Genomic DNA, 70,510 nt, shown 5'->3' on the forward strand with positions numbered 1-70,510 from the left:
TCTTCAGAATCTGCATGTCTCTCCTGACTTGACTGTAATTTTTTTCCCACTGTTTTTCTGATGTTTCTGTCCAGGTTGCTTAAAATCCAAAACATTCTATTTCTGCTAATGAGGTTCTGCTCAGATGTGGGCTCTTGCTGGGATTCAGCAGTGGATCCCTGCTGTAACATCCCAAAGGCTTTACAGTGTCCTGGCAGATGCTGGTCTTCATAAGTATATTTAGATATGGTATCCTTGTCCTCAAGCTCCAAGTTTTTGGAGGGTTTTTGCATATGCAAATATTTGCAAAGTCAGGGCTCTGTTTGTATTGCCTAGTTAATAATTTAAGTTTATATTTAAGTTTCTGATGCTCTGTTCATTGCTTTAAATCCAGCCATAATTTTAAGGAAAGAGGTTTCTTGCTTTGCTTTTTAAGCAGATGTCTGAAGTGTCACTTGTGAGTTCAGCATGTTGCTGCAGTGGGTCCAGTGGTTTGAGTTGGTGTCTTCAGTTTTGAGCAATAATGAAGGAGCAGGAGAACTGTACTGTGCAAAGTTATATTGTCCCATCACCATTCCTGATGTTCTTTTGTCCCAGTGGCTGCTAGGACAGGCTTTCTGCTGTCAGAAAAGTCTGTGCTTGGTGCTGAGTCAGAAACCTGGTCAGATGTCCTGCCTCTGAGCAAGACAAACACACCAGGACATGCCTGTACATGCCAGCTCCTCTGACAAGCCAACATCTCTTGGGGGGCTTGGATACCATCCTGGCATAGGAAGGAGATGTTCATGTCATGCACACCCTTTGCACCACCTGGGTCAGATCTGGAGAAAAAACAGAGTGGGGACAGTGGCACGGGAGTTTTTTCCTGCTGTTCTCTGACAGAAGTATATGGATCAGCAGAGGGTACTGGTTTAAGGGCTGCTGTTCAGCACCAGAAAATTCCCCTTTCAACAATTTTCTGTTTTATTAGAACAAAAAAACTTGAATGCTCAGGCAGGAAGAAGTCATTTTTCCAAAATAGACAGTGATGAATTTGGGAAAATTGGAGGGAGGCCAAGGAATTACAGCAGACTGAAAGCTGGGTGACTTTCCTGGGAGTGACCAGAGAAGATTTCAAAGCCACCAGCCCCCCTTTCCCCACCACTGCCACAGGAGAGCTGAAACCTTGGCGAGCAGAGAAGTCACTGCCACCACTGCTGCTTCCTTTTCTTGCTGCCAGATAAAGAGGACGGACTCTCCTTTTTCACTCCATTCTGCTCACACAATGGGCAAAGGGGATCAGCGCCAAAATTACAAGTGTGAGCCCTTAATGCATCAGGTTGAACAATGGGCTTTAGAGGCGTCTGCCTTGTCGGGAGAAGCAGTACAGCTAGTTCTGACTACCCAGTGCCATGGAAAAAAACCTCATTGTCCTGGCAAAATGCTCCCCAGAATGAAAACACCCTCCTCCTTCTTTCTTCAGCTTCCTAATGGGAAGCAAAATAACAAACCGGGCCCACAATTAAACAAACATGCCACTAACTGAGCCGAGCTCAAGTGTAACAGATGTTGTTGCAGTTGGACCAGGCTGGAGGCCGGGAGCAAGCCACGCTGGCTGGCTGCTGCTCCTGGGATGCTGTTGCTGAAGGGGTTTCTTTGCCACACCACAGCTTTCTCCTTCCACCAGTCTTTCTTCCTTTTTCTCTGTATGCTTTTTTTCTTGCTCTCCTCCTTGTCCTGGTGCATCCCCAACTGCTCTACCTCATCACGTTTTATTCATCACTTCATCAACTTCACTTTTTAGCACTCAAAACCACAGGTTTTATTTCAGAAAAGCTCAAGAGATGGGGCAAAATCATGTCAATTGACTTTTTAGGCCATGTTAGTATAGGAGAATAAAACAATTCTTTTTCTCCATTTTATTTTTCTTGATCTATCTCCTCACTGGCACAAGGATAATCAATGCCACCTCACAGTTCCTGCAGTCCCCCCACCAAGTTTGATGGCTGTGGTGCAGGTGACTGCAAGGCTGTAGCTCAGCACACCTGAGATTCCCACCCCAAAACTGTTTCTCCTCCAAATACTACAGGCATCTCTGTAACACAAGAAACTTGGTGTTTGAGAGGTGACAGAGATGGCTAAAGGAGGGCAAGCAAAAGGGAAATTGTGTCCTTTCCATATCTGGCTGAATCCATCTTCTCTGTAGTTTTAGAGCTCTGGTGCAGTCCATGATGGGAGTCTTATTACCTCCAAGGCTTAAAGTCCCTGACTCCCCACCTGGCACTCACTGATGCCTCTGATATCCCATGCACCCCCTCATTTACAGGGTTCTGTTCCTTCCAACTCCATGTCAAAATAATTTGGCACAAGGCAGGATCAGAGGCTGCTTGGCCTTGCTTGTTCCCCAGCAAAGATGTTGTAGGCTTCTATTACCACTAGAGGAACAAGAGGGACTCAGGGCTGGGTGACAGGGTTGGGGACAGACTTTACAGACCTTTGGATCTCTCCCTAGAGCAAAGCCTTCTCCTCTCATCTGAGAGCCATGGTCACCAGTACCTTCCTGAGGTATTTGAAAGAGGAATACAGGAATACAGATTGGACCATCTGTGCCCACACACATCTTTGGCTTGTCTTTTGTTGTACTTGCTCTTGGGAGTAAAAGGCTGCTATAGCACTGTGACTTCTGTGACTATTAATAGAAGTCTAAGGAAGTAAGAAAAGTTAACTTCTCTTTCTCCTTCAAGCAGGGAAGCTAGAAGATCCCTGAAATCTTTCCTAAGGTGTCTCAGAACAGGGAGTGTGCCAGCACAGAGGCCCTCAGAGCCTCATGTCACCATCACAGTTTGGGACTGGAACATCCCCCACCTGCTCAGAAATTGTATACAGTGGAGGAGGTAAGCAGCTCAGAATGAAACCTTGCTTGGTTTACCCTGTTTGTTGGGCAAGACAGGCTGGATACCCTGGGCACTGGCAATATTAAGCCAACATCATCTCTTGATGCTCTGCTGTGGTGAGAAACCAGCCAAATGCACAACTGTGATGAACCAGGGCTGCTAGTTCAGCACTCTGATGGTCAGAGTGAGAATAGCACAGACACAGACAGCTCCACCCAAAACAGGCTTTTATTGCTCTCAGTGCAGTGCTGAGTAGTATTTCCACTCATATGACAAATTTATAAAAAAGCAACAAGGAGCCTTTGGCAGAAGGCATCCCTGTTGTCAAAATCCCCTTCCAGGTGAAAATGGAAACCAGTTCCAGGTGAATATCCAGGTGTTCCAGACCAGGAGGGTACTGGAAGTAAATCACAGCAAGCCAGCCAACCACCTATCCCTTTACTTATCTTTGGGGATTTTATACTTTTGAACTGCTTACACTGAGACAAAACACCTCAGATGGAAAATTTGATGAAGATATTGGGTTTTACTTCCTTTTTCCAGTTGATAGACATAATTCATGCACATAATGTGACTGCACTTTGATAAATACAGCAGTAATTTTACAAGGTTGATGACGTGAGCTAAAGTGACTAGGAATTACCATCCAGAAGTGGATGTAAAATTATCAGACTTCAAGTAACTCAGGAGATACCCTGTCCTATAAAACAATGGTGCTTTTTTCAAAAAATGCGTCCTTCTTCTCACTGCCCTTTATTCTTCACCCACCCCCTTTCTCTCATTTAAAACACAAATTTACATCTGTTCAGTCCGCCCCCCCTCCCCCCGCTCTGTTGCCCATAGCATCTTTTATTCCACAGCAGCTTGGAAATGCAGATTTTGTGACTAAGACCTAGAGAGACACACCTTGTTACAGCAATGTTTCTGGGATGTGACTGCAGAGCAGCCTCCCTCCTCTCACCAGCTCTGGGGCTCACTAGATGTTGCTCTGAGCCTGTTCAGGATGCTGAGCAGCAAAATTAAAGCAATTTTTGGTTTCATTAGATTTTATGGCCAGCTCAGTGTATTGAGGCAGCTCTTTACAGGGTCAAGTGAAAAGGAGGGGAAAAGAGGGAGACCAAGTAGGAGGGTGTGCTTAGCAGAGAGATTGGCTGGGGACACTGCAGAGCTGCTCCAACCCTGTTTCTTTAATGCTGGTACATTATATATCTTGTATGGATTCTTGCTCAATGCATTGACCAGAACATGCTGTTTAACAGCAGTTCTTCCCTTGATCCCATCCCAGCGAAGACCTATGTGGTATCTGTATTTAAAGCCCATTTAATTTCAGTTTTCTGTATGCAGGACTATTTTTATGGAGCTGGGCAAGTAATGACACAAATAGCTGATAGCACAAATAGTTGTGCTGGCAGATCAGAAGAGGTGGCAACCTCTGGATGAGAGCCATGAAAAGCAGCTGTGGACAGACACCTCCACATGGAGTTTGGCTGCAGCTGGAACAGGATGCACAGCCTAGAGCTTTAGTCACCATTCCATCAGGTCAAAGGAAGGGGAAGGGTGAATCAGTCCAGAACAAATGATAACTATTCTGAATGCTGGCTCATAAAATTCAAGGCAACTTTTAAAATCTCAGCAAAAAAAGAAAAATTATTTGGCTAATCTTCCACCATTCTCTTATTTCTGTTGTCAGTCTTGCACACGGTTTAATTCCCATCCCAGACAGAAGTAGAAGTACCACAAGTAATTGCTGGTGCTGTAGCTCTTCAGGTCAGGAAGAAGCAGAAATAGTGGAGATTTCTCATGAATTATCCTACCAGTTTCTAAAACTGTATCTGAGTATCTCAGCCTCTTCTAGAGCAGACACTGTAAGGCACCAGCAACAGCACCATTTCTGTCCCTCCTGGATGGAGCATTCACTTTTGCAGAGCATTGGCAATGTGATGCCATGCTCATGAAGGCCTGGAGGAGCCTTGCTTTTTCCATTACCACCAGCAGGACTAAAACGTGACCTTTTGCTGCAACCAGACCTGCCCATAATCCTCAGGTCACTGGTGACAGCATGCCTGACATCCAGTATGCCTACAAACATTCCAGGAGATCTCCCTGATGCAAAGCCCCTTTGGCCATGCGCTGCTGTGTGAGGCAGCCTCCATCTCTTTGCATTTCAATCCCATCCATCTACAGCCAATCATCTGGGAATCTTGTCACTTGCATGAAGTGCCCTCTGCTCCATAATTACAAGGGCCAAACTAAGGTCTTTAAATGGTTTGTGTGGTGATCCAGGTGATGAGGATGTGACCTAAGGTATCAAAACTTCCAGGAATAAAGGGGGCATCATCGTTAGCTCAACCCCTTCGGGGGCTGGTATGTGGCAAGCACTGGAATGCACCACTTTTCTTCCTCTGGCTTGATATAATTACTTGCAGTGTTATTTAAAGCTCTGACTAATCACAGGCAATGGCCAGGTTTATAATGCAACAGTGTGTAGCCTGGAGCACATTCTGACATAATTACATTGTATAAATTCCCCCATTAGAAATGACACTGCATTGGCATTGTGTACAAAGCAGCCATGGTCCAGTCAACTGGCTCTGTGAAAATCTGTCTGACAATTGTTTACCCTGTTGATATCTTATTGACACTTCTTACAATTGTGAGACTGTTACATGACAGCGAATGGAAACCAAAGGCTGAAGAGTCTCTCCTTTCCTCTTGATGGCTTTTTTTCTTGCCTGGTTTTCTCTGGGTAAGGCCTTGCTCAGTTCTGATCACTCTGAAGTAGAAAAAGAAGCATGTGGTTATGATACAAATCACAAAAGCCCATAGAAATCCTGACTGGGGTTGCATCATCTGCTTCAAGGAGCAATTACTCCCCTAGGTCCTATCCCTTCACTGCAGTGGGGTTATGGGCCATATTAGGATTTGTTCCGACCTGGCATTGCCTTGCTCCATGGCAGGGTAGCGAGAGCCAGGCTGCTCTCCTGCTGGCTTAACTCGTGCCAATGGAGCAGCAGGGTGTTGTGATGGGCTAATTTGTCAGATCCTGGTATGTTACTCTGCAGAGTGATAGCACGATGTATTTGTTTCCTAGCACTGCAGTGCTAGGGCTGTGGAGCATTTGGATGGCTTGGGAAGAGGGAGACTGCCCCCTTGGTCGGGAGGACGATGATAGAACCCTCAGGACTGTGACCAGTGCCATTTGGGCAAAGGAAAACAAACACATTTCCAATTTTGGAGCACTGATACAATGTAGGTCAAGGAAGGATTTTGACCTTTTCAGCCATTATCTCACATAAGGATCAGAAAAGAAAAAAATAATAATCCGAATAAATTAAATGAATATTGGTTATAAAAACAAAAGCTTGTAGAGAACTTCAAAGGAGTTTTATCACCTCCCTGAGGAAGGTTCAGGAGGGACCCACTGAAAATGTATCTTAAACAACAGGCCTTCTAGCAGCAGAGTAGCAACAAATGGTGATATGGTTCAGAGGCTGGGAGAGGCCAGTATGATTCCAGCCTCCCTCTAACCTGGGACACCTGAGCTAATTTCTAGTATGGGGAATGAGATCTGGAGCCTTTTCAGATCTTCACTTTCAAGCTGCCTCAGGAGTCCAGCAGGTCTCTAACACTAGCAAACTTAAGAGATAAATTGAGGGAGTTTTTTTAGTTATAGCTGGAAAAAAAATCCTACCTGTAGAGGATTATCCCTTGCAGTATGTTGTCTATACCAATTAATTTACAAAATCCCAATGAAACTGAGTTTCATTGCGAAGAAAGTGAGAAAGAATATTCTTTAAGGGAGGTATTGACACAACAATTTGGGAATCTTTTGGGCTCCATGCAATACAAGTAACATTGGTGGCATTTGTCCATTTTCACCAGCTAAGAGATGAACTCATTAACCCCCACCCCGAAACCTGAGGCAATAATGCCTTTTTTGTGTTTGTTTTCAGCATCATCAGGAAAGCTGTGATCTGGATTCAACACCCAGTCTCCTGCTTAAGCAGTAAGTAATGCCTCTAAGAGATTCTTCCTAATGGTATTCAGAGGCTGTTGCATGTATGGAGACAGTGGGGTGGTCCCCTGCTGGTGTTTCCAAATCCCAGTGTCCCCACACTGAGCTGGGTGCCTATGGGAATAGAGTGTTTTCCCCAGTCCTCGCCTCTCTGGGGTGCATGCCCTTGCCTGGCCCAACACCAGCATGGAAGAAGTTAGCACTGCTGTTCCCTGTGGCAAACCAAGCTGTGGCTAAAGGAGTATTTGGATACCCTGGGTTGCCAATTCAGAACTTTCCTAAAACCAGCAGTAAAATTTGCCTCCGATTCCTTTTTAGGAAAAGAGGGCTATAATATAAAGTCCTATTTTCTAGGCATTAAAAGTTTACAACCCACACCATTAAAAGCAACATTCTGTGTCTAACTTAATATTTGGTCTTCAGGAACAGCTAGGAGGAAAAGAGACGGTTCCCTGTTTGTTCTACAAAATAGGAAAGTGCTTGCTTTCTATACTGTAAATATGCATTAGAAAGCTCTTATAGGCTCGTGCTGGGGATTTGATGTTTTTAACTGACTACATTCCTCACATTTTTGTATAACTGCCAAGAAAGCTAAATAAAATGGCTTTTTTAGTATTTCTCTAAGAATAGCCCCGCTTCTTTGTAAATATAGCAAAGGGATTGTTGATAATAATTCTTTGGGAGAATAACTGGTGTTATTGATGTTAAAAGTAGAAAGATTGCTGTTTCTCTGTCACAGAAACAGAGCTAACCAAGTAGCTGGACTTCAGAAAGCTTGAGCATTCTTTGGCCAGTAACTGAAATAAGACTGGTTTCATTCCTGTGCCAGGAGGTGTAGAATCAGAGAAGATCAGCACTGAAAAACCCAAACCCTAAGATTTGCATTTTCTTTCAGGATGCAAAACTGAACCTTTTTCCTCCTTGTTTGCACTTCTCCATTTGCAGATGGTTCTGCCCTCTGCCAGCTTACCCTGAAAAACTGGAGTTAATTTACTCAGCTTGATTCAAATGTGCACAAGTAACACTTGGGCACCCTTAAACCTCTGCAGTGTTAGGGGAAGTCCCACCGACCTGAGATACCAGCATGCAAAGACCGAAATTCTCAAGTTGAGCCAAAGTTTAGACTACAGAACCCTGGCTATTGTTTAATTGACACCCATCATATATATGCCAAGACTTTAGATGTGTTTTGTAATGCCATGCAATTAACTGGTGGTAAAACCAAGATCGCAGCATGAGAATTTGAACCAGCCTGTGCCATGCTTTGACTGCTAAACATTCCTGCCATCCAGGATTATGAGAAGGTGGAAGGCTCTTAATCCAATTGTGTGTCACTTCCAGGGGGGAAAAAAGCTACAATTATTTTTTTAGGGTTGACTGAAAGCATCTGTCTTCCCTGCAGTTGAGACAACCCCTCACAAAGGCTCCCTGTCACTAACTAGACCTGCTCTTCAGTTGAGCATGCAGAGATTTGGTGCTTGTGCAGCCCGGATTCGTCAGGGCTGGTAGCCCTCATCAGGATTATTTTTCAAAACAGAGACTCAGTGGGGCCAGGCTGTAGCACACAGTGCCCAGACACTGCCTTCTGTTTGTTCTGAGTCTGCCTCCTCCCAGCTTCCCCAGTTGCTCCCTACCTTTGCCACAAAAGCTGCTCAATGGTTGCTCCTGATTCACCTTTGCAAGTTCCACATAGCATTTTACAGCCCTCCATGATCATTTACTCTCTCATTTACTTCCCAGACTGAAATGCTCCAGTCTCTTTAGTTATTCCTCATAGAGGTATAGTAGGTTAAAATAGGGCAGTTTTAGGAAAAGCAGTAAGCAGTCAGTGCTGTCATGACTGGTTTTTTTTCCTCTATTGTTAGTTTGGTTACTTGCTCTTTTTGTCAGTGAGATTGCCAGATGGCATTTGAGGGGCATCCTGGCATTTGATGGCATCCTGGCATCTTTTGAGCCCAAGAAAGGTTCTGTGTTTCACCTTCAAGCCTGTGCTTGTGCCACAGCTTTGATGATATCCAAAGCTACAGTATCTCAAATAATAACAATATTCATGCAATTGCTGGGGGAAAGACTTCTCATCATCTTTACAAGTGACTTGTGAATGTGAGCTGGTGAAGGATTGAAGGCAGAGTTTCCACCCCATAAGGACTTTCAAGATTAACAAGTTAAAACAGCTCCTAGTGGTCCCTGTATCTACCAATTAAGGCAAATAAAAACCCAACCAACTAAAAACCAACACCACCAAAACCCACTTTGCTTTTATCAAGATTGAGAGATGACACAAAGGCTGACTACGGCATTTATGAGCTTGTCTGTGGTTTAGGAAGATTCAGATCCTTCTACTATTGTTTCCAGTATGCATCTGGGCTGGTGACTGCTCTGCTTGTGTTCTTAGATTTCATGTTACCAGTATTAGTTCCAAATTTGAGTGGGTTTTCTCAGGTAGGGCTTTGTTTGGGTCCAAATAGCAGCTAATTTAGCAGGCTCACAGAACTTCAATTCCAAATGAGGACAGAATTATGAAAACTGATTGTCATATGAGATTTCTGCCATTCAAAGTCAAATTCACATGCTAAACTTGATTTGTCTATTCCTTTTACTAGTCTTTGGTAAAGTCTGAGCACAGTGATAAGGACTGTGTGGAGTAGAATGAGAGTAGAATAGGTTAAACGTTGCAGATGTGCTCAAACTGGCGTTAAGGAGAGACCCCAACCTGGGATCCAAACCACTTTATGACTTCTGTATAACTGGATAATTGAGCTGTAATGGGATGCAGAGTGTTTGCCCATGAGAGGCACAGCTTCTTTTAAGTTGCCTGGAGTACAGGCCCCAAAAGATCTTGTACTAACTATAGGATAAAATATCTATTGCCTCCCTGAATCCATCCATGTGCCTAAGTAAGAGAGATGTCAGTGAGGGCTGAGTTCCCAGAGTGGGTGCAGGGAGTGCAGTGTGAGAGCGTGCGATGCTGTTCAGAAACATGGCTTAAGGTCAGACTCCACTCTAAAGCTTCCCCAGAATCCCAAATCCTCTTTTTATATGAGTTTCACTCAAACACAAACAATTAAAGAATTTCATCTTCTCATACTATGGTGGGAAAGCTTGGATGCTTCTCTGGTCTCTTAACTTTATTAAACACCCCCAGAGTGTTCCCTAGATCAGGGTCCTGCCTGCCTTCAGACAACCCAAATCTTTGTGTTTGCTGTGGATAAGTTGGTCTCTGATGCCAGTTGGCAGTAGGGAAGAGAAATAACAGAGCTTGTTGCAAAGAAGAAAAAAAATGAGGGGCAGCTACAAGCCTCGTGTCTGCTCATATGATTGGAATGATTTGACAAGGACTCCCATCAATGGCAGCATTTCAGAGACCTCAGCATGGGCCAGTGTGCATCTCCACTATCTGTGTCCTTTCATGTTTCCTTAAGCACCATATGTTCTGACTCCTGCCTGGAGCACAGGAAGGTGCTTTTTGTAGTTTTAATTTTGGAATTTGCCCCATTAATAAGCACGGTCTGGTGGAATGGAGAGAAACATTCCTCCTGGGCCAGATTGCTGTGGTCTCCATCAGCTCTCTCATCACCAGGGGTTTGTCAAAGCGTGCAGTATGCTAACATCCTGCCAGCTCACCTTTCGCAAGCTGTCTCAAAGGCATTAGTCCCACCAGTGCAAATAAGGTGTCTGCCACATGTCTGCTGGTTTCTTCCTGGTGCACTGAGGCAAAGCAGCCTTTCCTTGTCAGTCATTGACCACTGTTGATTCTGGAACAACCGACTGTGCTGATTGTAGAGGATGCCAAAACCTCTTGAAAGCTAGGAGGCAAAGGTGTTCTCTTTTTAAATTAATCAAGCTCTAGAAGGAATTTTCCTGAGAGCTTATTTGATATCTGGAATAGAAATGGCTTTTCTTCTCCAACTCCACCTACTCAACACTCTGAGTCACATCCAGAGAGCTTTTAGACACATTTCTCCTCTCCAGACTACAGCATTGGAGTTCCACTGCATTTATTTCTAGACAACTGACAAATATTCCAGGTGAGTCCAACTTGAATTTGTTTGCTGAGTTAGTGTAGTGGACTTAGTTCAGTCTAGGAAGAATGTAGCAATTGGAGGGCATTTACTGATCTATCAGACACTTCTATCAGGGCTGAGCTAGAGGAAGTTTGGTCCAGTTTGGTTAAACTGTTAAAATCACAGCCAGTTCCTGAACTGCTTATTAAAGCTCAGGTCTGGTACATCTCATTTTATGTAGGTGTTTTCTAGGGACTCCCCCGCTCTGTTTAGCAGACAGTTCCTCCCTTCCATGCCCCAAGAGCCTGCTGAGAGGAATTTCTGGGTAGCTCCAGGTCCCTGGATCACCCAGACTCCTCATGGCTTCCCAAGAGAAACACAGCTGTGCCAAAGGAAAGTGCAGCCCAACATCTGCACATGCCCAAAGCAGCATGGACCTGTCATTGCTAAATGCTGTCACAGGTTCTGTGGCTGAGGAAGGACCTTGCATTGCAAAATGCACACATAAAGAGCAACCACGTGATAAAGAGGCTTTAAAAAAAACCAAATCTTATTGAGAGGAGTGGTAAGCCCAGCTCTATCTGTATCTAAAGACACAAATCCTGGTGGTAATGGTAAACTGTTGGAGTGAGAGCCTAATGCCCCTTGGCTTCTGTAGGAAATGGGACCTCTACTAACATCTGTAAATAAATATCCCCCTGTGTCTTTACACACTTAAATACCTTTGCAAACCTGGCTCCTTGCCTGTTTCCTATACTTGGCTGCTGCTTCTTAATGTTTGCAGGGTAGCAGGAGCAAGAGCTCAGCTGTAATTTGGGGTTGCATTTTGCAAAATGCTGTGCAGACATAGAACAAAAGACTCCTGACTGCTTCCCAGCATCCAGGTCTTGTTGTTTTAAAAACAACCTCCCCTTATTTTGGTTGTATGGTTTGTTATCTTTTATTCATTATTTTCTTGTTTCCTTTATATTTCTGATGCCTCCAAGCTAGAATACCTTTGCTGAGCTCCTGACTGAGCCAGGCCGAGTCTGTCACATGGAAAGGACTTTTTACCTGTGTCCTGCTTATGTGCAAGTGGTGAGTATGGCTGGAGTGAAGCTGCAAGGGTTGAAATGAAGGGTCTTAGGAGTAATACTGCACAACAGTGCAGAAGATTCTTGAAGAAGTAAATTCTTGAAGATTTGTGCTTCAAGATTCCCACTGGGATTAGGGAACATGAGCGCTGCTGAAATAAAAAGCAAAAGTTTAGACCACAGAGAACTGAGCAGATGCAAACATGTGATACAAAACTGAAAAACTGTTCTCCAAGAGAGGCAAATGCACTCCAGCTGTGCCTGGAGTGGGTGGGTCATGCTTTTCCTGTGCCCAGGCTGTTTATTCGACAGCAACTACCAGGATGGGATTTCCTCCAGGTTTACATCAAGGAGCATGTCATGTCTCTTGACCCTTAACTAGGTAAAAGTTATTGTATTAATAATCAACTAACCTGGGGTTCCAGACTGAGTGACAATTTGCATCCATCCCCAACTTACATAAACCTAAACCACCATAATTTAAAGAAAAACTTATTGAGCTGGTGTTTCCTGTGAAATCTCAATAGAAGAAATGTGTCTTCTGGGTGCTTTGATGCACTTCAGGTTCTTTTTGGGGCTCTGTAATTCATGGCAGCTGGTTCTCTGATTATTTTATATTAAGGACCAACTTCCAGTAACATCAGTGGGAGCAGGATTTCAGCTCTAAAGCTATTATTAACTAATGCAGCACAACAATGCCTGGCTTTCGTTCTGTTTTGTTTTCTCCCAGGGTCGGAACGTGTGTGTATCCCATTAACTCTGTCCTCACTGCTCTCAAGATGTTCCGCACAAATGATTTTTTTTTTGTAAGAAAATATATTTTACTAGGCAGTTTTATGAGAACTGACAAAATGCCTCGTAAATAACCCAGCAGGAAATATGGGGTAAATAAATTTTTTACTGCTTTATCATAAACCTGAGAAGTCTTTGGTTCCTTTTCGAATGGAATGAGCAAGGTATTTCATTAAAGGAAAAGACATGCTCTCTAAAGCCCAACAATTATAGACACAATGCCTTTTTAACCTGCAATTCAGTCAAACAGGTTTGGTGGCAGTGGAAAATGTTAAGGGCCCTGTTTTGACACTTTGGGTCATGCTCTCCACAGATCAATTTGTGCTGTAGGTTCCCTACACAGCAGAGCTGGAGAACTGGTGTGTGCCTGACCTGTCCCCAAAATATCCAGGACCTCTAAGGAAACACGTACCTGGGAGAACCTGCTCAGGACAGGCTGAGCCTTTCTGCTGCCTTTGTACATTTCTGAGTATGGGGTTGTGCCTGGGCCCCTAAGTGCAAAGGGAATACAAACAAATATGGTCCTCAGGTCTTCAGCACAAGAAATGCGCTGAAATGCAATGATTTGGTCAAAGACCAAGAGTCTGAAATAGAAATGCTTGGAACAAGCCTCAGTCCTTGAACTTTGTGTGAAAGGGGAATTCAGCTCTCAGAAGGAGGATCTTTGATGTGTGATATTTTGGTAGGGTGGGAAGACAAGAGAGGGTGTCACTTTTAAGTTCTTTTCACTTGTAAAAACTCATTGACATCCATGACTATTTTCTACTTACAGTGAAACAGAAATTGAGCAAAACACTACCTGTTCCTGGGTGCATAAAAGTTAGGGAAACTATCTCCCCAAAGAAGTGATAAAGTGCCATTGTAGGTCTGATGAAGTACCAGATGATGTGATCTATAGTGAAGGCCTTTGCCATTTCTCACACCTCTTGTTCTCTGATCCCCACCCTATTTGTGCCTCCAGCCTGGCTAAAAGCTTGAGAGAGCAATCCTGGAAAGGCTGGGTTTCACAGAAGCATTGGAGATGTTCAGATGCCTTTGTTATCTTCTCTGCATTGAGAGCAGACCGGAGGTGACACCACCGCCCAGGCCTCGCCCTGGGGCACCGCAGGCTGTACTCCACAGCCATGGTCCCACCTCTCCTCTGGGGCATTCCTGCATAAAGCCCACCACTCAGGGTGGTATGGGCCCCACCTTCCCTTGGAGGCACTGCTGCATTCCCTGCCTTCCCTCCCTGCTAGATAGCCCTTCCCCACCTGCTCACCACATTGCCTGGCTCCTCAGGAGGTCTACAGCAGCTTCCTACAGCAACATCATGTGAGCAAAGCAGCTAAAACGCCATGTAAACAAAGAGGTGGGCTCACCCCACCCCACACTCCAAAGCTCTTGTGATGCTGATTTTTTAAATGGTCACCAGGCACACCTAGGGAACAGGACACCCACAGGAGAGATGGTCCCTGTACCGATGGGTGCAGTCCCTCAGCCTGAGCCTCCATAATGTATAATAATAATAATAATAATAATAATAATAATAATAATAATAATAATAATAATAATAATAATAATAATAATACTGGAGACCCAGCTGGCTTCCAGGCCAAGGCAGAGTGTCCCTGGGAGATTTGCCTCTATAAGGGCTCCAATGTCTGGCATGTTGTCTGGAAAGTACTGTGTACAGAGACAATTACCACAGCCCTTTCCCTAAAGGGAATTCCATGCTGGCACTGAGCAGCACGGTGGTATGGCAGAGCACAGCCCTGGCAGAGCAGGCTCTGTCCTCCCCCGGCAGTGGCTGACAGCATGTCAAGGGAAATTGGCTTTTCGGTGGGACACACTGCTTTAGTGAGAGCCCATATGGTCCTGAGTTATCTGTTGTGAATTCCCTTTATTATCCCAATGCCTCGGTCACCACACCCCCGTCTCTGCCCTCTCCTCAGGCCTCCACCGTGATGCAAAGGTTAAATGAAATATCATTTCCTTCTAATTTAGCCTTTGTCTTTGGCAATCAAAATGCCCTTCAGGCCCCTGTGGATTCAACCTTCCAGGTCAGGGTAGGACATGGGAAACCCCTTCCCAGGCATTTCACTGTAGATAATGTAGTTGATTCATGAGATCATTCAAAGCGCTGCCTTCCGCTGTGGCTGCTGCTTTTGGTGCTTGGGCTCTGCCTCCTTTTCCCTCCCCACAACACCACTCTCCTGGCCATATTTTGCAAACCATCTCCTGGGAAACTGGGAGCCAGAGGAGGAAAAGAAAAATAAGAGCAGGTTCTATCTACTGCAGGAAAGTCTCTGTGCACAGGAGAAAAAAAGCTGTGTGAGTCCAGAGAGCAAGAGAACTCTGTCCCTGCTCTAGGAGGGGCTGAGCCAGGGAAGCAGCAATACTCTGCAATTCTGCCACTCCTGTTTGAGCCCTTGAGTGCCAGCATGGACAGAAGTGGGAGGACTCATGTTGTGATACTGCTGAGCAAATATAGCAAGAGATGGGGGAACACAGGCAAATCTGCCTCTAGAAGCATCATCTCTGTGTTATTTGTTAGGTTGAGGGTGCAATAAAAAGGAGCAGTATATATTTTTATTTTTTATAAAATCCAGTATCCTATTCAGCATCTTCCTGTAGACTCCCTCTAACATAACACTCGACAGAGATAATGCTGGTAAAAGAACCAATGGTATAAAAGGAAGACCCATAAAGGACCATATATAATTTATAATGGAGTGTTGTTATTTTAACCTTTCCTTCCTTGTTCAGTTTTATGTATTTGAGTTGAAAGTGCAGAGGTAGCAGGGAGATAGAGAGCATTAACTTCACCCTGTAACATGCAACATAGGTAAAAAGTGACTGACTCCTTTTTGTCACTCGTGTGGTCTCCAAGGTAAGTAGGATGAGTATGGAAGGAAAGTCTAGTGCTGGTGTCTCACACATTTTTCTGGCTATGTTTGTCCATTTCTGACACGGCTGAGTGTGCAAATGTGTGGCTGGGGAACAGATATGATCGTCATGTGTCCTAACTTGGCCCCAGGTATCTCCTCACTGTCTACTCTCAGCAGGAGATACAGTAGGGATGCAGGAAAAGGTAAGCACTGAGTAAAGGAAAAGGTATGGGTTGTTTGTGTGCTTCCACGGTTATCCATGGATTAAGAACCCTGTACCACTGGTGGATGGAGCTTAGGGAATTAGATCACAGGACCCTTTCAGAAACAGAATGCATCTATCTATCTATCTATCTATCTATCTATCTATCTATCTATCTATCTATCTATCTATCTGTCTATCCATCCATCCATCCATCCATCCATCCATCCATCCATCCATCCATCCATCCATCCATCCATCCATCCATCCATCTTAAAGCAGCAGCATCCTAAATATCTATTTAAAACATTTCCAAAAGCCAAGCTGGCAAGACATGAAAATCAGAGGGAGACAGCAGGGTGGGGAAAGCGCCTGAGAGCCGGGAATAGAGGACAAATGGTCCCCACCCCTGCCATGGTCCCAGCCCCCATTCTCACCCTGCTAGCATCCCTCCCTTTGGTAAACAGAGACAGGCAGGTTTTCACCTTGTCTCCTCAGACAAAGGAGCTGGCCCTTTGTTTCACTGTGTGACGCCCTGGTAGATGGAAGGTGCCTGAGGGGTCTTGTTCAAGGAAAGGCTCCAGTATGCAAAACACACTGTGTGCCCACAGGCAGACAGGAGAGGGGTGGGTTTTCTCCTGTGAAAGAACGGGGTGGAACAGTTTTTGTCTCCTGATGGCTCTCTTTTGACTTTGAGAAGACATAAGTAGCCTGTAGTTTTACTAACTGAGCCTTTTGTTTTAATAGGAACTGAGAGGGAAACCTGGGGGTTGGAGACAAAGTTTAGTTGTAAACGGGGAGAAAGCCAAAATCCTGACGTCAGAAGTGTGTGCATATTTCAAATATTTAAAATTCTTGCGCAGAATTTCTTAGGAGGTGAGAATCTGACCCATAAGTCAATTCAATGCAAGCTTTTCGCAGTCCTAATATTTGCCAATCTTTGCTTTCAGCCCCAGGGGATTTACTGGTTTTGATTCTTGTTGCTTTCAGTGGAAATAAAAGAGGCAGATAGAGGAAATAGCCAAGCCAAGGAACAAGAGTTGATGAGAAGCCCATAGTTAGTTGATCACTCAGTGATGTGTTTTACCAGGTCTTCTTCCAAGGCCATTGCACCACACATATGGCCTAAGCTGAATGTATGTGCTTTCTCCAGCCTCCTGCAAAACAAAAAGCCAGGCTGAGGCAATTACATCTCTGAAAACATAGTGATTTCTTGTAGGAAGTGTCATGCACTGCATGGGGAGATTCATTTACATACCCAGCTCTCCTGTGATGGCAGCTCAAATCTGCCCCTGTGGATGGGGTTGAAAGCAGTCCCCATCAATGGATCTGTTATGCTGGTTTGGAGGTCTCAGACTGGCTGGTAGCAGGAAGATGCCCACAGTGCTGTTGGCATTATTTGACCCCTTATTTCATTATTTTCCTTCCCTACTCTGACCTATTATTAACAGACCCACCTTCAACCTAGTGTTTCTGTTTCCCCTGATATATTTGTAAAAGGCCTCTTATTCTCCTTAATCCCTTTGGCTATAATTAACTCATTCTGCATTTTTGCTAGCCTTATCTTTTCCCTGCAAGCCTTAACTGACTGAATATTCTTGTTTGGTTGCCTCCCTGTTTTCCATTTCTACTAAAGGTTTTCCTTTTAAGCCTCTGAGCAGGCTTATTTCTTGCAGTTTTCTTCTTTATTTACTATTCTTTTCCTCTCCCACCTTGCTGTGTAAGGTAGACCCCATCTACTTTACACACATCTCAGGATGTGTAGGTCTCAGGACTGACTCACATGGCATATTACTTGCTCCATTTCTTAATTCACTTCAACTCATTCACCAGTTCCCTTTGGCACTATGTTTTTTTTTTTTTGCAATACTGGATTTCCCTTTCCTTCTTGAGAGATTCCTACCTTCTCAGACAGTTCCTTTCTTTCACCCAATACCTTTTGCTCTACAGAAAACATACAAGTAAAAATTATTTCTTTTTCAGAAAATATTATTTATGCAGGCTTTATTTTTTACCCAGAAAACCGGAAGGGTTGAATGTGGACTCAGAGCTTTCCAGCACTGTGTTGCTGTGGATTAGGATGGTAAAAGCCCAGAAGGGATGGTGCAGACCTGTTCACCATCATCATGATGAGACAGCCTGTCCTGCCTGCTATTTTAGGGTGCAGAAGGAGGGGGCTTGGGCCATCCTCTCATTCCTTAGCCCACTGCTACCACCTCCCTCAGGAGCAAGCACAGCAAGAGGATGATTTCACTGCTAACAAAGAGATATAAACAGAAGTGTGATCTCCAGCCATGCTTTTCCTCTCTCTCCCAAGGACACCTGAAGGAGAGGCTACCAGGCCATGCAGGTACACCGTGTAATGAATGTAATGAGTGGTGATGGGGATGAACAGCCCATTGTTTTGTTCCTGTTATTGTGGAAACAGAGGCTAAGGCAGATGCCCTTGGTGGAGAGGGCTGGCTGCCTGTTCCACTCTATGCTCAGTCCTGGGTGAGGGCAGCAGCAGCTGCCCATGGCCATGCCCACAGCCAGTCTTGCTGGCCTTAGTCCCTGTCATCACTCTTAACAAAGCCCATGGCCACTTTTTTACCCTTTACTTCCCTCCAGTTTCAGGCTTTGCTGCTCTAGCACTGTAGTTCAACAATGTAGAGTGGAGGAGGGAAGGAGGAAGAAGTTTGGGGGAGTTGTTTTACAGAAAAAAAAAAAGAAAAAAAGTGAAAAGGCAGTCCTCTGGGGCTTGGGCATGTTGGTGGTTTTGCCACTTCTGTTGCCTGACCCACCTTTTCAGATAGATGAGGAAATTTCTGAGAATAGCCCTGAGCCAGCCCAGAGCGATCCCACTCTAGAGGTGCCCAGCACGCCAGGAAGGGGAACAGCGAGGCCAGGCTGCTCCCAAACACACACTCACGCATGCACACCTACCAGCCTCCTTCCACAAAAGAGGCTTCTTTCATTTCCTGCGAGAGGAGGAGGCGGGAGAGAGGGAACTTGAAGGCTGCAAATTCCTCAGCCACATATCTCGCCTCCCTCTCCTTTCCTATGCTGCCTGCCAGCTCCACGTTCAGGAGCTGCAGCTTCTGCTTCCCATACAAATAGGCAAGGTTGAACAACTATGCTTTTAAACCTTGTGAGACATTCTGTTGCTTTGGGGGCTGTGTTCTTATCACAGCATTTGTGTGCTTTACCTGTCAGAGCCACCTCAAGGCTGCTCTAACTCCAAAAGGCCAAGTTGCTGGGTAGCTGGTTTGGAGCACAGGCATGCCTTGTGCTGTGGTTTAAGCATTTTTTCCACCCGAGCTGCCCCCTTCTTGCCCCCAGCCAGCCTCAGGAAGCTTCTCTTCATGCATATTGACAATTACCCTGTGCTGGAGCAATGCTTTTCCAAACCTCCAGCTCTATACCTGCCGTTTCAAAGGGATATTGTTGTCAAGCACCCAGCTTGTCACAAAACTGTGAGCTGGAGACACTAAAGCAGCAGGTGGCACCCAGGTGTGTTGGGCTAATCCTCAGCTTTTCTGAGGCAGGGTTACTCTTCATGAGTCATGAGTGACTAGGACAAGCACAGGAGAGGCAGACGGTGTTTCTGTTTCAGTTATTTGGCACTTGCAGGCTTTCCCTTATTTTTTAAGAGGTAGGCTGTATTGCTTCTCCTGTGTCAGGGACAGACATTAATGGGTGAGATCTTATTCTCTCCAGAGCTGTGGCAAAGCAGCTCAAACCAGCCACCCCAGGGCTGCTGTGGCTGTGAGGAGGTGGTGGTTCTTAGCCTGTTCAGAGCATCCTGACACTGCACTGTGGCTCAACTAGAGCCACTGCTGATGCAGGAGGGAGTCCAGCTGCCTCTTCTGTTTCTTTGCCTGACCCTGGAGGCATAAATGAGTGGTGTCAATCAGAAACAATGCCTGAAAGTCAAGTTCATCTAAATAGGGGAAATCCTGTGCACTGAGATTTCAGGACCTGGTGGCTGGAGTGCAAAATGCATGGAGAGAAAGCGCACTTCTGCAGAACATTTCCTAAGGCATCCAAGGACTCTCTGAAACCCACAAAGCCTGCCCTAAAACCACAGCTGCAACAAAAGAGGAAGAGTCCACAGCAGAACTGGGAGCATATTAAACCTTGCAAAATCGGTCTCTTTCTGTGGTGGGGAGCATGTATATAAATACATACATACATATACATGGAGAGAGAGCTGTGCTTTTTCAGCATCGGGACTAAAAGTGAAGGCAGGATGTAGGAATGATGAGCAGGGGTGGTGATTTCAGGCAGGGCTGGATCAAGTGCAGTGGCCTGAGCTGGTGGCTTCACAAGGAAAATGATCAGTCTTCCCAGGACCTAGTGCAGTGGATTTAAAGTATTTTAGGTGGTTTGTAAGCCAGAGAGGCAAATGCAGCAAAGATGTAACTGGGAGAGTGAACCATCAGAAAGAGAGCAGCAAGGCCGAGGGTGCAGATGAAAAGATGTCCAGTTGGTGCAGAGTGCATAGGGCAAAAGGAGTGTAATTTCCAAGTGACACTAAGGAAGAACATAGGAAAAGAAAGTAAACATACTTTTTAAAAATATAGCTAGCTGTCTAACATTCCAGTACCATCTCTGTCCTTGTCTAGACACCACTGACTGCAGTTGCTGCTGAGTTCCAAGTTGTGCAAGGTCCTATGAAGGCAGTTTTCAAAGCTGACCCCAGTGAGACTGCCCAAAGTGGCTTCTTTCCTGGGCATTGAGTCAGGAGCTCAGGGTTAACTCTGTGATGCAGGACCTTTGTTGTGTAGGTGTGTGTCCCTCCTGAACAGCTTTGCTGGAGCTGGAATGACTCTGGCAACAGGGATCTTGACAAAGAAAGGAAATTCACAAAGCCTGTGCCTGGTCACATTGTCTGTAAGAGCTGTTGCTTCATGTGGACACGCCTCTGGGCCCATAGTGCTAGTGCACACTTTGGGAATGTGCCTATGGTATGGTTTGCAGTCAGAGCTGCATATTTTGTCTGCTGCATGTATGCACCTGCAAGTCTCCATTCATGGCATGTGACCATGTCCAAGGCCTGCACTAACACAGATTAATGGATTGCCACATGATGGAGAAAAATCCTGCCTTAACTAAGCAGGCATAGACTGTAGGAGTCTAAGTTAAGCAGGTGTAGAGCCTGTTCTAAATCTCTGGAGTCTGTAGCTCCTGGGCACAGTTGACTCACCTCCTGGAGGAACTTTAGAAAGCACAGAAGAAGGAAATGCACTGGAGATCCTTGCTGCTATCTCAGTTCTGAGCCCAAGCTCAGCAGAAAAACAGCTACTCCATGCTATGTCTTGACTGAATGCAGACAGGCTCCACTGGGCAAGCAATAGCCCTGATTCCCTGACCACCTCATCCAGGCCAGGGGTGTGGTTGGAGCTCCCTGACCTTCTTTAGCCCACACACCCAATCATTCCTCCCACAAAGTCAGATCAGAGCTGCTGTAACCCTCAAGATGGAAGGTCCAAAGGGTGGCTGAGACCAGGGGTTACAGCAGTGTTTCTGTCTCAGGGATTATCCATGTCTTGCCTTCCACTGGAGCAGAATTCACTTTCATATCCCTCAAAGTCAGCTTGCTGTAGAATTAGTGGAGAAAGAGAGTAAAGCAAGAAGATAATGCAGGGGGGGAGCATTTCTTTGCATCTTTCCTGGGTAGAGGCATCGTTCCTGTTCCCATCACTTGCAGGACCAGCTGTGATTTCTGGCAATGCCAGACACAGCCATCACTCTCTGGGTTCCTTTCCCTTTCATTGTCCCTCTGGAGAACAGGACTCTTGTTAAAAACCCTGCAAGTATCATTGAGAGCCAGCCTATTATTCCCTAGCCAGTGAAGCAAGACAGGCATACTCTCCCACAACCTAGGGATGCCCCTCTGATCTATTACCAATGGGGCTATCTTTAATGGGATCAGAGCCTGCCCTTTTTCACATCCCACAGGGACAACACCTGCCCACCAGAGAACAAAGAAGAAACCTGTTGTGATGGGAAAAAAGACAGAGTTCTCTCCAGAGAGGCAGCAAGGCTGTTTGATTAAGAGCATCTTTCTCCCAGCCAGCTGGTTTGCTAGCAAAACAACCAACTAGACTTCATCTTTATGCAAGAGAGAAAATCTCTGTGTAGCAAATGCCACGAGTTCCATTTTATTCACCTATATAAACCACAAGAATTCTGGGGAAATCTTTGCAGAAAAATACTATAGGAGCAAGAGGGAAAATACTTCTGCCTAAACCCAATATTTAAAAAATATTTTAAAGGATAATTTCAGTGCAGTATTTGAAATTCTGCAGCAAAAAGATCTATCTAGAAGCTTTATCTCTAGCTTGTTTTCCTCAAAAGACACAGGAGTTGCCATTGCTGTGCATTTCTCTGTAGCCCCTGTCTTCATAGAGGTGCAGCATCCCAGTCAGGCAGGTCCAATTCCAGCTGTGTTTTCTGCATTAATGTCCTGTCCAATTCCAGCTGTGTTTTCTGCATGAATGTCCTCTGGAGACTGTCCCATGTGTGCACATCTGCCCAGGAGTGCTCTTTATCTGTAGCACTTCCAGTCCTGGGGCAAGAAACCAGGACAGAACCAAACAACCCTCATCTCCTTGACAGTGGTGCTAAACTCCAAACCAAACCACACCTTTTTTTTCTCTGCCTATTTCTCTAACTGGAGACCAGGCTTCATTGCTGGTGCTTATCCCATAAGCTGCCCAGAGGAAAACTGGCATATGAGCACAGGTGCAGGTTCCAAGGGCGTCAGAAGAAGGTTGCCTATGACACAGGGGCCTTTGTGGTACATGGTTCATTAGCCCAGTCCAGAGTTGGAATGGAAGGGCTCGGGGCATGCTGGGGTGTGTTTGTGCATCCTAGCTTCTTTGGCAGTTTGGTGACTCTTGCAGAAGTGTAATTGTGAGTGAAGTTTTATTCCAGTGGATGCTGCACGTAGCAAGAAGTTCACCTTCAGTTAGAGAGGATCTTAATATGACCTTCTGTGAAAAAAGGGGCATTGTTTTGAGTTGTTAAACAGCTGCTGTGTTCCACCCCACTAATGGTTGCAATTCAGGAGTGAATAATATAAGCTTTAGATAAACACCCGGTAAAATAATTGGGATCTTTCCTGGAGGGGGGAAGCAGGCAAGTTACTCAACAAAAAGAAATTATTATTCTCACTGCGTAGGAAATGAAGTGCTCTCTTTTTCATCATCAAGTGGGCTGTCACACGAAATCTCTCCCCGCCCTTCTGGAAGCAGCCCAATACCATATGCAGTGCTCTCTCGCCATCTTCACTCTCATAGGAAGCAAGAGACCGTTTTAGTTTGGATTCACGCATCTTCTCTGTTTTCCCTTCCGACCTTTGTCTCCTTCTCCGTCCCATCCCCTGTCTTCTTAAAAATAACCCTTCCAAGTGCCCTTCTAGTGCTGTGCATGGGAACAAACACCATCTCCTTCCTTGGGGCAGCCGTGACACGATGGCAAGAGAAGCACAGGTTTCCCCCGGCCGCTCCCTCCTGCCAAAGTCCGTGTGTCTGCTGGGTACACGCTGAGTGTGCTGGGCTGGGGCAGGACTGCAAAGCACCGGGCCTTGGGTCTTGGCCTCCATCGGATGAACAATTTCCCGTTGAAGGTTACTCACTTCCTGTTTTCCGTATTTAGACAATCTGGGCCTATTGGGAGCTTTGATTTGTTGTAAACTTCAGCTGTTTTAAACGTTAAGTCGCAGGAGACTGAGGTAAGGGGAAGGAGGGGGAAAGGCCTGGAGACAAATTAGGGTTATTTCATTGCAAGACTGTGTTCTCTTTGCAGTGTTCTAGTGACCATTAGAGCATGTGAAAGGAAGGTCAGGGGCTGACAGCATGGGAGATGGAGAAAGGGCTGCTTCACAACGGGCCAGGGCTGGAGGCGCTGCGTGCAGCTCTGCGTGTGCGCGGGGCTCTCCCTGAGTGTGTGTGGTCAGCACTGGGAATCAGCCAGGGGATGCACTCCAATGACTAATGTCTCCAATGTGTCATTTGTGCCACAAACAGCTGTGTGGAGGTGGTAAGAGCGGTGCAGCAGCTCCACAGCAAAGGTAGGGAGGAGTTTCTAACTCAGAGAGTGCTGTGCCCTTTCCCTGTGCCTATCAGTACACACCACATACTGACATTTGTTACAACTTGCCCTGAAGTTTGCTAGGCTGGAGCGAGTTAACACTTGTACGTAGCTGATAGGACAGGTCATGTCTTCTTTATGCTTGCTTTGCAAGGGTAAACTGAGGCACAGAGCGCTGTAATTCTGTTTATTATCAGAAAGTGAGTGTGTGAGGGAATGGGGTGAGTCCTGGCACCATTCAGGCAGTGCTCTACCTCCAGAGATGTGCTTTTTCATCAAGAACATCTTTCCTGTGCTGCAGGGAGTAATGCTTGGAAAGAGAAAAATAGTGTGCAGTCCAGAGTGCCGGTGGGCTCAAAGATTATGTGAACAATTTTGGCCTGTTCCTTTTTGCTCATTTAGTTCTCTTCTATCTATGATTAACTCTCAACGTGGGGTGGTTTTACTTCAAAATTTTTCAAGGGTCACAAAAAAGAAAATAAAAATAAACTAAAATAATGGATGTGCTGAATTAAAGCAGGAGATGGTAATATAATCTGTATTTTACAGCAAAATCCAGTAGGGATTGCCTTGAGATCATTCTAGCAGTATTACCTGCCTCCAGAATGCCAATGTGGGCAAGTGGGAGTGAACTAAAGAACCAGAGATAAAAAATCACAACCAAATAGACAACAAATTGTCCCAGGTAAAGAAATCTGCCATGTAATCTCTGCCTGACAGAGCAGGCAGGAGCTCAATCAAGAGTCAGAGGAAACTAAAATTTGGGAAGACTTTGGTGAAGCAGGTGTTAGAAGAAACAAGGGTCCATGTTCACGTTCTGGCATTGATAGGCCCAACTCCAAATGATTTACACAGGCTCTTGACCCTCCTGAGCCAGAGTCAACTTTCCCCCAAATCACTCCCTGCAGCCCAGAGTGCAGAACCACAGAGAGAGGCACGTGCAGGATACAGACAAGTGGCTGTTTTCTGCCTTTGTGCTGTTGTATAGGCTGGGTTTACATTATACTTCCCTGATTCAGGTTTTTATAGAGCAAACAGTAGCAGTTCCCTCCCTCAGTGGTATGTGGAAGCTTTCCCTGAAGGAGGAGTTAGTTTGCTATTGTCTTTCTACCTTCTGGGTGTTTTTTCTGCTGTATCTCTCAGCCTGCAACCGCATTTTGTTCAGCTGTGCTTTTGGTGCTCAGAAGTGCAACTTAATTCTTACTGCAAATGCAGGGTGGTTCTGCAGTGTCTCCCATAAGTTTCCTCTGACAAGGGTCCTAGACCTTCCAGCAGCACCTTGGTGCAATGTGAGCCCTGAATTTAGGACGAGCTCTGGATCTGACAGGGATACATCAAACTGAACCACCAGGGTTGGCTGCAAAGCTGGCACCACAGAGAATTGCACCCAAAGCTGTTCAAGCAAATGGTGTCTCTGAATTGGCACCAGCAGGCTGCCCTGATGCTGAGGTTTGATCTGTTAGACCCAGAGAAGCCTGATTTGCACTCATATCACCATGCTTAAAGAACAGTCATTTACTCTCACTTAAAAATACTTACTTGCAAGGACCAGATGGCCCAGGGAATTGGGCTAAACAAAGCATTTTACTTCTAGGTCATGCATTCTAATCCAGTCCAGGTTGGTGATTAACGAACATACTCACCTGATAGCCACTTTTGGCTTCATTTTTGATTGTTTTTCAGGTTAATTTCCAAGGGGAGATGCCTCACCACAAAATCTCCCTCTCTGCCCTGTCACAGTTGGTACTGATTTGACTGTCTCTGTGGAGAAGCCAAGGATCAAATGCTCCACGGCGCCAGACTGTTTTCTTTTGCAGCCTGCAGGTAAGGGGAAGTTGTCCCGTGTCCGGCTCTGTCACGCCTGCTCTGTGGATGGGCAGTTCAGTTTGTAAATCTGCCACCCCAACCCCCTCCACCAACATGAATTTTTTTTTTTTTAATGGGAAAATGCTTAATTGCAGTTGACATACGGGCAATCTCTGCTATGAACTTTACATGCAATCACAGATAACAGCATCAAAATTAATGCCTGCTTCCCACTTGTCCTTCTATAAGCAATAAACGTTTGGCAAGTCAGTAAATAACAAAATTCTCATGTGGCCATCTACAGGTCACCAGGATACTTAAGAAGTTTGCGTTAATTATCCCATGTTTGCCATCAAAGAGGAGATATTAACCCTTTCAAGCTGTTGCAGGAAAGCAGTAGAGTAATTTGAAAGTAAGTAAATAAAATCTTGTCACTAAAAGTGCAACCTTTGCAAAATAATAACAAAAAAAGGGATGTTTGAAGCAAAAACCTTAGTAGACATCATGGAAAATACAGTACCTTTTCAGCTTCCCTTTTATTTATTTTGTATTTTGACATCAAACACTCCCTGTAACCTAATCTTGGCTTTTGATGTGGCCGTGGAGACATGACAATTAAGCACCGCTTAAAACAATAATCCCAACAACAGGAACCAAAGGCAAGTAATGTCAGGGTTCCCCCCTCACAAAATCCTGTCCCCCAGTGTTTGGTAGTAGTGAAAGGACTATAAATCCCAATTTGTTGCCTTGATATCTGCTCTGTGCTTACACTTTACGTTGAACTTTACACACTTGCTCCATTTCCATTCCCTGCTGTTTGTTTTTCTTCTGCTATGCGAAATGTCTGGAGACAAACACAGTACACATATTGCAGAGAGATGGTTTGATCTTTCACAGATTAGTGCCACCTGACAAACATGGGATTACTTATTATCTGTGTTGCAGGAACTGCTGAAGCCCCTGTTCAGAGCAGCACGCTCCTCGGGGCGCTGGGGGATGCACCGCCCCTCCTGACAGCCTGATGGATTATGGCCCCAGTTCTGTCAGCAGATCCAACCAAACCAGCAGAATGACAGCAGGGAGGCAGCCCCCAGGTAAGCCACCATCACAACCTGAATGGGATGTGTACTGTGCAACTAGAGCAAACAGCTTGATTATTATTGATTATCATATTTTAAAGAGATGTTGCTAGTTCTCCTTTCTCAGCTATTCAAAGATGGAGGGAGAAAGGCTGAGTTTAGTTATAATCCTGTTTTAAACCTGCCTGAGAAAGAACGTTTCTTTTTAAATGAAGCTTGCATAGTATGCTATAAACTGCCTCCTTTTTTTTCCTTTTTTCTTTTTTTTTTTTTTAATGGCTGTTTGCACTAAGCCTTGCTGAACAAGTTAGAGAGATGATTAACTCGTCTGAAATGATGCAGGAAGGCCCTGTCCCAGTTGCATGTTCTTCCTTCAGCACATGGAGAGCTGCTGCGACTCCGTGGTATTCACAGGCAGGGCTTGCAACCCGGGCTGGGCAGGAGGCTGCAGGGGAAAGAGAAGCACTGCTCGAAAGGGCTGGAATTTACGTACACGCACACACTGAAAAAGGAACCCAGGTTATTTTTTCCTCTAGTGAGTAAAGAGTTATCCCCAAGCTGGTTTCCACAGGGGGTCAAAGGAGGAAACCTAAAATTCCTTAGCAGTGTTCTTGAAAATTTTGTTGCAGCAGCAGGAGCAATGCCCACCGACCCTACTCATGGCAGGGTGAATTTGTAGGACTTTGCTTCACTTTGTAAGGCCCCAAGGGGTTCCTTGTGTGCGTCAAACTCAAGTGTGTGATGAAAGCAGCTGCCAAGTTTTGGTCCTGGAAGATCTGCTTGTCCATGGGCACACCTCCCTGAACCCAGGGCTGCAGGGCAGCGCTGAGCAGCTCCAGGCTGGCCATCCCCCTTTGCTCCCTTCACGGCACTGATAATTACAAATGGCAAGAAACAGGTTTCCAGGTGGAGAGTTCTCCTTTGGAGAACTTTCCCTGGTCTAATCCAGGTCCTGCCTTGAAATCCGTTAAGCAGCTGGCCACTTTTCTACGTTTACAGTATTTTTAGAGTGTGTTTTAAATGTAAAAGTATTTCTCCAAACACTTTAATAAAAGAATCAACACCGAAAAATTTTCAAAAGAAACCACAGTTCATCAGCTACAATGTGGCTGCTGCCTCGAAATTTAAACTAGCTTAGAAACTTAGGCACACTTAACTGCATGACCTCGTCACCCCAAAACAACACTGGAGAATGAGCTTTTGTACCTGTGCTTCTAATACTAAATCATTCCTTAACCACCTTTTTTCGTCCTAGCCTGTTAGGTTTTCAAAATATCAATAGACTGCTCTGCATAAAGTATAAGCTAATAATTTTACTGGCAACAATGCCGATAATTTTTCCTCTCTCCCTACTAAAAGCAGCTTTTATGACATGAAGCGGGGCACAAGTAGTTTCACAAAAAAGGTATTTATTATTCTTAGCAATATTCACCTTGGAGGAATATGAGGAAAGCATACACTTTTTACAGACAATATATAAACATGTTGTACATAATTAACAATAATTTAGTTCACTAATCCAAAAATAAGCAAAATAAAAATTAAAATAAAAACAGAAAATACTGAAGAATTTTTTTATGCTGATACAAGTACAAAATAATTTAAATCTCAACTGCCGTTGTCTATGCTGCAGTGACTGACAATATATTGCACTTTGTCAACTGTATCAGTAATCCCTGTCTTTCACCCACATCCCTTTCCCTCTGCCCAAATCCTACAGAAATTTGAGTTGGGTACAAATAATGTACAACTGTACCATTGTAAAAGGTAAAAAGTAAAAAGGACCTAATTTTTTACCTCAGTAGATTAAAAATTCTTATGATTTCTCCCAACCAATTTAGTTTCCCATTTATTTCCACTTCTTTACAAAGTGCACCTATATGCCTACGCAGACCAAAAAAAAAGGAGGAAAGCAGGATTTTCATGGCTGCTTGGTTCTTAATTATAAAATACTAGAATTACAGGTTTTAAAAAAATTTACATACATCCATTTTTTGTTTCATTCTGGTTTTTTCTTTAAAGCAGGACTTTTGCAGTAAAGATACAATTTGGCTTGATCCAAAAAAAAAAAAAAAAAAAAAAAAGAAAAACCCAACAACAAAATAGTTAAAATTTAAAAAAATAAAATAAAAAGCTTGTCACAGAGTTAAGCTTACATGGTTTACATTATCAAACCCCTCTGTTCATTGGGGCATTTTCATCAGAAGTATACCTAAATATGTACACTGTATGTTATACTGGAGCTTGTGTTCACGAGAGGCATCAGATCATAACAATCAATAGAATACACTTCACATTGGCAATAGCTTTGTTTTCGGTCATTTACGTACAATAAGGTTTAATAACGGGAGATTTTAATTCATTTTTTTGTTCTTCTTCTTTTTCTTTTTTTTTTTTTTTTCATATAAAATCCGCTACAGAAAACAGACGTTCCCCTTAGAACGATGCTTTCCCTCAGCTGTCTCTGTGTCTGGCATTTGACGGATGTGTGAAGCTCCAACTGATTGTCTCTTTTTCCCCTCTCCAGTGATCTCAGCCTCATTTCTGCCCTTCCCGGGGCCTGGATGCAGCACTGAGACAGCACTGGCTGCATGTGGATGTGGTGGCCACACTGCCCAAAGTTTACCCAAGCAGCTAATCTGCATTTTTAAGCGACAGCTGCCAACACAACAGAACAAAATGCTTCAACCTCTAAAGTCTGCAAGCAGGATGGTTTTTGTGCCCCATTATAGTTTTGGCTGTGCTAGAACTTCTACAGGCATTTACCAGAATCGTGTTGCAGCTATCACCCCTTGCTAGTGCAGGATTGCCTTCCCCAAAGTTTTTTCCCCAACAGTTTGTCTGACCTAAGTTGTCTGGTTTGAGGAACCGTAGGGTAGTTGGGAGAGGGGCTCTTTTTAAAAATAAATCTTTCATGTTAGGGAGAAGAATGAAAGAATTGTGTCAAAATAATCACCATATTGGGCATATTAAAATCCCATATTACAGCTACATTTTTGCTTTGTTCCTCGCCCTCGCAATCTTTTCCCCCTTCCTAGTAACTTTGGTATGGAAGATAGATGGAGCCAATCCAAGAGGGCTGTTGAGTACATTTCCCCTCTCCTTGTTTTGAAGGCAGCTTTTCTTACAGGGTAGCCATTGCAAATGACAGCACAAAAACATGCAATCAGAGGGGTTGAGGCTTTTTGTGGAAAACAAAATAAATATGACTTTGTGTCTGATTTTAAAAATTACAGTTTAATAAAGATGCCCTTTTCTTTCTTTTTTTTTTCCTTTTTCTTCCTTTTCTTTTTTTTTTGGCTTTTTTTTTCTTCTTTTTTTCCCTATCCCAAACGAAGTCCGCAATAGAAATCCAGCATGTCTGGCTTCCAGTGAGCCAATTCCATCCTGGGAGGCTGCTTATATCTCTTTACAATATTCACAGTAATAACAAAGAGAGAAAGGAAAGCCAGTTCCAAGCCTTCTCCTTCAGCTTCTGCCATCTTTTACTTCCTGCTGGACCATTAAGTATCAAACAGGTGAGTTCCTTTTTCTTATACCTGAGGGGGCAAAGTGCATTACAGGCACCACTACACATTTCTGCAGAAGACCCATCATTTGCAAGGTTTTAGTCCAGCATTAGGAGTTAAACCACATGGGAGCAAAGGTCTCCTTTTGCCATCCCTACATTCTCCTCTTGGCAGAACATTGTCTTACTTGGTGTCATCTTAGGCAAAGTCCCATGTTCTTATTATCTGGATGGGTCTCTTGGTCATCAGGTTTTATCCCATGGCTGTAACCATGCTGGATGGGTGTGGGTGTCCAAATGAGATGCTGGAAGATGGGTGGATGGGGGTAGGTGTTGGTAGGATGTGTCCAGAGTGGCTGAAAGGGGGCAAATGCCCCATGGGTGCCATGTGACTGGCAAGGGCAGCAGCGCTGAAGGGAGACGACTTCTCCTGCATGCACTTGGACAGTTCCTCAAAACACTCAGAGCCTTTCTTGCTTTTCTTTGATTTGTTGGACATTTTCCTATTCCTGGTCTGAATTCCTTCCTTTTTCATGGTCAGAGGCCTGTTCACCTGCAAGAAATGAGAAAATCAGGCTCATGCAGACAAAATGACCTTATTGTGCAAAAATGAAAATATTTGGACAGCCCCCATGTGTTTTTCCTGGATGGAGACCTTTTTCTGGCCAAAATAAATGGTGTTTCTCTCTGCAGAACTTGTTTATATTGATTTGTTTAATAAAACCACACACACAAAAAAAACCCTAGACATGAAAAACAAATTGAACTGAATTTGGCAGCTGATTACTCTCTTTCCCGTAGGCTTACCCTCAGTCCTCATTAATTTCCTAATAGAAGATCAAACTGGGAGGCACATGCTGACCCAGATTCAGTCCTGAGACATGAGCAATCTTGTACCAGTAACCTCTGTTACCTACAGTGTAAATAACGTTCCAAAGTATCAAGTGTTCCTGCTTAGGATCAATTCTTTAAAAATAAAATGAAATAATACAACAAAGCCTTAGATACAATTGTTTTTTTACAAAAATGAATTCAAAATGAAAATAGCCCATCAGGATTAATTTTTGCACAGAGCCCATCCCAAATGGCCTCTGTTTCTGGAGGGAAACGGCACACAAAACCCACTTAGTTAAAACCAAGTGTGGCAGCTCTGTTTTGCCTGGTTTGCCCAAGCGTTAGAAGCCAAGCTAATACATTGTAATGTCACTGAACTTAGCATCACTATGCTGACAAAGAACGGCTGTCACTTCCCAGGGGAACCTTAGAGACGGGGAAGGAATAAAACAACAACCAAACCCCTGAAACCAATAAAAGCCCAGTGTGCACCATGCAGTTAAGACATCAATCCACACCAGGCAAGCAGCGACACATGAGATGAGTAAATACTCACATTGTGCAATTTATAGTAGAGTCCGCAGGCATTACAAACTGGGTCCCCGTTTGCATTGCGTCGCCATAAGGTCGTGGTGGTTGTCTGACAGTTGGCACAACAAGTCCCTGCTCTCCTGGCCGCTGACTAACCAAAAGAAAAAGAAAATTAAAACATATCACCAGGTGCAGGGAGATCGTAAGAAAGGTCAAATTGGACTCAATGTTTAGTTTAGGGAGAACTTGTTACTAAGATTTTGCAGAGCATCAGGGCTGGAGGAAAGCCGCTGTCAGTTTTCAGTTTTATGGACGTTATGGTTTTGTTTAAATTTAAATATTCTCCTATGCAAACTTTCAAGCCCCATAGCACTCTGTGTGCAAGGGAAGTAAGGAGAGAAACAATGAATCTCTTGATTCCACAAACAAAAATTTTAGAGGGGTTAAAAATAATCTTGACTTTTTCAAATTTTCCCTTTGCAGGATTCTAGAATGCATCAAGAAAATGCATTTACCTTTTTTTTTAATGACCAATTTAGGCTGTTCCACTCTTGGGACTGGGTTTGGAAATGGAGGTTTCAAAGCAGGGAATCTTTAAGAATGTGATTTTTACCCCTACTCTGGCCCTTGAACGGTGGGCACAAAAGAAAATGAACCACATTACTTAGCTGGGTGCAGTATTTATCAGAGCCATCACTGACAATCCAGTTTGCATTTACAAGTGAAAGGGAGAAAACAAAACCGGCTCCAACTTTCTTTAAATATTTAGCAAACCAAATTTCATGCCTTGCAGCAATGATTCTGCTGACCCCGTCTGCCGCCTCTGTCCCTACTTAGTTCCTTGGCTGACAAGCCCTCAAACAACTGTCTTAAAATTAAACAAAACCACCAAAAATCCACCACCCTTTCCTAAAACTATTGTTCTGCTGAAGCCAAGGTGAGGGGAAAGAAAAAAGCCCAAACATTCACCCACCTCCCAAAACAAGAACAGGAAAAGTAGAACAAGAGGCGCCCGTGATTCCTAGACGGGCCCTTGTCTAGCAGACCCCACAATAAAGTGTCCTTTGTGCATGGACAGTGACATATAAAATATTATGGACACACTAACTGCACCCCGTGTTTTGGAAAATTGTTTTGTATTAGAAACCTTCAGCCCTGCCTCTAGAAGTGGTTAAAACACCAAGTCCATTTTGTGCTACTGAATTAATGCTGAGGACTCAGTATTTTCTTAAATTAAATTGGAGTTTACTTCCTAAAGCGTATCAATCGTGATCGTTCCCTGGCGGCCTTGCTCCCTGGACATTTCTGCAATTAGCCGTGGAGAGCCATGGGGTGAAGCAGCAGCAGAGCTCACAGCAATGCACAGGGCATCTCTGTGAGCACAGAGCCAGTCTCAGGGCAGTGGGATTCCCGGAGCACTCCGTGTGCTTCCCTGCCTGCCAGCCCCAGTGGGGAGCAGGCGCCGCTGGAAGCACAGCTCTGCCCGCTCACCAAAGAGGAGCACAGGGTTCTGTTCTCACTTGCTCCTGATTTATGCCATGGCCCTCTGTAACTTTCCCAAAGCTGATGGACGGCTCAGCAGCTCTAGGCAAGAATCAGGCCCTCGGAGACTCGTATATTTCAGTGCCTTACTCGCCTGTGAGAACAGGCCAAAGGCAGAAAAAGGGGGTACCCCCTACTGCAAATGCACTCATGCAACCCAAACACAATTAATGCCAGACGTCCAAACGCTGACATTATTAATACGATCACTTTGCTATTGCATGGCAGATGAACAAATTCCCAAAGATGACCACCTCCTCTCCCCCACAAACAAGCAAACTACAGTGGAAAAAGGGGCAATAAACAAAGCTGTAAATCAATTCAAACAAAACATTTAAACATCTAAACACTAAAAGAAAACCTCTCTAGTGCCCCCCAAATCCGGCACAGTGAGCTAAGTATAACAGTCTCCCAGCACACTGAAGGTGGAGACCTATGTTTGCATATTTGAGATGGCTTACTGATACTCAGCTATGCTGCTTAACTCTATGGCCTGTCCCATTCAGTCTGGAAAGCACTTGAGCTTGAGAGACGATAATGTTACACTGTTGTCTTAACATTTTTCTATATGTCAGTCACTTTAGAAGGCAAGTCATTAAGAAGCTTGCATAGCTGAAATACTGACTCAGGACAGAAATCTTCTATATCCCATCCCAGTGTTAGAACAGTAATGCCAATTTTCTGCTCTCTAAACCTCATTGATATTTGCCCACGAATAGCTAGGAGACTTAGGCACCATAAATCACAAAGCTCAAAAAAATATATTTATTATTCTTAGCATTTTACGCATTATTTGTGGAGTAGAGTGTATTAGAAATTTCAAAACAGCAAGCATGACTGGCAAGGCTTGCCTATAGAAACTCTCTAAAGCTTTTAGAGTCAGGAAACAGATACACAAAGTTTCATTATCTTTAACGTACAGATATCCGGATAGGAAACTACTACCAGGAGCTTAGAAAGGACTTTTTTTTTTCATCAGTCAAATGAAAATACAAAGTATAGGTGACTCCATGGAAAAATAATAGGATTTTTTTTTAACAGTAGGGGATTGTCTGGGGAGGGAACCAATATTAATATTGCCAGAGAATATAAGAGTGAAAATTACTTCATGGCTTTTATACAAATAATTTTCAAGTAGGGAGCAGTAGCTTTGACTCATCTGATTTGTTTTGCTTTTCTGGAGCTGGAACTTTTTTTTAGTACATGGTGGAGGACATTCATGCTCATAACCCTTTCGCTCCCAGTGTGTGCCCAAACGGTCCCAAGAGGCCAAGTAAACGAGGAATTAAATTAAAAGCTGTCATCTGAGGACAAATGGGGAGAAGGACACAGATATCCCGCCCGCATTGTGAGCACGGGGAGGCTGGGGACAGAGGCAGGCTCGGTGGTCCTGCCGGGATGGGGGCGGAGGGGGAGATGTGCCCCAAGGCACAGCAGTGACCTCGCCGTGACTGACCCCCGTGTACAGTACAGCTCGGCTCCATGCAGGGGCTGAGCAGAGAGCAGGCACGACTGACTTTGCCTGTGTGTGGTCCCGTTGCCTTATTTATCCCCAAACCCAGGAGAAATCAAGACACCTACCAGCCTTCGCTTAGGTTTAATGAGAGGTCGGTTTTGACCGTTCATTTTGTGGTAGAGCCCGCAGGCGTTACACAGGTAATGCCCGGTGCCGTCTCTTCTCCAGAGAGGGGTAGCAGTGGCTCCACAGTTCACACACTCTCTGCCTTCTAAATGGAAACACAAAGAAAACAGGTTTCTTTCTTTAAAAACAAATTCACAAGGTCTTTTTGCATTGTCCTTTATGCGTTTTTCAGAAGTCAAAACAGTGTGTTAATTCTGTTAATTAAGCACAACCAGACAGCAGTGACATCTACAGTACAGGCAGCAAGGAGTTCAGTGTTTCAAGAACTCCCCGGCTCCAGTGAGTATTTTGTGTCATGATCAGGAATAGGCAGCACTCTCTGCAAAGTGAGAAAGAGTGACACTTATTGTGTCAGATGGAAGTTATCGTTTCAGCAAGGAGAACTCCCTCCCTCAGTCTTCACTGGGCACCGCTCCCCTCCCAGATCTATTGCACTCCGGTGGTGAAATCCTGTGTTCCCTTGCCACAAAAACACCCGTACACGTGCACACAAACACACACACCTGTAAACACACAACACGTTAAAGAGAGAGTCAGAGGAAGAAGTTTTCTAGAAATAAATCTAAGCAAAAAGACCTCCAATTCTGCACTTTCTTTTTTGTTGCAAATGCTACAGTATGAGAAAGTAGAGCCGAGCAGGCTGGGAATGGATAGAGAATACCAGGGTCTCAGTTATGATTTTTGTTCTAAAGGCATTAAAATGCTGTTAACGCTGTTCTTTGAGAAAGTTCAGTTTCACTAGGCATTACTGTAAAAACAGGCTTTAATGCTTTTCTGTTACTGTGATTTTTCAACAATCCAGTTTGCATTTGGTAGGGAGCAGTTTACCTTCATTATTAGTTTTAGTACAATGTGGTAAACATGGCACTGTAGAATGGCTGCATTAAATAAAACACAACATGTAACCCCTAGATATCTGTTTCTGCATCAGAAAGCTTCCTGCTAAAAGTTCATTTGCCTTGGATGGTTTGAGGGCACGTCTGCTTAATATAGAAATCTCTCTTAATACCGTTCATGCAAATCCTACAGTATTTAACTGGAAAGAAAATTCCTTTTGCTAATAACTGAAGCAGGCCATGTTGAGTTCAGCGGGGCTTGTGTCTGCTTTAATCTAGGGAGTGGGTAGCTTTTAAACAACACAGTCTAGAGTGAGAAATGAGGGGAGCTCTGCGGCACTGCATTTGTAGCTTTTGTCCCTCCTAGGGCAGGAAGCTGCAGGAGTCGTCCTGTCGTGAGTCTTAGTTTTCCTACAAAAACACTGAGTGGTCACGAACTTTCCCCAGTTCCTTGCACTGGGAGCTCCCTTACAAGGAAAAAAAAAAAAAAAAAAAAGAAGCAACCATAAAACAAAAGAAAAAAGGTCCTTGCTTCCCTCATCTAAAAATCATCGGCAGCTATGGGACAAAAATTTTTTAAAAAGCCACTCAGGATCTCTCTGTCTTTAGAGACCTGGATCTTGAACCTGTTTCCAAACTCAGGAGGTTTGGGCTACCCATTGCCTGTAGTTTCTTTTCTATGAGCTACCTAAAAATGCATACACATAGTAGCAACTGCCTGGAAGTAACAGCAGAGAAATATTTTTCCCCTCCGAGGAATCATTTGAAACAGTACTGATGAGCTTGTAAAATAGCTGGTATTTTTGTTGCAAAACTCATTAAAGATCACATTTCTAAATTATTGTCTACTTAAATAAAAACATGTAGTGTATTCATAAGCAAATATGTTCAATGGAATACATATGCAAATGCCTATAGGGCCATTTATTTTTAAAGGGCTGTCCAAATTCAGCCCCAATATATTACAGTTAATTTGCTTCCATTGGTGAGAATATTAAACCAAGAAAGTCAGTAGAATTACATAAATTCTCATAATTTGTGTCTAGCTGTATAACTACTGTGATTTCAAAGTGGGGTCAAAACTTTGTTCATAGACTGATTTACAGATTTAAGACTGCACTTTTAGAAGAAATGCAAGGAAGGGTTGTGAACATTGGAAAGATCTACAGGCAGTCCTTTGGAAGCAGAGGTATGTCTAATTCAGGGTAAAAATAAAGAGGAGAGGAGTATTTTCTACTTAAAGTTAGGTTGGAGTAAGTTAGCAGTGACTAGACACCTTAATCTTTTGCACTGGTATGTAAACTACATTTGAACTTTTGCTCTTGTAAAATGCGAAGGGAAAAAGGCCCTTTGCGATCTGAAGGGGACAGGCCAGGGAAGTTTCGCTTTCATCTTGCACTGGGGCTTTGGGTGGTGTTAATGGAGAGACGTGGAAATTATGGAGGGAGAAATACCTATCCCTGGAAAGTCCCCATGTGTCATCCATGGGGGTTTCCCTGGCTTGAGGGAGCAGGGTCGAGCCTGAGCCCCTCGGGAGCCTGAGGCCTGCTTTTCTCCGATGAAAAGGGTTCGGGTTTCTTTCTCCATATAAATCCCTCTTTGTACAACGCGGTCTGCTGGCTCAGACTGCCCTGGTCCCGTGCCCCGCGGCCCCTTCGAGCACCCAGTGGCCAGTGCCTGGTTGCATTGGCACCCAAAGGAGCCCAGTCCAAGCTCCATCTCCTACTTTTAAAAACCCAGAAAAGCAGAACCAAGCGGTCACGGGTCCCTCTGTCCTGAAGAGGGCCAACACAAGCACCCAGCCTCGCAGCAGCCCGCGCCCTCACCCAACAGCCGGCGCAGCCACCCAGCACCCGCGCGAAGCCCCGGGAGCGCGGCCCCTCCAGCCGGGACCCTGCGGGAAGGCCACGGGCTGTGACACTTACCCGAACAGGACCTGGCCTTGCTCCGCGGCTTGGGGGTGAAGCTGGACGCGGGGCCCCCCAGAAAGCTGCCCGGGTGGAAGAGGCTGCTGCTGTAGTCGTGGGCTGCCGGCACGTAGGAGGGATAGGTGGGGATGGGGTGGTGGGTAGAGGGCTGGGCCCCCATGCTGGTGAGGCTGCTTCTGAGCGGGCTGGCGCTCTCCATCTTCATGCCCTCCGACAGCGACACTTGGTACTTGATGCTGTCTTTGTCCTCCTGCCGAGCCCCGGCGGAGGAAGAAGGGGAGGCGGCGCTGGTGGAGTTGGGGTCTGGGGACACTTCCTTGGGAGGGGTCGGGGGGAAGCCGAAGAGGTGAGAGCCGGAGTGCGAGGCCGGTGTGAGCGAAGACACGGAGGCGGTGCTGGAGGTGCTGCTGCCCGGGTACACCGAGATGGCCCCAGGCGCTCCGGCCGCCGAGGGGTGAAGGGGTGTCTTGGTGAAGGGGCTGACGGTCCAAGGGTTGTGGTGATGGGCAGACAGTGCCGCCTTGCTGCTGTCCAGCCAAGGGATCCCGGGGCTGTGGATAAGATGAGGCCGGCACATTTGACTCCCGGTCAGGCGGGCTGTAGAAACACAAGAGCGTTTGGGGTCAGTATGGGGCGGCTCAGCCCGGAGAGGCTCGGGGAAGACCCCAGCTCCCCGAGATTGGGCAGCTCCTCGGTCTGCGAGCGACAGAGAACAGGCGGCCACTGAGAGAGGCTTCACAACCCGGGGACCAGCAGCTAGGCTGGTCCAGCAGCCCCTTCGCCCTGTCCCATGTGAGGGAGATACCAGCCAGCCCGGCCAGAAGGAGCAAGGGGAGCAGAAGGGGGACTCAGACAATCCCTTTCCTCCCACCCCATTCCTGGGAAAATGCAAGCAAACCCCTTTCTGCTTTATTTTTCTGAGCTGCCGTAAAGCTCTCTCTTCGGTTCCTAAAAACACCCCCAGATAAAATCCATCGCCGGTTTGAATCGGTTTGTATTTTGCATCCGGGAAGTAGCCGTGTCTGAGAAGGTTTTTGGCCCGTGCGCACACTGTTTCCCCTTCCTCTCTCACCTCCCCCCTTTCTTTCCCTCCCCTCCGCTAGTCCTTGGTTATCCCTAGGGTTAAAATCCACCCGTGCCTGCCTGTCTATCCTGTTTTCGATCTCCTTTTGCCCGGCTCCGACACACCGAAGCGGCCCCGAGTGCAACTTCTCACCCCCGCGCAGGACACCCGCGGCTCGTACGGAGCTGCCGAGGCAGCGGGGAAGGGGCCGGGGTGCTGATTTACCGTGTGCCTGGCTGTAGGAGACTCTGGCCCGGGCATGGGCGGAATTGGCGTAGTAAGGGTTGCCCTGGGAGTCCAGGTGATTGAAGAAGACGTCGACTTCATCCGGAGGTAGGAGCTGCGCTGGTTCCATGTAGTTGTGAGCCAGCCCGGGGTGGTGGCTATCGGGGTGCTGCCCGTTGAGCACGGCGTGGTGGGCCATCCAACGAGGCTGATCCGTGGCCACCTCCATGGCCTTGGGCCTCCCCTCTCACCCACCCCCAGGCCAGGAGCGAGCGGCGCTCGGTGGGGGCGGGGAGTGCTGCTCGGGGGGTCGCTTTTGACGATGCCTGGTGGGTTTTGAGAGATCGGAGTGGCTTTTCTTAGAAAGAAAACCGCCGGGTGACTGGAGCGCGCCCTCTGAGGCTTGAGAGAGGACCCCTGAAGTCAGCGTGTCCCTCTGTCAACAGGCGGGGAGAGGAGGCAGGTCCGGGGAAGCGCCAGGGCAGCACCTGTAGGGAGAGACGGGAGGGTTTAGCAGCTCCGCAGTCCTGGGTGCGCTGCTCGACGGGCCGGCTCCCGGCCGGCTTCTTTTCCCGGAGGTACATGGATGGGGAGGGGGAAGCAGAGCCCCTCCTCCCTTCCAAAAATATCCTGTCCCCAAAACTCCTTGCCTTGCTCTCTCTCCTTGCTCATTTCCCCACAAAATAAACAGAGATCCATTTCAAACTCTTAACTAAAAGCAAAAAGGAAAAAAGGAGGCAAAAAGAAAGGAAAAAAAGAAAAAAAAAAAGAAAAAAAGCTTCGTTCTGCCCCCCTCGCTAGAAACGTCAATAGGAGTTTTTCCAGCTGGCTTCAAAAGCGGGGTGAAAAAGGAAGAACGGCAGAACTAATATAGCGTAGTTCTACCAAGAACTCCAACTGACACAAAAGAAAAAGGAGGGGGAGAAATAGGGAGGGGGTAGAGAAGAAGAGTGGAGAGAAGGGTGTTTAGAGAAAGCAGCGAGTGCGCCCTGGCAGTGGCGCGGCGACCCCCCCGCGCCCCACACTTACCCGGCGCGGGAGGCTGGGTGGCGATGAATGCCGGCGTGGAGGATGCGAGTGCAGCAAAGAGGGGGAGAACGGAGGGGGAATTTAAAAAGCGAAGAGGGAGAGGAGGGGGGAAAGGCAGAGCGAGCGCGGGAGGAGCAGAGGAGGTTGGATGGAGGGTGTTACTCAGATGGCAAAGCCGCTGCTCTGGCCGACTCGGTCCCATCCCCGCGCATCCTATATGAGCGCTGGCGCCAGCTGGCCGCGGCGCCGCAGACGGGCCGGGGCGCGCAGGGCCGGCGGCCGGGCCAGCCAATCCCGCCGCCCCACACCGCCCCCAACCGCACCCCCGGCCCCAAACGGAGCCTGCCTGGGGGGGGGGGAGCGGCAGACCCCCTCCTCCGCCCCTCTTCCCCTACTCGCAGCATCTCGCCCGGCAGCGCCGTGGGGGCTTTCCCCGCCCGGGCTCTGCACGCCCCTGCGGGGCGGGGATGGCAGAATAGAGGGGGTCCCGCCGGGGAGTGCGGGGATGCGGAGTGGGGAGGGGGGGGGGCGAACGGAGATGGAGTGCGGGAAGGGCTCGACGATGGGGCCGACTCCGCCGGGTGCTGCCCCGCCACCAAGCCGTGACTTTCAGCGCCGCCGCCGGGATGCCCGGGGCTGGAAACCGGCACCGGGGAGATAAAGATGCTAAAATCACTTAAATCAGGCAAAGCAGCGCGCAGCCGGGAGCGGGAGAAACCTCAGCCTGGCCACATTAGATTGAAATAACTGTCTGGATCGGGGAAAAAAATAATTAAAAACAAATAATTGCGAGGCTGCGAGCCGACCCCGGAGACCGACGGGACGAGCAGGGCCCGGACAGCGGCGCCGCACCGAGCCGGCTGCAGGGCAGGGTCCGTCCCTGCCCGCCCTCCGGCCCGTAGTGCTCGGACCAGACCAGGGCCGGGGTTGGCTGGCGACCCTGGGCCCAGGGAGCCGAGCAGAGCCGGGCCGGGGCACAAGGACGCTGGGACGGGGTACAGCCTTCCCGGTGGGACCGCTGCGACATCGCTAACACTTCTTTTTCCCCCAATCTCACACTTTTTTCTTAAAATAATTAATAACAAAAACCAAACAGCACAGTTTTAATATTTGCAAATACTCGTGTGCTTTGGAGCGGGGAGCGGAGGTGCATCCCGAATCAACAGGCGTTTTCTGCGGAGTTTGTGGTGCAGTTCAGCGGCAGCAGCCGGGGCGCCGGTCTGGCTTCGCCACCCGCGAAGGTGCGGATAAACCGGCCCGCCTTTGGGGCGGAAAATAATAATAATGGGAAAGGCACAAACAACTCCCCGGAGCGCGGCCGGACTTTGCTGCAGGTCCCATTTCCCAGGCGCTCCTGCCCCGTTCCTCAACCGCTGCTTTCGGGGAAAAAGGGAAACGGTGATCGCAATCCTTCAACTTTCCTACGCGGGGCGAGGACACTGCTCCTACCCGGGGATTGGGGCAAGGGCGTCAGGGAGCAGCCCCTCCACTCTCCGGGCAGCGGCCGCGGCTCCAGCCCGACGGCGCGGCCGGGGCAGGGGGCGCGGGAGCGGCCGGGGCCGTGCGGGCTCGCACCGGGCCCCACGGGGGGCTGCGGGCGGGGGGAGCGGGGCGGCCCCGAGGATGCTGCTGCTGCTGCTGCCCCCGGGGGCCGCCCCCGCGGCGGGCAGCGCTGGGGGTTGGGAGCTGGAGCCGGCCTCCCCCGGCCCGACCGCCCCAGTCACTACGACGCCGGGGCTCTGACGTCACCCGTCACTGCCAAATTCGCCAGGAAATGAACTTTTGAAAAATAATAATAACAATAATAATAATAATAATGACAGTAATAATAATAATAAAACTCCTTTTCCTCGCTGCGGAGCACGTCTGGTCGGAGCGACATGGGGCTCCGTCTCTTACTCCACTCCTCTCCCCACCACCACCTCTCGCTGTCCCCCTGTAACCTTCCCCTAGGGGACCCTCAATGCAGCCCCCCGGGGGGAACCCCCAGCTCAGCCCGGCGGGGCGGGGGAGCTGGGGCCATACTGGGGGAAGGTAAAGGTTGGGACAGGGGGAGGCGATTACGCTTCCCCCCCCTCCCCCTCCGCATGCTCTCCTCTGACGCCTCCTCCACCCAAAGCCCGGGTGTCCCGCTCCTCCCGGCCCCCTGACCTCGGGGCTGCGCGGTGGCGCCGGGACCGCGGCGCCCCTCGCCCCCTCCTGCCGCTGCGGGGGGGTCGCCAGCGGTGGGGCCGGGCAGCTGCTCCTCCGGCGGCTGCCGGGCGCGGAAGGGGCGGTGGAGCCGACTTCTCCCGGGACGGGCTGGTTGGTCCGGGCAGGCCGGGGACAGGCACTGGGCCGGACTTGGTGGGACAGGGGCCGGGGTTCGGGAGGGCAAATGCCCCCCGCTCTGCGGAGCGTGCCCGGGAGCCTTAGTCCGGTGGTGCCCGGAAGGAAAGGGAAACAAAACAAAAATTAAAAAAAAAATATATATATTAAAAAGGGAAAGTTAAAAGGCAGAGAGAAAACCAAGATAGCTTTCCACAAATCCGGCTTCTCCCTCCGAAGCGATTTCTTTCTACATGCACTAAAATCACCCAAGTATCACCCGTAAATGGGTTTTTTAATGTTTTGAAAGAAAGGTGATTATAAAATAGACTCGGGCCGTTGCAGGTAAATCCCCTGGACGCCTCATTCTACCCACCGCCGGAGGCGGCCGGGGCCGGGGTACGCCGTGCCCGGAGATTCCCGGCCGGTGGAGCAGGGCGGCGGTCAGCCGGGATCACCCGGGCCTCGCCGGCTCCCGCTCCCGACCGCCAGCGAAATCCAGCTGCTCGCTACAAGCTTATTAATTAATTTGGATGTTTTAATTACTGCCCTCCTGCCATCAGCACGGGGACGCGATTTTGGGGGGATTTTTTTGGGGGGAGAATGGGGTGGGCTGTTTGTTTTAGGCAGGTGATAAAATCGCAGTTAACGAGCTGATAATTCGTTCGTGTTTGTTTTAAAAGACAAATTGTAAAGATTAATCAGTCGGCTTGATTTATGGCGAGGCAGACCCCGGCGCTGCCCGGCCAAGGCTCCCTGAAGCCCCCGTCTCGGGTTACCCGAGGCCCGGCAGGCGAAGGAAAACAAAAGCGGCGAGCGGGTGGCGGCGGCGGCTCGGGCCGCGCCGCCTCGGGACCGGCTTCCCCGGCGCCCGCCCCACCTCCGGCCCGGGGGTCCGGCTACCAACTCTCCGCCGCCGGGTGCCCTCCTCCTGCGGCCGGCGCCTCTCCTCGCACCCACCTCTCGCTTTCTGCAACCCCTCCCATTAAAACCCTTTGTAAAATAAATGACCCCTCCAGCAGGGATGAAAGATTTCTGCTGAGAGACCGGCTGAGCTGGGAGACTTCCTAGACGGCCAGCTCGCAGTATGTTGGTTTATTTTGTTCTATTTAATATTATATATATATTTTATTTTTTTAAAATCCCTGACGTGTCCCATTCCCGCTGCCTGGTTCTAGTGAACCGGGTGCCGGCTCTGGTCTCCGCCGCTCAACGCCTCGGCGGCACGGCTGAGGTTTTTAATTGAATTAATTCACCCACCGGGAGCAGCAGCGAACTGCGCTGGCTGCTGGAGTCGAGCAGCTTAGCTCCGCTCCGCAGCCCGCCGCTCACACGGCTGGTTAAGCAGCTCTTCCCTCAATTTTCTGCCAAAGCTTCCCGGGAGAGGGTCCGGCCGGGTCCCACACCTTCACCCCACGCCTGCCAATCCCTTTTTACCTTCTTTCCCCCCTTCTTCCCCCAGGCACTACCACCTCCGTTTTGTTAACTTTCTTTTTATTATTGCTGTTGCAATTTATTTTTCTCTTCTAATAAGGGAGCTTTCCCAGATCTGGAAGCACAACTGGTTATTTTGATTTGATTGACAAGTGATGTCATATCGTTAAGGGAGGGGGGGAAACGACAACATGTTTTAGCAACAGTTAGTAGTGCCATGTGATGGAGTTGACACCTATTCTTGGGCAGAGGAGAAGGCAGAAAACAAATAAGCCGGCGCCGCACACGGACCATTTATTTACATGTCCGGAGAGAGGATTCTTCCTCTTTTTTCCCTCTTCATTCTGGGTGTTTGGATCTGGGAAAAATTGTACCTGAGAAGAACCCGCAGACCCCAGGGCACGTTCCTCCAGACACCCCTTCCTGGGGTGCCCCCGGCCGCCCTCCGAGGGCCACACTGTCTCCGGGTGAAGGGAGACCTGGGGGTCGAGACCTCCCGTGCAGCACTGCCCCGCTGCCTCCCCGAGGTGCAACCCACAGGCGCAAGCAGGGAGGGCAGGAAAACTCCGTGAAAAGAAAGAAGAGGGAGAGAAGCGCTCAGTGCTTAGCACCGCACGGGGCCGCGGCACTCCCGGTGCCGGCGGGCGATGTGCGAGACCCGGGCGAGCTGGGGAAAGCGGCAGCTTGCCGGCGGGGAGGGGGCTGGGAGGGTCTGCGGTGGGTGACCCGCCCCGGCCCCCCGCCCCACTGAGGGTTGGGGACCGGACAGCTCTGCCAGCGGCTCCCGCAGGTAGCAGCCCCAGCCAGCGGTCCCTGCGAGCAGCCCCCCACCCGTCTCCGGTTTATTTCCTTGGCTTTTTTGGGGGAGAGAAAGTTCTTGCTTTCTGCCTGAAGGGAAAAAAAAAACAACCTCGGTATTTTCTGCCCTCTGGTCTTGTCTCCGCTTTGCTTTTTCTTCTCCCCCGGCTCACCCGTCCTGCGTTACTAGTACTTATTAATGGCTCCTGATAGAGTTATAAAGTGACACGGTTACCTCGTAACCACAGGACCCTTACTTAAACTGCATTAAGGAAAAGCAAAAATTAAAAAAAAAATAAATAAACAAACAAAAAGAAAAAAAAGAAAAGCACGAGAGATACGGCTAGGGGAATAAATCACGGAAAAAATAATATTTTACTTGTTCTTGTAAATACGCTATCCCCCATCCCGCAGAGGATTTCTGCGGGGTATGTACCCCACCGTGGGAACCCTCGGTCCCAGTCTCGCTCCCGACACGCTCCCGCACACGCCTTCACCTGCGCTTTATCTGCAATTTGCCTGGTGCCCGCAGCCCCCCAGCTCGCTAGGCTGCAAAATAAATGGGAGGAAAAGCCTCAAGCAGACCCCAGCCTGCCCACAAAACCACCTTTTGTGTAAGTTCCCGAAGAGAAATGCGTGCATGGGGAAGGGAGAGGTTGCACACGCGCAGCTTAATCCAGAAAAAGGCATAATTTTCTTTTTCAGGCGCTGCCAGGAAAGATTTCGTTTGCAGGATCTCTCTTTAATTTTATGTATTTTTTTTCTTTCAAGGTTATTTCGGGAGCAGCTGTAGTAGGAGGGAGGAACGAGGCCGACTCCTCAGGTTTGATTTGTTTCTCCTCAGGCAAAACTTTGCTGGGGAGAGACCGACCCGGCACGGTGAACGGGACTCGACTCACGCCCGGCAGCGATGGTGCCCCTGCGAGCCGCGGGGCTGAGCCAGGCCGGAGCTTTGACTTCCAAGGAAAAAATATTTGCGTTTAATAAAGATGCTCCTTGCGCCGGGGAAGAACAATCCCCGCGACCGAAACTCGTACCCCCTTAGTGAAATCGCTTTTCTTATTGAAATCGCATCAAATCCAGGCAGGCTTCGCTCCTGGACGCTTCTCTTTATTTTTTTTTCTTGCCTTCCAGCCTGAGCACCCCAAAGCAAAAGGAGGATAAAGAGGGGAACTTTGCACATACAAAAACAGAAGAAAAAAAAGGCGAAGGGGTGAAAGAGTCGGCGGAGAGGAGCGGCCGTGTCCCCGATGTGCCTGGGTAATTTTAAATCATGCAAAGCCCCGTAAAGCTGCCGCACGGGACTGGGACGGGAGGACTCCCCGGCAGGCAGGTGCAGAGAGAGCGGGGCCGGGCCCTGCCGGCTTTCGGGGCAGAACAAACCCTCGCATCTTTTTTTTTTTTTTTTTTTAATGCCCAAATCTGCTAACAAAGAGAGAGAGGAGATAGGATGTAGCTGCGGGGAGGGGACGCAGGGCTCTCTGCACACCCCGTCTCCGGGAAATCTCTGCCTGGCCGCCCTGGGTGAAATGCAACTTTCCAAGATGGAGATTTAAATAATCACCCCAGTGACAATGGGAAAGAAAAAAAAAAAAATCAAAACAACCAACCTCAGATCCAACCATGGCCTGGCGGCCCCGCTCCCCGCGGGGTGCGGAGCGGGGAGAGCCCCGCCGCCGGGCAGAGCCGGGGGAGCCCCGCGGTGCCCCCGGGCCGCTGCACCGGGCTCAGCCCGGCCGGCTGGGAGACGGCAGCCCGGGAGGTCTGGCCGTACTGGGGACATTTTTTCGTTCTTTACAAACCCTGCCAGATTTGTCCCCGGGGAAAACCTCCCCTAGAGAAGCGCTCCTGCAACGGGACCCGCACCTCAGTGCCGGCAGGGCCGAGCAGAGCCGCGCTGCCGCGGTCCCTTACCTTGCCTCTCGCCTGTCCTCGTTTTTCTTTCACTTCTCCGCACGGTGCATAGGAAGCGTCAGTTCTGCTGCTCGCGGGGCCGCTCCGCGGGCTGGGAGGGGTCCGGCCGCCGGAGCCTCCCCGCCTGCCCGCCACGGGAGCGGCGCGTCTGCCGCGGGCGGAGGGTGCGCGCAGCCCGGCGGAGGGGCTGCCGCCGCGCACGCTGCTCAAAACTGGCAGCACTTTCGAGCTGAGCCCTTTTTTTTTCCTCCCTTCCCTCCTTCCCCCCTTCCCTTCCTCCCTCCTCCCTCCCTCTCCTTTCCTCTCTCCCTTCTTTCCCTCCCCTTCTCTCTCTCACTCTCCTGCATTCACGGATGGCACAGCGAGCCACTGTGTATTTATGTACATAATACGGCAGCTCGTCCCCTCCACTTCATTTGCATCATTACAATATCTGTACAAGCACATCACATTGTCTGTTGCTTGCACCTTTTGTTACGGTTGCTGTCACAGTCTACGCGACTTGACTTTCATATTTTAAATGAATTGATATTATACCAACAACACGCACTCGCATCCCAGGCTCTGGGAAACCGGGCTCCGGCTCGGCGGGCGCCGCAGCCACAGCCTCTCCCGAGCCTCTCGCTTCTTCCTCTGATCCCAAGGAAAGTGGGCTGGGGGGAGCCGCTTCGTAGGATCAATTATTCCTATAAATTACTTCTAGTCGTGTTAATTTTCTTTCCCTCTCTAATGAAGGAAATGCTTTGGGAGTCTTGGAATTTTTTTTCCACATTCACCAGCCTGGTTTTTGTATAACCTCATGTTTCTTCTCACACCTTTCCCTTCCAAATTCAGCCTTTCAGGCTATGCACCTGCACCTAAGTGAGGCAGCGGAGAAGCTGGAAGAGGCACAAGCAGATATTACGCGACGAGTCGTTGTTATAGCTAGGAAAGAGACGGTAAAATACGTATTTCGTAGAGCACTAAGAAATCCAGCCAGAACGAATGTTTTCGGAAATGTTTGCGCGCCCCAGCCCTGGCTTGGCAGTGCTCACCTGCCGGGTATTTTCCAGCCGGTGCCGGTGTGAGCGGGGCTGGGGGCTTCCCTCGCCCAGCGCCCGCTGCCAGCATGGGGTGCGGGGCACCGGGGCCGCGTCGAGGCGGCTCGGGGGGCGCGGCGCGATTCTCCAGAGGGGGGACAGGCGGGACCCCCGCCCGAGGCTGCAGGGAAACCATATTAATACAGAAACAAAGGCCGGACCGTCCGGTGGCGGCCCTGCGGGAGGTGGGGGAACGAAATACGGTTCGGGAAGGGAAGGAGAAAAGTTTCGCGGGAGAGGAATTATCATCATAATGGAGGTAAAAATGTGAGCAGGGAAAAGGAGGGGGGGGATCCTATTCTGCTGGCATTTTCTGTCTGTCTTTGTGATATGGTTCGGGGGAAAAAGGGTCCTTGATATGCGGCAGATAATTCTTATCAGCCCCACGCAGCCCATTTCCAAAGTAAGTGTTTTAATTACTCCTCCTATATTACCCTTCATCCTCTGAGAGAAGATACATCACCAGATTTATGCAGGGGAAAAATACAAAAGAATGTGGTATTAAAATACATACATACATATATCCCTTCTTTTTTCCCTTGTGCCCAGGAAGAGGGAGACGCTGCCGGCAGCCGCGTCCTGGGATCGCCCCGCACGGAACGACTCCAAAACGAGGAACTGTCGCTCAGGCGGAAAAACTACGGGAAAAGTGGGGTTTGAAGGTTGCAGATTTTTCCCAAAGCGGGGTCAGACGGGGATGTGCGAGCCGGGGGCTCAGGGGGCTCAGACCGGAGCAGTGCCCACCCGAGCCTCGCCGCGCTGTGCCTGCTCCCCAGCCGCGCTGTCCCGGGACAGCCCGGGTCACCGTGCCACCAGAGACATTGGGGGTCGGAGAGGCAGGGAGTCAGGATTTCCCCCTCATGCCCGCTGGAAGAGAAGGATGTTTTTCTTTCCTGTTAAGCTTTCGTACTAAAGATGTCATCTGAAAGTCTGGGAGGAAGGGGGACCGTGCTCTGCTCTCTTTCACGGTAACAACCATATCATATTGAAAAATATGATAGACAGTGGGGGAAGATTTCCTCCCCCATTAAAAAAAAAAAAGAAAAAAAAAGAAGAAAAAGAGAAAAAAATTAAAACCCCCAACCTTTTCAATATTGATTCAACAAAAAAAAGAGGGAGAGAATTTTAAAAGAGAAGAAGCAGCACCAGCAGCAAGGAGAATATAGGCTCAGCAGCTCTCCAGGTTCGCTTCCTTATTATTACTATCCAGGGGTAATTTTTCATCTCTGCTAGCTAATCTTTGTTCCTTGTGAAGATAATGAATAGCCCAATCCTTATCTCCTGGGCTCCTGGAGGCTGCTGGAGAATGGGGTTGAACAGGGTTGAAAATTGGTTCCAAAGTGCTGCTGAATAAATGGTGTTCCTTATCTCTCGCTTCCAGATTATCGGAACCCTTTCAAAACTCACACAACAAATACAGCCACCGCATCTAATGCATCATTTACCAGAGCAGATCTCCGCGTTTGATCGGCAGATAGGCAAAATCTATGTATTCCTTGCTTTACTTAGTATGCATGGATGCGGGGCTGCTGTGCACGAGGGTTGCCCCCAGCCGGGCCTGGGACACCCCTGAGGCTCTTGGCACACGCAGGTCTTTGCTGTGGATTCCGTGGAGTGACAAGAGGGTCCCCTGCCCATCCTCGATCCAGGGGAGCAGGGTGGGACAACAGCTCACCGTGCAGGGTGCTGCCACACAGCATGCTTGGAAATTCGGGGTTGCTCTGCTGAGCTACTGGTGGATTTGCAGGGAAGGGAGAAGAGTTGTGAACATCATCCTGGGCACCTCAGGCACCTGCTCGCACTCATACTCAACTCCTGCACCCACAGCCACCTTCACCTGCATCCACAGGCAGCCACTGCCCCAGGAGTGATGAAGTGTGTGGCAGTACCTCTGTCCCCACCCAGAAAGCCATGTTCAGGTTCAGTTGTGTCCCAGTCGTGCCCCAGCCCTCAGCAGTTCAGGGTCCAGCTGGGTCAATCTAGTAAAAACTCCCAGTGCTCCCCCAGCTCGTCCCCCCCAAACCCTGGCCATGGAGCCCTGCCAGTCCCTTGAGTCCTCCACGGGCTGGGCTGGCTTCCAGCCCTCACTGTCAGTGTTGGGTGATTCCTGCACCTCCCAGCCACAGGCAGAACAGGGCACCTGAGGCAGCCCGGATTTGGGAAGCAATTGGTGATTCTGAGGGATGGAAAAAAACCTTACAGAAAGGGAGTTATTTGCTCCTAGAGTTAGTGTGAAGTCTGACCCTTCCAGCTCAGGGCAGTATTTGATCTCTCTTTCTCTCTTTCTTTTTCTTGTTTCTTATTCTGTCTTTTTTTTCCTCTTTTTTTTTTTTTTTTTTTTTTTTTTTTTTCCCCTTTCAAAACCTCTCTATATAACAGTAAATGCCCCTCAATCTGAGTGTGCAGCCCCCAGCTCCAGAACAGGAGATCCCCCAACCCAGAGCCAGGGACAGATGTCCCTTTGGCTCACCCAACCCTTCTCTCCTCTGGTAATACCTGAGCTTGTGCCCAGGAGCCAGACAAGGAAACATTTTAATCTGCACGACTGCAGCATATCACATATCACTAGCACTGCCCTGGACCCCCCAGGCCAGGGGGACAGCAAGATTCTGGGATGGGGACAGGACACCCACAGTCTCTTGGTTCTCTCTACCTGTCCAGCAAAGCTCATCTCGTCCCTGCCTGGAAAGAGAGAGAAACTTTCATGGGATATTGCCGGCAAGCAGCAGCCCCTGCCCGCACTTTAGAGTTTTGCAAATGTTCAACTTGTACTAATTTTGTATGGCTGCATTCACAGTTGTTCTCTGTAAAAAATGGACCTGTGTTAGTTTATTAATAACCTAAACATTACGCATTAAAGACCTATGAGTGACACAAGATGACAAAAAGCTGTATTTTTCCAATATACACAAGCACACATTTAATAACCTTCTATTGCATCTCAGCTAGGCCTTCTCTCTGATGGTTCCCATGGCAACTGAGATAAAAAAGCAGCCATTTTCCATATCTCTATGAAAGTCTATTATATTGCAGGATTAGTTCATCTTCTGCTAAGGTCAAACACAAAGTCATACAACCTGAAATATTTAGAATCCATGTACATTCATTTTTTTATATGCCCTTTCATTTTCCACAAAAGACTGGGCTCCTCCGAGGTTTTATTCCCCAGAAAATGCTAAGCAAAGCAATAAAAAAATCATGATTAGCAGCTGATGAAAAGTTCAATTGTTTTTTTTTCTCTCTCTTTTTTTCTCTCTCTCTCTTTTTTTTCTTTTCCCCTTTAAAAAACCCCCCACTATTGTTGGGCAGATAGTGCTTTCCCCATTTATCTCTATCAGCAGCCGTGATTGCAGCCGATACCTGCCGCCTAATTGGGCTGGGAGCGATTCACAGGCGGACGGCGGCACCTTCTGGCAGCGGCGGGTGAGAGCGGGGAGCCGGGACAGCCGCGGGTCCCGGCGCCGGCACCGCTCAGCACCTTCGGCTCAGCACCCTCTGCTCAGCACCCTCTGCTCAGCACCTTCGGCTCAGCACCCTCTGCTCAGCACCCTCCGCTCAGCATCCCCCGCTCAGCATCCCCCGGCCCCGCGGGGCGGGAGCGAGGCACAAGCCGTGCTGGTCCCCACGGGGGTACCGCAGGGGCGCCCCGGGACGGCACCGCTCAATTCTGCACCAGATCATAATAATTAATACAATCTCGCTGCGGGCTTGAACACTCATCTGCTTCTGCTTCTTTCTGCGGTGATCAAACATTCTTATTTAGTAGTGCAAGTAGGTTCCCAAAACCTTTCACCTGCAAGTTCTAGCTATTGCACGCTTGCAGGGAAGAAAAAAAAAAGTTATACACATCTGAGTGGCTCCCATGAGCTCTGATCTCTGCGGGAAAGAGAAGTCACTTTTCTTTTTTTATGAAGGAGTTGGCAACGTAATTCAACCGGGTCTTGGTGACACCTCGAAAGACAATAAAATAAAACATGGGCAGCTTTCAGACAGTTTGAATGGTGACAAACATGTTATCACCCATGCCATGAAGAACTACAACTCACTCTTTTTCCAAGGTCACTCCTGAAAACCTGGGAAATCAGGGGAGAGAATTTGTGCATGTGGCCATTCACACTTGTGGCTTTGTTCACAGATATATGCTGCAATGTGACATTTATTCCAGCTCCCTTTAATGTGGAAAAATAGACACTCTGGAAATATGTGGAAATGGGCAGAAGCTTGAGGGTGGCAAAAGGATGGAAGATTTTTTTTTTTTCCTTATTTTCCCCATCCCTCCCCCCAGGAAGCCCCACAAGGGTGTCCCAGGGGCCCCAGCCATGCTGTTGGAGCAGCTCAGGAGGGGCCAGATGGGGGGTTTAGCAAGGATGGTGAATTCCCTGGAGATGATCTACACCTGCAATGGGACTGGGAGACAGGGGCTGGTGTTGGCAAAGCCAAATCCATCCTGACCCTCTGTTCCCCCACTGCCTCAGCTTCCCCCAGCCTGGGTGAGGACAAAGAGGTGTTGCCAGAGGTTGCCACATGCCCAAGGGTGCTTTCAGTAAATTGTTTGCAGGCAGGTGTTGCACAGCAGTTGCCAGAGCCATGCCCACCTTCTGGAAACAGGGAGCAGCCCCTGGTCCCAGCAGCACACCTGGCAGGTGGATGCCAAGGTGGCTTCCCCAGCTGGGCACCCATTAACTCAGGGCACCTGTGCACCCATAAAAGCCCACACCTACACCTTTCCTTTCTCTTCCTTTGCTCTCTGCTGCCTTCTGCTCCTTTGAGGGGAGAGCAGAGCAGATGGCTGCATTTTTAGGGCTAATACAAAACTACATACTTTTAAACTTTGGGTCCTGGGATTTGGATGTTTGGTGATTTGGGGTTTTTTTAAGGTGGATGTATTTTTAGTCTCAAGGTTTGGATGAAAGAGAAGAAGGCTGGAAATATGTCCTGAGCTAAATATTTCAAGGAGGAATTTAGCACATCACCAAACACAGGTGGGTTTCTTTTTTAAGTCTTGTGATATCTTTTCTCCCCTACTTCATCCTTGCCCTCCTGGTCAGCAGCTGCCATGGTGGTTGCATACCTGAGGTTTGTAGTCCTGAGAAAGCCTTTAGAAATCTGGGAGTAATTGTGTCCTTCAGCTAAAAAAAACCACATTTCCTTGAGTACAGTATTAGCACCCTCTTCTTGAGGCAGTGGTGTTGGTCTTTTCTCACAGCTGTGGCTCTCTTGTGATAGCAGCTGCTGTGACAGGTATGGGCTGAGCTGTCCCGGTGCTGGTAGTGTGGGTGTTATGGAGGGACTGTGACTGTGAGCATTCCTGTCCTCCAGAAAGTGGGGATGTTTGTGTGCTGGTGTCCACTGGGGCTTCTGGGAACTGGAACTGCTGGGTACCACGCTGAGTGCTGTTCAAACTCAGCAAAAATGGGGAAAACAAACAGGTCGCCTTTTGGGCTGCGAATATTTAGATTATTTCCAGTGGCCAGTTAGTGCTGGGGGGAGCCTGGAGGCTGTGGGGCTGCTGGCTTTTTTCCAGGAGCCGAGTCGCTGCTCATGCTGGGAGAAAGGGGCTCCCTCCAGCCCCAGGGGCTTGGGAGGCTTGGCAGTGCCACCAAGGGGGTGCTCTCTGCTCCCCTCCCCAGTGAGCCAAATGCCACGTGGTTCACTCAGGGCCATGGTGAAATGCCCCAGTTTGGCCTCTGGTTGTTTTTCTGTCTCTCAGTGACATCTGGTGCATTGCTGTGAGTTCCCAGAAAGAGGCCCTGATGGAGGATGTCAGGGTAGGAAGAAAGGAGCTGACCTTGCTATTAAAAGGCAACAGAAATGGAAATGTTTCAGGCTGTTTCTAGCAGACATGTCTGGGAAGAAAATCTCCTTGCTCTGTTCCATCAGACCCTCATGGGTAGCTTTTTTCTGCTAATTGTTCACTTGATATGCTGGAGATGCTTAATTTATCCTTGTCCTCATTGTATGCCTGAAAAGATCTTGTGGCATTTTAGAGGGATTTAAGCCCTACTGATCCCCCATGACTTTGTATGTTTCTGGTCTTATAGTGACACCAACAGCCCTGATGCTCTTGGATCAAATATGTTGGTCTTGAATGGGAAGAGTTTGGGTCCCAATCTTGCTTTGAGTCCTAAGTAATCCTGTTGAATTCAGTTTAGCAACCCTAGCAATGTCTCTTTAAAGAGGGAATTTCTTGCAAATCTCTGATCCCTGCCCTGAGCAGGGTCCTATGGAGGAAGGAAAGCTTGCCATTGTATGGCTGTTCCTTGTGATGTGGGAGAAGTCAAGTAATTATTGAGATTAGTGAGAATAAGCTTTGCTTACAGTTTGAGATGAATTAATGTTTTAAACTCTCTTGGCTTTTTGGCTGAAATCAAATGTGGCATCAGTGTAACATCTGTATCCATTATCTGGGGGGTGGAAGACTAACCTTTCTTGATGTAAAGTGTGAACTTGATTTAAAAGGGCTTTCCTTCAATTTTGTTGCCCAGTGCTAAGCAATCCTGCTAGGTGATACTGTGGGAAGCAGGGGCTGCTCTGCCTGCCTGGAAGGGAAGGGGAGGAGGGAGGGAAGAGTGTGATAGGCTGTGCTGGATATTTGGAGAATGACGAGAGCAGTGCATGTGAAATATGACTGGAAACCGACCTGTGCGCTAGAGGACTGCGTGGATGTGGTGACAGCACAGTGACAACAGGCAGCCATTGGGATGGAGATGTGCAGATAGTCCCTGCTGGCCACAGAGTGACCCTCTCCCTGCTTCCTAAGCCTCGTTTGAGCTGTGTCTGACAGCTTATCTCCAAAAACCCAAACAATACCTCGGCAGCACAGGCACAAATCATCCCATGTGCCACCTACCTGTGCCCCAGTGTGTGGTGCACAACGCTCTGGCTTTGCCCTGGGAAGCACCGGGCCTGGAGTGAGCTGACAGCACCTCTCACCCAGAGCGTGGGAGGTGCAGGGGGCTTGCTAGCAGCCACCAGAGCCAAGGATTTAAATGAGTAAGGCCAGGAGCACAGGCAGCCGCTCTTGACTTCAGCCACAGTGCCTCTGTTGTTCAGACCAATGTTCTCCAGCCACTGCCTGTGGACATGTCAGGATGCTGCCAACAGTTGTCCCACTAGGACCGTAGCAGTGGGAAGAATCAATGCAGCAGCTTCCAGAAGCCATAAGCACAGAGCAAGGACAGCCAAAGGCTTTCTGAGCTCTGCTTTCAAATGCTTTTTGATGAAGAAAGTGGCTCTTGTGAAATATCACAAGCTCTGTAGTGCTGAACATGGGTGGGCACTGCCTGGGCTAGTGGCCTGTGCTGCTGTGGCAGTGGCCAAAGTTGGGCAGTGAGGTCAGTGTGCCTCAAATGGAGAAGATTGATGTGCCCAGTGCAGGAGCTCAGGGGTGGGCTCTCCTGTGGGGTTTTTCCATCCTCAGTGCGTTTAATCTGTACGGGGGTGAAAGCATCACCACAGAGCTTCACCACTGTTTTCACTCAGCATGTTGGTCTTGGTCTGTTCTTAACAGTGACAAATCCCTGAGCAGAAGAGTGCCTAGTGACCTTGTTTTCCACTCCACACAGTGGGGAGATGGCATTTAAGGGACCTCAGGGGCCTGGCCTAGGGCTTGTTGGAATAAATCAGCTTGGCATGTCTGTCTGTCCTTGCAAAGTGAACTCCATGTGTGTTGGAAGGAGGTTTTGTTTCCTGGGTCAGAAAAAGTGGGACACAGCCTGAGAGCAGCACAGGAGCCCAGCTCACCTGCCACACTCAGGCAAATGGCACATGATGGGGCAGAGCCTCATCCCTCAAAGCCCCTGCACACCTGAGCCACTCGAAGGGTGTTGCTCCAGCTCTGCACAGCCAGCAGTCAGGCTGGTGGGTGGATGCAATTCTGTAACTAGAGGGTCTCCAGGAAGGTCCTCTCCCCTTCAGAGACTAAGAGAGCTGATGCTGGGAGGCAGAACATGTTGCCTTTGACTATTATGGGCTCTTAAGACCTACTGGAGCATCTGGTTGGGCCACTGTGGGGACAGGATGTGGCAGCAGGGGATGTTGGAGCTGCTCCACCAGCCAGTTCCTCTGCTGTGGGGATGTGTAATGCACACCAGCACAATATACACTGTGCAGAGTGTGAGACTGTGGATGCAGTATTTATTTAGGTGTTGAAGGTGAAATGAATCTCTGCCATTTCCCTCTGGGCTCAATCGTTACCTGCTCTCCCAGCTGAAAGACAACACTGCTTCTCTGCACCACGGGAACATCCTCCCAACTCAGTGGGATGTTTGCTGGATTTTGGGAGTAAAGCCCTTTTCCCTCCACATCCCCTAATGCCAACACTCATTCCCCCTTACCCCTCTCCTCACTCACTTTTGCCTTCATTTCCAAAGGCTGGTGGGGCTGCTGCTGTTGTGCCCCTTCCCCTTGTTTTTCCCAACTATTTTGGATCCCAGTGGGTGGTTTGGGACAGAAACCTGCCCAGCTCATGAAAGCTATAGAAGCACTTCCCGTGGGGCTGATAAAAAGCAGGGTGGTGTTTTTCCTTTTTTTTTTTTTTTTTTTTTTTTTACTAGAACCCAAAATAGCCCTTTCCAGTGTAACAGATACATCACCACCAAGTCACCTCGGTGCAGTAACTGCAAATCCTTCTGGACAATGATGCTTGATGCTTTGGAGGAGGCAGCCAGGCTGCTGCTCCTCCCCAGCAGCACAGATGGAGTGGGAGCAATGGCACTGGGATGGGTGGAGCCACTGGGAACATCCTTCAAAGCAATGCTTTCCTTAACCTGTTGATCTCAACCCTTGGCTGCTGGGCTGTTCTCAAGGCTCCTAAACAAAACCCATTCTTCATTAGGTAATGTGGCTACAATTTTTTCAGAAATGAGGGGTTTTTTTCGTAAAACAAATTTTTTTTTCACCAAAATAAGAGGGAAGGGAAATCCCCCAACTCTTGTCTTGGTGGCTTGTCATGCTTGCCTTTAATTGACAGACCTTATTAATGTTTTCCAGCCACCTCTCATCCAGGGCTCAAACCTCCCTTTTAAAGCCCTGTCATGTTAAAAATTGACATGTGTTGACTTTGGCCTGGGAGAAGCCAGGCCCTGGCTGTAGGTAGGAACTGCGTGTGTTTAGTCTGGCTTACATTTTATTTTCTCCTTTCATCGAATTAGTTCAGCTGTATTTTTTTTTCTGAAGGAAAGAAAAGAAAAATTGCTTGACAATCTGAGTCTGTGGGTTAGAATTGCAGCATTGTGTTAAAACAACAAAAAATAGCTCACAAATGTAGGCTCTGTCACGCTGGGTGGAGATGGGGCTGCTGAAGCAGGGATGGGAAAAGCTGCTGCAAGTGAACACTATCTCTATGGAGGCACAGAGATTCCTCCTGCAACCCCACAGCCCTGCCTGCTTGTCTGATTTATTCCAGTTGAGCTTGTTGCATTCAGCCTTGCTAAAATTAGTGCTGTCCTGTGGGTACCTCAGTTCTCCACCCTAAAGCTCAGCCAGGGATGTGCTGCAAGCCCACAGAGAGACCACTGGGCTGGCAAGCCATGGAAATTCTGCTTCTTGTCCATTAAATATTTGGGATTAGGGGTTATGTGGCACATTTCATTGGGATAGCAGATAAGATCCAGACTGTATCCATCAGGGATGCTCCTGTCTCTGTATGTGGAGTGGAGAACCCAGACACTTAGGGACAGCATGTCCTGCCCCTGCTGTCCCAGGTTTTTACCTAAACCTTAGTGCCTCACTGTGGGAGGCATCTGGTTCCCTCTTCCTGTATTTCTTCAGGTGCTTCAGAGTTAAATGCACCCAAATTGTCCATGGGGTTCATTTAACACACAGGGCATCTCCCCAGCCCCAAGCCACTGGGGACCAAGGAAGCACCAGGTCGTGTTTTGGTGCCAAATGAAAAGAAATAGCTGAAGCTTCAGGGAGGTACTAATGGGCTCCTGTTACCATTCTGCCCATACTGAATCCTCCCCTGCTCTACCTGGGGCAGATGAAATGTCAGCCTGGGGCTGGAAACAGTACTGGGGGGTCAGGAGGAGAGGAGCCCCAGGAGGGGCTGGCAAGAGGATCCATGGGGGCAAGGGGGAACACCTCTCCCACCCCCTCGGGGGCATGGCAGTGGCGTCACTGTCCTTAACAGTGACAAATGCCTGAGCAGAAGAGCACCTAATGACTGGGGTTTCTATTCTACAGAGAGAGGAGATGGCGTTCAAGAGAGCCCAGAAGCTGGTGCTGTTTCTGCAAGGAATGATTGCCTTATCATACCCAAACGGCACAAATGAAGTGGAAAATAAACAGCAAAGGATCCTCTTTTGCCCAGGGCATGTTGCAGAGCACCCATCTTTGCCTCCTGAAGGGTCTTGCAGATGGGTGCTGGTTTATCATCTCCCCTCTTTGCAATTCCCATGTATATCCTTTCTTCCTGGATCATGTGATGGGTGTTTCTGTGGGCCCTGTGGGATGCCCATCAAGCAGACCTTTATCCTTAGTGCCCATTAAAACTATGCCAGACCCACCATCCTGGCAGCCACAGGCCCCCTAACCTGGATTATCTCCCCATTTTTTGTCTGTATGGGCAAACACGAAGAGGTCCTGTCTGTGATTCTGGCTGCCCAACAGGTGCCACTGCCAACTGGGGGAGCTGAAGGGTTCCTGCCTCCCTGATGGACCCATAAAGAATCAGTTGCACTTGGGAAAGTGTGAAGAGATTTGGCACCAAGACCTCTCCTCCCCACAGCCACAATCCCTTTCCAAAGAGCCCGCCTGGGCAGTTCATCCCTACACTCGAGGACCTGACTCCTCATGGGGGGGCTGAAATATTTTCGAACAGTTACTTTTGTAACATTAGTGAAATCAAAGCAAAACGTGTCAAAATTCCCATTAAGACACATTTAACTTCCCTTGTTCCAAGACAAAGTGCCTTTGCCTGGAGGCAGGTTTCAGGTTTGCTGCACGGCCGTGGGAGACTATTGGATTACAGGCAGCACCGAGCCAGAGTTTGCTTTCTTCGGGGTAAAGGCTTTTCCTAATCAGGATCAGTTTAATTCTGTTATCTGAATTATTAGCTTGGCTCTGTGTCTGGCCTGTGCAGGAAGATGGTGAGGGAAAGGAGGCTGTTGCTGGAGGAGGGGAGAGGGTCTGAGCCCCAAAGGGCAGTGTCTGTCCTTGTCTGGGACCTGCTCTTTGCACTACAAAAGCTCTGTGTTCATGCTGTAGACAATGATGGATGGTGGAGGCTGTGAAGGCCCTCCAAGGGCTTTGCAGCTCCAGGTTAAGGCTCATTGTCTGATTCTGCCATAGGTGAGTGTCAACCTGATCTACTGGTGGGGAAACTGAGGCATGGGACAGCAATCAGGAATGTGGAGCTAAGCTGCCCTCACCTATAGAGATGTAAGATGAATTTTTCATTAAGTGGAGGATACAGCAAAATCCCTCTGGAATTCTTTCCTCCTGGAAAAAACAGCATCTCTGCATCCTGGCTCATGTATCAGGGGAGAATGTTTGGGCATTACCACATCCTTGCTTTGAAAAGGATACTTTTCCCCCCTTCTTTTTCATTCCTTCCTTTTCTCCTAGGAGTGAGGGTGTGTATAGAAATTTGAAGGGAATGTTTTCCATGTTATTCCTCCAATATCCTCACTCTCTGTGCACAGGGTCTGTCTGTGATCCCCACTCCCTACTGGACCTTGTTGCTTGTGCTTGAGACATACACAATTGTACTTCTTTGAGCCCAGGCCCCCAGGGAGCATTCTGGCTGCCAAACCTGCTCACAAGGCACCGGACAGCAGCAGCAGAAACAAATAAATTGTTGGGTGCTGCTAGCGGCATCATAAGCAGAGTGGGCTGAGGAATGTTAGTGTAGTGGTGCTGGAAAGGGCTGGCCCTGAATGAAGAATCTGGGCAATGCATCCCGAGTGGCCAGGAAGCGAGGTTTGTGTTTTCTGTGCCTCTGAACTGGATGAAACCAGGCTGGACTGAGGCATCAAAGAGAAGCTGGAGTTCGCCCATGCAGGCAGCAGCCAGCTCTGCTGCCTGAGCGTTCCCAGGTGGTTCCTCAAGATGAGGGCAAAGTTGCCACAAGGACGATGATCCCAGTTTTGTTTCACTCATGCAATTCAGGGGAGAGGGGAGCCTCACTTCAGCCCATGAGCTGGACACCTGCTAGTCCAAAGGTGGCACCAAGACACTGAAGATGAGAGAACCCATGCACAGGTGGTGTGGTCAGGAATGGCCAGGTTGTCAAGGCACCACTGGGAGAGCTGAGACTTAGAGAAGCATGTCAGGATTCCAGTGCATCTGATTTAAGAGGTAATTCATGAGACTTCCCCCATCCTATAGCAGTGAGACACCTCTGCTTAATAAACTCTCCTCTCTTTGATTACAGTCAGGACATGGTTATTCCAAGGTCTGAGTCCAGGTAAGACTGAGGGTGTGTGTTGGTAGTGCTGTGGAAAATAGATGAGATGTGAAAGACTTGAGGAGCCCTTAGCAGATCTACCATTGAGCTGTGTCTTACTGGGTTTTTAAAAGGTTTTCTCAGCACCCATGAAGAACAATAGGCTTGCTGCTTCATGAAGAGTTTCCAACCCATTACATTTGGGTACAAAAGAGCTCCTTGCTCTCTTGGGAGTGAGAGAAGGGAGATCCATCACAAGGCGGGGGAGTGATGCAAACAGCACCATTTCTCATCAGTGACAGATCAGTGACTGGACCCATACTGGTCAGCATTTAGGGATCCCATGCAGGGCAGAGCTCGGCTCCAAGGTGATGAAGGCATTGCCATAAAATTTTCAGCTTTGTTTTTTGCTGGCATAATCAATATTTTGCAATAGATGCTCTCTGCTCAGCTTTCTGACATTATCTCATCCCCACTGTTAAATGCAGGCTGAAAAAATGTCCCAGCACTTTAACTGTCAGCCACTTAAACTCTGAGCATCTTTGAAGCCTTGGTTCCATGCTTCCCTCTGCATCCACATCTCCTTGCTGATGAGAAGCTGTTGCACAGGGAATTCAGCACCCATCTTTGATGTCCTGTCCCTGTAAAGTACTCCTGTCCCCCATGGCCTGCTTTGGTCTATCAAGTCTCACAGGTTCCCTGTGTCAGAAATCATCTCCTTCCTCCTAAATCACAAGGTGATGGTTTCATGTCTGTCCAGGAACACTGTGATTCCTGGAGTTCTCTTTGTTTGGCCTCCTTAACCTGACGGAATCAACGGGCTGGCTCTTCTGCTGGGCCCAATTTTTTTTCCAAAGTAGTTAATCTTGTGGGGATACTGCTGTGGGGTGTGCTAGCTTGTATTTGTGATTGTGCTGTGAATTTTTATATGGTTGGGGGGTTTGAAGTGTGATGCTGATGTGTGGGTTGATGTTGAGAGTCAATGTTACTTTGGGTCACTGCTGGGGGCTTCTGCCATAGAGCTGCTGATGTCCAAGATGTGTGGTACCAGCTAGGCCAGTGTCACTTTGAACATCTTCTCCAACATCCTCTAGTCCAGTCATGGATCCTGAAGTCCTTCCTCCTCTTCTGGAAAGAGGTCAAGAAGATGGGAGATGCCATGAGATCAAGTGATGGGAGCTTTTACTCTCTGGCACGAGCTGCTGAACCTGCATGACAAGGATGGCACTTCCCAAGGGCCATCAGCTGGGACAACCCACAGCCACCCTCAGCAGCTGTCCAACACCTTCCCCATGCTTCAGCAGTTCTTCTTCCCCAGGGAGGGCTGTTGCCACCTCAGGCCCTGCCTTGCAGCTACTCCTGGTGAGCACAGACTTTGTCTGCAGTTCCTGTCTGGGCGTTTCATGGTGCACTGCCACCCACCCATGGGAAAGGGACCTTCTCCCAGCTGGGAGTGGGCAGAGCTCTGAGCAAGCCTGCTGGGCTGTTGTGCCTCCAAAGCTGGTTGGTGCCGGCCTCTCTCACCCCAGGGTGCCTCACCAAAATAGCTGCTATGGAAAGAGGTTTGTTGACTTTTTTCTTTTCCTTTTATTTTTCTTTTTTTCTTCCTGTGCTCAGACTTCCGCAGACCGCCTCAGAAGACCCTGGCATATCATCCTACAGATGTGGCATAGGAGCCCTGGTTGCAAAATATATCCGGCATGGCAGTTGGCAGTGTTGTGCAATCTCCATCAACTTACGGAAACCACTGTGAGATACTCTAAAAGAGGGACTCCAGCCCCATCCATCACTCCAGCCACGGTCACATGTCCCACTGTCAGGCAGAAGGGCACAGCCAGCACAGGGACTGTCAGCACCAGGAGAGCTTTCCCTCCCAGTGGGTGCTCTTGTGCAGGGGTGGGTGAAGTATGAGCTCTCTGCCTCTACCCTTTGCTTTTCAGATCTTCTCTGTTGTGTTCCACCAATATCCTACCATTGGATATTCTCCTTCAGTGTCACTGCTGCTGGTTTCACACCAGTGGTCAAAATCTGGGTGGTTGTGAATGGCCATGGAAAGCCCCACAGTGAAACATGGCAGAGATGATGGTTATAGTAGTCCTGAGAGGCCAGATGTGGGATGGCAACAGGAAATCTACTGTTCAGATCCCAACTTTCCTTTTTCTTAACCCAGAAGAGACCTTCCCACTGGCTCCATGGCTCAGCTGTCCCATGTGGCAGTCAGTAGAGTGTGCTAGGTAGGCAATAGGGCACCTTCTTCCCAGTGATCCATCCTGTTTCTCTGTTCTTTGGGGCTCTTGCTAAATGCCCTCTCAAATAAATGTAGCCTTGGCTGCCAGGGGAGTTCGTGCAACAGCCTGGCTCTCCTGGATTTCCGGGAACATGAACATGGACTGGCAACATTCTGCTATGGGCAGACTTGGGCAAAGGGGTGCAGCACACAGTTCTCACTGCCTTCACCCATCCCTGTCCTTGGGACAGCTTCGTCGCCAATGCCAAGGGCTGTGGCAGGCATGGCAGAGCACTGGGAAGGGACATGGTGCTGGAGTGAGTGGCCATTGCTTACCCTTTGCTGCTGAACCCTGCTCAGCAAGGCCAGCTCTTAATCACCGTGGTTTATTGCTGGCACCTTCTAGCCCAGCTCACTCTCTCCTCCTGAGCTGCCTCTTGCCCTTCTCTCTCTCCCTGCAGGCATATTAAATCACCAAGGTCTGCCCAGGAGAAATTGCTGCTGCTCCATTGCCCTGCTGTCAGCATCCACCGCACTTGTGAGAATCAGGTTCCAAATCAGAAAATAATAAAGGTAATATTATGAGCAGAGGGGAGAGGAGATTAAAAAACCTGTTTAAAGAGCCTTCTGGTCCCTATGCTGTTTATTGCACTTCGTGACTTTATGGTATTTTTGTTACCACTGAAGTTGGGCTTCTAATTTTTCTCTGATCATCAAGTGATTGGATTGTAATTTTCCTATGGCTCCGAGGATTAAAATAGGCTGTTTTTAAGAATACCTGTTGCTCCACAAGATCAGGTAGTGATACTTTCTTTGCTAGTTGGAGTGCTAATTAAATACTTTAGCTCAAATACAGATGTGGTGTGCACTGAGCCCAGGGCAGAGCCAGACTCACAGTGGCAGCGACAGGGTTGCCTGTGGAGGACTTTGTGTTCCAGTGCTTGGCTAGTTCTGCTCTCCTTGGGATCTTGCTGCCACCCTCGTGTTTATCCAGGACTTTTTAAATTCTCTCTTTCTCTCTCTCTTTCTCTCTCTCTTTCTCTCTCTCTCTTTTCTGACATGATTTTCTGACATGATTTTCTTTCCAGGATGTTTTGGTCAATTTTCACCCTTAATGCCTTTGACTAATGAGCCTCTTGAATTTCACAGAACGGTTTTCATGCACTGACACATTTGTGCTGTGGGTTGGCAGCACTATAAAGTGAGGGTATTTAAGTCCTCCAGCCAAAACTGCCATCTCCTTCACCTTTATGCCAAGTGCTTTATCTGTGATGGGGTTTTTATGGTGGTTTTTTAATTAATGGATAACTGCATATATAAATCCCATGAGCTGCAAAGAAATGCTGGGTGATGGTTATTGGGACTGTGGGTGTGCATGTGCAGCCCTGGCCCAGGAGACCGTGTGATGCCCAGCACAGATATGTGGCTGCTGCTGGGTGCTGCCTGCCTGCATGGCAGTGCCATCTCTGCACTGGTGGGTTTGTGCTATCCTTACCCAGCCAAGGGGGTCAAGGCTATTTGGGATGGTGTAACCCAGCTTATTGCAGTGCAAGCCTGGAGAGTTTCTCTGATGTGAGTCTGGGATCCATCACATGAGCAGCTCTGTCTGCTGCTCCAGAGCAGGCATTGCTCCAGCTGGCATGGCCACAGGAGAGGGGGATTGCTCTTGGAGATGTTGGCTGGAAGCCACTCCTGGAGGGCTCCAGCCTGACAGTGCAGGACTGCTGCTGATCCTAGATCAGCTCAGCTCTGGCTTTGCTCAGTCAGGGCCCGCAGACCTCTAAGGATTGCTCTCCCCTCTGGGGACCCAGCCCACAGGCACACTCTTGCCCTGGCAGCTGCAAGAAGGAGCAGGTAGAGACCAGAGCCATATTTTGCACAGCACTTGGGCATGGGGCAGTGGCAAACATTACAGATGTGAGGGCTGGTGGAGGAAGATGGGCCATGACAGATGTAGTCACTGGCCTCTACATGGCCGAGCTGCTGCAGGCACTGCTGGGGTGCCCTGTCCACGTCTCTGTGTTGGATTTACTTATTGCCTGAGATGTGAGTGCAAGTGGAGCTGTGCTGTGCATACTCCCAAAGGGAGCAGGAGGTGAAAATTCTCAGCAGGAGCCACTGGTTCATTTTACTCTGCCATCCCCTTTTTCTTCACCCTGCTCCCTGACCATTAGTGTGGGCAGAATTCTGTCTCCTTCCCAAGAGCAAAGGTGTTGCCTGGCTTTGCTGGAGATTAACCTAGGTCCAGCTCCTGCCCCCCTCTCACTGCTACCCAAGTGCCACCACAGTGCTTGGCTGGTGGGAGGAGAGCAGAGCTGTGTCTCACCTCTGGTCTGTCCCTCTCCCTTCCCCCAACTCCAGAAAGCCACATTTGGGACCACCCCAACAACAAGTTATGCTGGCACCAGTGACTAAAATTAAAAAAAAAAAATAAAAAAAAAATAATTCCATGTTTCTAAAGAAAACTCCAAACTGAGCTTTCCCAGCTGGAAGGTAGGGGTCAGTTGCTTTGTAATCACTCCCAGCTTACTGTTGAAAACATCTTGCTCAGATTTTTATCAGTATCTGAACAGGAACAGCCTTGGAGGACTGTCTCTGGGGAGATTAGGTGCTTACCTAGTGCAGAGTGAGATGCTCCTGCCCAGCCAGATGAGGTGCATTTTAGATGACACTGACTTAGTGTGTGCCTGGGAACCAGCATCCCTGGTGTTCCAGGGCAGATCCAGGTGCCTGCTGTCTGGCCTGGGGAAGGTCTTTAGCAGTCAGGTGATGCCCACAGTGGTGTGTAAGCATGGAGTTTACTCCTGTTCATGGTGTGAAGGAAGGGCTGGGGATACCCAGAAGGCAGGTGGGAGGAGTTTATCCATCCTCACAATTTTATGAAAGGAGAAAAGGGCAGGAAGGCTCAGGGCTGCCCTTTGGGAAGAAAAGTGATGCTGGGGATGAGACTTGAGCTGTGCAGAGAGAACCTTGCAAAAAACCTGACAGGGAGATGTCTCTGCTGCAGAAACGAGGTCAAGGTGAGACTAAATGGTGTGAGGAGGGCTGGGCTGGAAGTGGTGAGATTTGCTCCATGGTGTTGTTAAGCAGCTCTGGGGCTAAGTGGGTCCCAAGAAGGTTGCAGCATCCTCCAGTGACCAGGGCTGGCAGAGGAATCTGCATAGGAGGAGATGGATTTGAAGAGCAAGAAACTGCTGGTGCAGGCTGGGATAGAGGTACAATAGGCAGGGGAGGAGCCAGTTCCTTGGAGGGGAGCCTGGGTGTTGTGGGTCTTTGGTGATGGGAGGGAGTGAGAGTTGGAAGGCAAAGAATGAAGAGCCCTGTTCCTATCTGGCAGCACAGCTCTGTGAGCCCAAACCTTGCAGGCATGAACCCTCTGCCTGGCTAATGCAGCTGCAAACTGAGAGAGCCTGTAAACCCTCTATGAGCCCAGTGACCAAAGCAGTGAAACTCCCCATGGCTCCAGTGCCAGCATCATCTCCCACAGCCAGGGTTTGTGCCATTCCTCCCCTCTGCTTTCACTGTCCCATTCTCTTCCTTATCCCTATGGAAAGAACACAAGCACTTGCTCCAGCAGCAGCACAAAGCAGAGGAGAAGGGCGAGAGCAAGGCCATGGCTCACAGCAGCCCATTGCCACCTGGGCAGTGCTGGTGCCTGGCTGGGAACACTGAGGGGCACTCAGGGTTTCCAGTAAGGCTGTGGCCGTGGCAGGGGACAGGGGCAGGAAACATGCAGCAGGAAGCTGGCTGCCGCTGCCCGGCATTCCTTTGCGCTGGAAACCCGAGTCACACTTCCTGCAGCCTGCTGGGACAGCCTCCACCCCAAGCAGAGCCTGCCACCGGGCTGGATGCCATAGCAGACAGCACATGCATGTTTTAGATGATTTCGTTGTGGAAATGAGCAGTGCCCCGTTGCTCCTGTCCTACCCCAGGCTTGTCGCAGCACGTCTCCTCCATGCTGTGCACCCACACTGCTCACACAGATGTTGTTCCCATGTGCACCTCTGCTCTGCACCTCCTGGGCTTCAGCCCTGGAGAATCCCAAGCTGCTGTGTTTTAGAACAGTTGGCAACAGATCCATCCCCAAGGGATGGTGTTTCCTTTCCTCCACTCATATGTGGCCCGCTGCTAGGCCATGGCCAAGAGTAGGGCGGGTTACCCTGTTTTTTCCAGCTTTCCCCATTTCCTCCTGTCTGTCCTGCTGCCCACAATCCAGGCAGCAGGATGAGACTTTATGCTTTTCTCCCAAAACCTCTTCCACACTTATGCTTTGGGTTATTTCCTGTGTTAAGGTGCATGTGTTTTAGCCAGAAAGACCTCAACTGATCAATAATTACTGTGATTCCTTTTGCTTTCCTCCTAGACCCCTCTAATTCCCCCTTGCTTATGTTCACAGACAATTCCATTAATCCATCCATCATTTAAACAGGTTTGGGCTCTGTGCTGGCCCAACAGCACACCTCCAAGAGGGCTACCAGCTTTGTTCTCCTCTGCCAGCTCACTGGGTGAGTTCAATCCTCAACAAGAAGCTAATATCTGAGTTTGCCCTTGCTCCAGAAAGTCCCCATGGTGTCTGTGTCCTGCTTCATTTCTCCTGGCATCCTGCAGTCATACAAAGCCACTGCTGCACCTGCTTGCACCACTGCTTCTCTGTTGCCCTGTCCTTTCTTTCAGCATGCAGGTGAGAGTTCTGTCTTGGTGTGGATATCCATTCTGGACGGAGCTGAGTGCTGTCTGTGGAAGTGTGAGGAGTGGTATGGCTGCAGGAGCCTCTGCTTTGGCGCTGGACTGACACAGTTGGCAAAGTGGGAAAGCAGATGAGCACAAGAGATAAGAAAATCTCACTGGGAAACATTTTGGATAGAGGGTTGTGGTGTAGCTATTTGAAGCTGACACATGCCCACATGGCTTAAGGGTGCAAACTGGAGCTATTGAAACCCCACAGTTCACAGCAGAGGAAAACAGTCACCACAGCTGAGGCCAGTACCATGATTCTTGAGGCCCGGAAAGCCTATTTTCTGTTTTCTCTCATTACAATACAAATCTAGCTAGCCTGGAGTATAAGACAAGTCTCTTCACTGCAGAGTTTTGCCAGCACAGCTCTTCCTTGGAGAGGGTCAGTGCAAAACCTCCAGAGTCTTTTCCTTGGCAGTCCTTGTTCTGGCAGCATAAGCCCGGCCCACCAGTGCTCTCTGCTACCTTGGCTGCCTTTCACAGCACACCTGGAACCGGGCTGATCCCTGTTTGAAAGCCAAGCTCCACCTGTGACCTTCACCAATCCCCCTGACTGTGACCCAGCCAGCTGGGTTTGACGGCTCTGAAGCGACTCTCAGCAAACCGCAATGAGCGCGGTCCCCCCGTCCCTGCCACCTCCATCCAGCAGCAAACCCCACTGGATAAGAAAACTGCCCAAACCATCCTCCTTGGCCAATTTCCCCCCGCAGAGGGATCAGCCCTCTGCCAAGCTGCCGCTGTAGGAAGCGGCAGCGCGGCTGGTGGCTGCGGTTTCCCACGCGGCCGCTCTCCCAGCCGAGATTGCAGGGCTGCAGCAATAATGAGTTACCCAGCCCCGAGACGGGAGAGCAGCGAGGGGCCAGCGGGGCTGCCAGGGGAGGAAATCCCAGCGCTTCGTGAGCTCCGCATAATCACAGGCAGCAAGGAGCAGGAAGCACTTGTTAGGAAGGAGCAAGGAAACACAGCCGCTGCCTCGACCCAAGCACACCTTTTAGGACCGGAAAGTGGGAGTAGGAAGCATAAAAGTGCTTTGAGCTTTCGCAGAGGATTGCAAAGGGCAAAGGGTGAGGGGAGAGGGAACAAACACCGGCAGGGCTCTCGAGGAGGGGGCAGCCAGCGTGTGCGTGCTGTGAAGGGGACTTCATGGTGGAGCTGCTAATTAAATAAGAAAGGCTCGTCTCCATGCTTGTTAGGTTAACTCAGCAGGGATATTGCAAAAGCAAATTCCTCCCAGCAAGTGTAATTAGGGGGCCGGAATTCCTCTGGTTCCTTGTCCTCCCTGCGAATCCTGCTAAAGCCATCAGGTGAGGGGGGAACATGCAAGTCCTGTGCAATAACAACCCCCTCCCAGCGTGGCAAGGATTTCAAATCAAGGCTTGACTTTTTACTCTCTCCTTATTCCAGGGTGGAAAATACACATTCAACAAAACAGGCTCCTTCTCCGGGCTGGGTCTTAGGGCTGCTTCCCCCAGCACAACACTTCCAACTCGTGTTGAAGATGGGAAGAGGACTGTGAGGGGTCTGGACAAGGCACCAGCAGCTCCCAGCCCACAGGATTTGGGAGGTGTCCTGGATGGTGCTGCTGACCTGCTTCATCTTCCTTGCCAAGGGGGTCACAGCTCCAACCCAGCACAGCAGGACATTTCAGGGTTTGCCTGGCACACCAGGGCATGAGTTGCTGTGCTTGTGCCAGTGTTGCCTCTGCAGGGACAGGATGATGCTCATGGGGGACAACACTTGGAGATGTGTCCTGCCTGGCACTAGGGGACACCAGGTATGTCTGGGAACACAGGGCCAAGGGGAGAGCTGACTGGAAGGGATGGAGGGCATGGATGGAGGGTGAGAGGTTGGGAGAGGAAATGTGGGGGGAGGAGAAAGGGCGAGCCTGGGACCTTAAAGAGCAATTAGTCAAAGCTGAATTGTTTTTCTAAACTCTTAATGAAAACAAAGAGTAGGGCATGGCCCAGATGGTGCCAGGGGATCAAATAAATGTCGCACTCAGGAAGCAGCTGCTACTGGGAATATTTCCTGCCAGCCCTGCTGCTGCTCACAGCCACTTTTATTATTTGTTATTTTTCAGGACTGCAGCTGGGGTTTCCCTCCAGCTCTGTGGAAATATGCTTAAGGCTGGCCCGTGTAAAGTGTCTCCTGCTAGGGCTGGTCCCTGGCCCTTGGCAGCCCTGGCTATGCCACCTCCCTGCCTGGCATCTCCACCACCCTTCTCCATGACAAAGCCTCTGATGAAGGAATTTCATCCTTCCTCTCCCACCCAGCCTGGCCCAGCACCATCCTTGTCTCATACCTTGTGTGCCTTTATCTTGTGTAGGGTTTTACCTTTTCTGCCCTGTTTCCCTGCTGAACCCAAGTATATGCCAGTGTGAGTTCAACACCTCTTTGTTCCATGTTGTTGGCGTGAATGACTACAGTCAAGAAATTTGACCAAAATGAACATTTTGAATGCGGTTTTTATCTGCCTGCTGGGTTTTGGAGAGGAGGGGTTTTTTTTCCCTAGTCTAATTTCAAGTGCTAAAATTACCCTTGTTTTTAGGTAAGAATTATGGATCACAACCAAACCAATGTTCTCCTAACTCTAGCAACTGAGATTTAAGAAACACACCAAACCCAGCCCAGTGAGCTCCTAACCACGAGCTGGCAGCCATGTGAGCTGGTAAAAGGTAGCTGAGAGAGGACTTGTGACACAAGCAGTTTGTGGATGCTGGTGTCCCTTTGATGGAGGGGAGGATGGCTGACTGGAGGGGCACTGTGTTCTGTCCCCCATGATGGCTGGTCTCATCCAGTCCACCAGCAGACCCTCTGCTCCCTTTTTTTTGGAGCACTTATGCACTTTTTTTATGCATATCAGTTATGTAAGCTCAATGTGCCTGTCCTACTGTTTTTCTGGGTCTCTCAAGGCCCCTGAGAATGTGTGTGCAAAGCCCTGGACTGGTGGAGAAAAGGACTTGTTAGTGCTACCACAGAGGGAAAGAGCAGAGCACACACTCTACCCTTTATTAGCTAGCAGAGATTCTGCTCTGTAGGGGATCTCTGTAGAGAATCTACCTTTGTGGCACCAAACAGCTGGACTGTTGCTTTGTAGGGCAGCTGCTCCCAGCCCAACACACTTCTAAGATGTAAGGAACATGGTGGTTTGTGTATATCCAAGTATTTTTTTGGGAGACCAGATATACGGACCGCTCAGGTCCCTCCTGAGAAACTGTGTGCTGAGCTTCTGTTCCTTGCTTATTGTACATGGAAAAAATATGTCAAATATCCTGTGGTACAGCCTGATCCTTGAAGATCTCATTTTCCACCCAAGCCCTTCTCTGTGTGCCCAGGAGGATGAGCATGGACACTCACCTGAGGCTTGTGGCTGGCTTTCATCCAGATTGGGGTCAGACACCTCCAAGCAAGCTCTGCTGCTCAGGGATGGGGAATGCTCCAGACAGCAGGTATGAGGGCTGTGTGAGTTCCCAAAGATGGGGAAGGAGCTGGGTGAAAGGAAGCAGCCATGGAGCAGTCAGCACTGACTGGGATGATGAGAAAACCCTCGGTGTGCCTGGGGCTCGGCAGGGCAGTGCCAACTCTGTGGCCCAGCATGTTGGAAGGGCAGGAGTGTTTCCCTGTTGAGCCACGTCCCAGGAGTTTTGCTCCAGCCAGACCGTCGGCTGTGGCCATTGTGGCAACTTGGAGATGCCCACTGGGGGTTTGGGGCTGGGTCA

General features: G+C 48.6%; 1 protein-coding gene and 1 pseudogene across 2 annotated transcripts; one reads left to right on the forward strand and one right to left on the reverse strand.

Annotated features, from left to right (window-relative positions):
* Window positions 1-28,164: 28,164 nt before the first annotated feature.
* On the reverse strand, window positions 28,165-40,329 carry GATA2 (GATA binding protein 2). The gene is made up of 6 exons (XM_088171452.1): window positions 39,911-40,329; window positions 38,882-39,369; window positions 37,591-38,190; window positions 34,769-34,914; window positions 31,671-31,796; window positions 28,165-30,833 (listed from the first exon to the last, which is right to left on the reverse strand). Exons 2-6 carry the CDS (start codon window positions 39,108-39,110, stop codon window positions 30,534-30,536), a joined length of 1,401 nt encoding a protein of 466 aa, XP_088027578.1. The 5' UTR covers window positions 39,111-39,369; window positions 39,911-40,329; the 3' UTR covers window positions 28,165-30,533.
* Window positions 38,617-50,851, forward strand: LOC148222488 (uncharacterized; annotated as a pseudogene). Its single transcript, XR_015806052.1, has 7 exons — window positions 38,617-38,989; window positions 45,221-45,272; window positions 45,584-45,709; window positions 47,198-47,301; window positions 47,992-48,096; window positions 48,344-48,410; window positions 48,824-50,851. The product of XR_015806052.1 is annotated as an uncharacterized LOC148222488 (transcript).
* Window positions 50,852-70,510: the final 19,659 nt, after the last annotated feature.

The sequence above is a fragment of the Sturnus vulgaris genome, chromosome 11 (genome assembly GCF_052056855.1).
Source record: "Sturnus vulgaris isolate bStuVul1 chromosome 11, bStuVul1.hap1, whole genome shotgun sequence".
Taxonomy (NCBI): domain Eukaryota; kingdom Metazoa; phylum Chordata; class Aves; order Passeriformes; family Sturnidae; genus Sturnus; species Sturnus vulgaris.

What these genes read in the sequence shown, in the direction of transcription:
- GATA2 (XM_088171452.1), bottom strand. Translation starts at nt 39,110, where the DNA reads ATGGAGGTGGCCACGGATCAGCCTCGTTGGATGGCCCACCACGCCGTG. An exon ending in CTCCTACAGCCAGGCACACG is followed by an intron (nt 38,191 to 38,881) that starts GTAAATCAGCAC and finishes GTGTTTCTACAG; the next exon opens with CCCGCCTGACCGGGAGTCAA. An exon ending in CAAGGCCAGGTCCTGTTCGG is followed by an intron (nt 34,915 to 37,590) that starts GTAAGTGTCACA and finishes GTTTCCATTTAG; the next exon opens with AAGGCAGAGAGTGTGTGAAC.